General features: G+C 43.8%; 2 protein-coding genes and 1 long non-coding RNA gene across 7 annotated transcripts in view; 1 reads left to right on the plus strand and 2 right to left on the minus strand.

Moving 5' to 3' along the window:
* Nucleotides 1–1,378: 1,378 nt before the first annotated feature.
* On the minus strand, nt 1,379–32,683 carry ALX1 (ALX homeobox 1). 2 transcript variants are annotated; one of them, XM_081879331.1, is made up of 5 exons: nt 32,396–32,683; nt 26,076–26,380; nt 15,510–15,638; nt 2,812–2,868; nt 1,379–2,028 (listed from the first exon to the last, which is right to left on the minus strand). In XM_081879331.1, the coding sequence occupies exons 1-5, from the start codon at nt 32,616–32,618 to the stop codon at nt 1,708–1,710; spliced, it is 1,035 nt and encodes a 344-aa protein (XP_081735457.1). In that variant the 5' UTR covers nt 32,619–32,683; the 3' UTR covers nt 1,379–1,707. The 2 variants fall into 2 exon arrangements, with proteins under 2 accessions (XP_081735457.1, XP_081735456.1); XM_081879330.1 differs by lacking the exon at nt 2,812–2,868.
* A 3,517-nt stretch (nt 32,684–36,200) lies between these two features.
* LOC309351268 lies at nt 36,201–39,406 on the plus strand. The gene is made up of 4 exons (XR_014160772.1): nt 36,201–36,466; nt 36,497–36,763; nt 37,167–37,297; nt 38,732–39,406. It is a non-coding gene; the product is annotated as an uncharacterized lncRNA (long non-coding RNA).
* Nucleotides 39,407–55,566: 16,160 nt separating this feature from the next.
* The window catches only part of LRRIQ1 (leucine rich repeats and IQ motif containing 1), a 100,246-nt gene continuing 83,723 nt past the window's right edge, over nt 55,567–72,089 (minus strand). For all 4 annotated transcript variants that reach the window (XM_081878185.1, XM_081878183.1, XM_081878184.1 and 1 more), the window contains 3 exons: nt 69,677–69,737; nt 65,572–65,692; nt 55,567–55,882 (listed from right to left, as the gene is read on the minus strand). In XM_081878185.1, the coding sequence (XP_081734311.1) occupies nt 55,749–55,882; nt 65,572–65,692; nt 69,677–69,737 (316 nt within the window). In that variant the 3' untranslated portion in view covers nt 55,567–55,748. The remainder of the gene's footprint in view (nt 55,883–65,571; nt 65,693–69,676; nt 69,738–72,089) is intronic.

Here is a 72,089-nt window from a genome sequence, read left to right on the forward strand (position 1 = left end):
TGCCCTTCCAAATGGCAACAATGTGATGGCACTGGGGAAGCCTCACAAAACAACTAATAAAGGGCAAGGGTGGATGGATGGCCCAGTATAAATCCACTACCAATTATGCCCCTGACATGTTGCAAAATATAACATATGAAACAAGAGAAAACATATCAGTCTAGAGGGGTCCTAAACAGTAAGAGAAACACCCATTGGATCCAGGTGGCAGTTTTATTGCACATGAACTTCTCTCACTTCCTGTCTCAAGTTTGGGGTTGTGAGGAAAATGCCAGCAGGAGCAGGCCTGACTGAATCTTGTCCGACTCAGTCTCAAGCCTTCCTTTATTTCAATTAAGTTTGAGTTTGCCTTTATGAACTTGGGAGCGTGAGTGCTTCTTTCAAAGAGGCTAACATTTCGTTCATCCAACGGAGCTTGGAATGTGGCAGGGGAAAGGGAGGAGAAATAAATCAAAGCAGATAGCAATTTGCCAGATGTAAAGTATTTTTCTTCATTCCTCCTCCCCACCTCCCTTCATCACCAACACACACATACTCTCTTTTTCTTTTTTTTCTTTTTTTACTATCAGAAATTTCAGAATGTTTGCTGACATTTTAATTCTTCCTTCATCTTTCAGAGGCACTGACATGTCATTCAGAAACAGAAGTTTCTCTCTCTCTCTCTCTCTCTCTCTCTCTCTTGCTCTCCATCTCTCTCTACTGCTGAAAAAAATCAGTGGGAGTTTTCCTTTGAGTCCTTGCAGCCATCACTGAAACTCAAAACACACACACCAATGTGTACTGCTGTCAGTTTAAAATTGTAACTCAGTTTTAACTGCAGCAGATAGGCTTCAGACTTCCCCGAACATTTTCCAGCTCAGCTCAGGTTGAAATTGGCTGAATCCTCCACCTTTGCCTTGGGGCACAGATTAAGGTTGCGCAATTCTTTTACCTACTTTTCTGAGACATAAACAGGACTTAATTTAGCAGGACATCATTCTGGAAACATATGGGTTTCACTCAAAGAAAGATGCCCAATAATTAAGGACAACTTCATAGAGGTATACTGGTGAAGGTACAAAACAAGTAAGAAAGGTATCATTCCTAAATAAATTATGGGTTGAATTCTGAGATCCCATGGGATTCACAGAACACTCCTGCTCATGGATGAAAGGAAAGGTGATTTTTCTGGAGTCTATCTATCCCTGGCACCCCCTATATACCCCAAAAGTGGTCGGACTCCCTACACAGCTTGCTAAAATGTTTCCCTTGCAGCACTGTCATAACAAATGCATTTTCCACCAAAGACTTCCTGCTATACTGTGAATAAGGAACTTTGCATTGACACAGCATTGACACCAAGCAACGTATAGCAGATGTGCTTCTTTAATAGGTTTTATTCTTTTTTGCAGGTTTTACAATCATATTTCATCAACCAGTACAGTACAACATATTTGGCTATTTTTTAAGAGGGCTTCTGGAGACTGGCACATGGTGGTTCTATTTTGAGTCCTCCTACATGTTTATGCTTTAAAATGTGATTGTTAAATAGCATATCAGGCATCTGGCTTAAGCGGGCTCCTTTCTATCTCCTGATCGGTAGCAATCCTTCACACAGCAGCTTATGATTGGGTCCTTTAAATATGGGAAATAAGAAATGATGGTGGGTGGGGTTTTTCTTCTACTTCCTTTTGCCTGAACTCTGAAAAAGAAGGGCATTCTCTTACATTACATGGCCCAGGAGATGTTAGCGGTATGTTCTTTGGCTTTCATTCGTAGAACTGCAATACTGGAAGACCTCCGTTCAAATTCCGGCTTGGTTTCAAATGCATGTCCATTGGTGGTTCCAGAAAGTAAAGAGTCAGTGAAGAAATTGTTGAGGGGGACATGGCTGAATTGGCTCTGGTGGTTTGAAAAACCCGAGTACCCAGAATCTGTCCGAGGCGAATGAGAGTAAGGGGTCATACAAGAGGAGGTCTCCCGTGGAAGCATGCAGGAAGTCACCACTGAACTGCTCGCTGCATTTCCTGCCCACAAATTATTCTGAATCTGGAACATATGAAACAAAGAAGATTAAATGTGCACAATCGCCGCCACCCCCTCCTTAACATAGCTTTCTGCTTCGTTTGGTCCATTTCCGGGCAATCGGGTGACACATCTGCCATTCACGGAACTGTAGAACGTTTATTTATGTGAAAATGACAAACCTGGTGCCAACAGGGGTCCAAAGGTTTGCTTGTTTAGGAGCACCTTGCATGCCCTCTACAAAAATGTTCAACATCAAAATGGGATAGGTTTTCAGGGAAAGGGTTTTTGCGGTTGTAATCACAAGACTGTGTGACAACCAACTTTTCACCTGGCTCCAGTGAGAGCAATGTGTCCATGGAAGCTGATTTATGGGCATCAGATTGTCTTCTAAGAATAAGCCCTGTGTGCTCAAAAGTCAGCTGAATTAGAAGACCCCTGCATCCAACATCCCAAACTGTTCTTGCAGTTCTCTTTCAGTTCCAAATGTACAGGGAGTTGAAGTTCACTGTGCATCTTTCAGTGTGAAAGAGATGCATAATTCTGCCCTTTGCACCTAAAAGAGCCATCTAGCTGAGCATCTTGTTTTTTCAAATAGTCTCCAACAGATCCTCTGGACTTTTACATCAGGGCATCAGTCCCAGCACCTGATATTCAGAGGTTCGTGGAGGTACTATAGACAGCAACCAGTAAGAAGTATGCTCCATGAATTTCCTTGATTTTTTTAAGCTGCCTAACCTAGTGGCCATCAACACATCTTGTGGTGGTGAGTTCCACAAGCTACTTATGCACAGTGTGAAGAAGTACCTCCTTCTGTCTGTCCTGAACCTGCTGCCAGTCAACTTCTTTGGGTGACTCCGAGTTCTAGAATTATGAGAGAGAAAAAGTTCCGTCTGTGCTCTCCTCCCCATTTGTCATTTTATAAACCTCTATCATGTCAAATTGGGGGACACAGATGTCAGTCCTGCACCTTCTGCCAGTCATCTTTATTGACTAAATTGTGCATGACACTGTAAGCATGCAGAGATGTCACAAGAATTACTCGTGTATCCTCTCTGCTGTTGCTGCTTTTTGACATGCAGAACAAAAATAAAACAATTTTGCAATGTGGCTCTCGAACATGATATTGATGCTCCTGAGTTAGAGGGCTTTCCTCATCCAATTGAACTAGTGCTGTGATTCTGTTTAGACTTAATGCTCTGCTTCCTGGAATGCCAGTCACTCCTACGGGCACAGCTCCTGGGGAACAAATCCATCCCCTTCCCCTCCATACCAAAATTCAGGTTTCACATTTCCATCCTGCCTTGCACCGGCCACGTGCCACTCCTGTTAAAGGTAAAGGTAAAGGGACCCCTGACCATTAGGTCCAGTCATGGCCGACTCTGGGGTTGCAATGCTCATCTCGCTTTATTGGCCGAGGGAGCCGGTGTACAGCTTCCGGGTCATGTGGCCAGCATGACTAAGCCACTTCTGGCAAACCAGAGCAGCACACGGAAATGCCATTTACCTTCCCACCGAAGCAGTACCTATTTATCTACTTGCACTTTGACGTGCTTTCAAACTGCTAGGTCGGCAGGAGCAGAGACCGAGCAATGGGAGCTCACCCCGTCGTGGGGATTCGAACCACCGACCTTCTGATCGGCAAGCCCTAGGCTCTGTGGTTTAACCTACAGCACCACCCGCATCCCTTGCCACTCCTGTTACTATTGCTTAACGATGTTTCTATCTGACCTTTCCCCAAATGAACAAAAGATGCATGAATTCCCACTACCCACCCTGCTTTATCTCACAACAACCTTATAAAGTCGGCTAGACTGAGATATAGTAACTGACCCAAGATGACCCCCATGGACTTCAGGGCTGGGTGAGGGTTTGAACTTGTTGTTTTCTAAATAAAATTAGGCTGATGAGAATGTTCGTGCATGCATGTGCACCAACATTCACATATACCCCCAAACTGAAAACACCATGAGCTGTAATTTTGTGGGAATTATTTGCCAGGCAGGCTGCGAAACCAACACGGAGGATTTCTGCTTCATTGCATAAAGAAAGCAAGTGTAAAGTGAAATATATTCTGAGAGTCCATGGGAATTATACTTCATCAATCTGATTTGCTTTTAATAGAAAGTAAAAGGAAAAATTTAAGAGCCCTTCCTCATTATTATTTTTTAAAAGGATATATGAAAGAGAAATAGTGTGTGCTTTACTGCTGTGTCAAATCTTCTCCAAGTTAAAGTTTTGCTTTACGAGGAGCTAAATGCCTTCTACCATTTTTTTCCTGATGGATGTTTGCAACTGTTCTTACCCCTTATTTTCCTAGTGAGTGTGCCTATGAAAGGGGCCTCATTCTTTAGCTCAAAAAGTTAGGTATGTGTGCAGCTGCAACCTTATATTCTGATCTCTGCGTGGAGGTGCAAGCTGTAAAAGTCCAAGCAGAGCTGTGAAAGGACGGCTTCTCTCTCTGATCTGGCCTCAGACCCAGGCCTGGACCAAAGAGTGAATGGAGACGGAGGGGTGGGAGAAATGCCAAATCATTTTGTCTAAAAGCAAAACAACGCAGATTCATTACAGTTGTGGCAGGACACATATGCCCTCAAGCCTTTGTTTTTGCAGATTGTCTGGGGTGGGGGTGGGGGACAAAATTCCAAGCCAGGGTCACCTTACCACGGTTCTCAACCTGTGGGTCCCCAGATGTTGTTGGACTACAACTCCCATCATCCCTGAGCTCTGGCCTTGCTAGCTAGGGGTGATGGGAGTTGTAGTTCAACAACACCTGGGGACCCACATGTTGAGAAAGGCTACCCTCCTAGTCTCCCACACAAAGGAGGAGTGCCCCCCCCCACACAACATATTTAGCTAAAGGTGAGATGGCCTCTGCAAACATACCACTGCCCATTCATAGGGGCTTTGGGGGCATTAGGACAGTGTGACCAGCTCCACACTGGGCGCTGAACTGAGGGGCCTCTGTAGGGCATTGCAACTATGACATAGTGAATTAAGCAGAACGGAAGGCAAGAGCCACAGAGCACCACTGGAATTTGAAAAACCAAAATCTGAATCTTCTGGCATGATTGGGATTCCAAAGCACAGGTGCAGAGCCTACAAATCCTTTTTCAGAAAGCTTTTGACGTTGGATATTTGCAGTCTCATATGAACAGCTGACAGGCCCATCTAGCATTATTTAACCTGGTATTTTTTTTCCCATCCTGACCAGCAGTGGCTCTAAGGATTTCAGACTGGGGTGGGGGTGGAGACAACAACAACATTCCCAGCCCTGCCTGGAGATGTGTCAGTGTAGACAACACTGAACTAATTGGATCATTGGACCAATGTGGTGTGAAAGCAGCTTTCCTAGGTCCATATGACGCGATTCCTCCAGCAATGTTGCATCCCAAGTTTTTGTCAAGTGGGATACTTGGAGTGCAAAGGAACAATGGGAAGATGTTGGAAGCATGTGAGGGGAGAATTAAAAGGGGGGGAAATGGATCAGTGGACCAAATTATTTTCATGCCAAAGTAAAAGGGGACTAAATCCTTAGCCAAAAGTTCCTGTAGCAACGTGTGCTTTAAGTGCAGCCAGGCGAATGTTTTCCCGTGTTTCATCATCTGCCTATCCATTTAATTTGTCTTGAAATGCTAGAATTTAACCACAAAAGTCATGTCAAGCAAATAATACTGAAAATTTATAAAGTTAGCAAGTAGGTTGTTTAGCTTTTCTTTACTTGAGGGAAACGCAATCATAAATTTGATAACAAAAGGGTATCCAGCACAACTCTCATTGCTTGGTTTGCAAACGTGATGTAACTTTAAAAGTTGTGATCTTGTCTGTTTCACAGCACTACTTAAAAGCCTAATTCTCTGTTCGTCAAATTAGCAATTCTTTATTTTAAGTGGATAGGTAAAGATTTGCAGCAGGTTGACTATTTAACAAGATATATGCTGTTAAGTTTCACTAAATAAATTCCTAAGTGTAAAATATATATTGGAATTTTAAAAATAAATACAGCCCTGTTTTACAATACGTAGAAAACATAAGTGCCTCTCCTGGAATGTAGGGCAGAAAGGAGACAGTACTTGAATTTAAAGAAAATATTTTTCCTGTGATCTGTGTAATATATAAAAGGCAATTCAAGGCGATTCTGAATAAGCCTATACATAGATCTCATCTCTGGTTTCTGTTAACATCACAAACATCTTGAGTTTTGCTCTTGTGGTTAATGTGAAATCACTAAAGAGCCCTTCAATATTTTTCCTTACTATAGTACATGTGTGTGAGTGGCAGTGGGGGTGGGGGTGGGGTGGAAGCGCTGTAAAATTCAATCAGATTAGCAAACACATTAATCAACTACAATTTTAGTTGATTAATAGACAGCGGTAACTTTAATCTGTGAGGGCACATATTAATTTGTGAAGCTGTTTCGGCTCCTATGTGTTACGATAACAGGAACGAAACAGAAAATATTAAAGATGTTGTTTTTTCTTTTGACAAGGCGGTCATTTTTCTTATTAGCTAGTAAATTATCACCTCCTTCAGTATCTCAGATGGCCACCTATGTTGTGGTAACTTGCACATTTATTTAGATACATTTGATCAGAGCAATCTTATACATGCCAACCCAGAAGCAAGTCCCATTGAATTCAACCGGGCTTACTCCAGGTAAGTGGATATAAGGATTGCAGCCTTATTTGATTAAATCAACTACAATCTAAAGGTAAAGGTAAAGGTACCCCTGCCCATACGGGCCAGTCGTGTCCGACTCTGGGGTTGCGTGCTCATCTCGCTTAAGAGGCCGGGAGCCAGCGCTATCCGTAGAGACTTCCGGGTCATGTGGCCAGCGTGATGAAGCTGCTCTGGCGAGCCGGCACCAGCGCAGCACACGGAAACGCCGTTACCTTCCCGCTATAAAGTGGTACCTATTTATCTACTTGCACTTAAGAGTGCTTTCGAACTGCTAGGTGGGCTGGAGCTGGGACCGAACGACGGGAGCTCACCCCGCTGCAGGGATTTGAATCGTCGACCATGCGATCGGCAAGTCCTAGGCACTGAGGTTTTACCCACAGCGCCACCCGCGTCCCTCAACTACAACATATTTAGCGCTAATTGATATATTTGCTAGTGGACAATATAAATAGGCAAACACTAGCAAAACTATACTAGTTAGGCTTCTGAATTTGGCCTGTCGGGTGCAGAGATCTGTTATCTCCAGCCCTTGGAAAGAATTAGTTCAGTTGAACAAAGTTGACTTCCAACAGCTTGCAGCAAAAAGCACAAGTATAGGAACAAAGCAAATGAACAGGAACAAAGCTCTTAACAGCTGCCTGACAGACAGAAATTAAACAGGATAGGTCTTTTCTAGTATGAAAATACAATTATGGGGAAAGCTTCATCTGTTGCCATTCTGTTGGTCAGACTTCTTTTTACTTGTATTTGGTTTAGATTTACTTTTGAACCCTGAACTTCAGCACATTGCTTTGTAACATTCAGAATGCAGGGGGGGAGGGCAATACTAATTTTTTATGAACTGTAAAACGTTATAAATTTGGATGGACATGAACTATTTGTTTTGTAAAAGGATGGGCCTTTTAAAAAGAGTGGTTATCTCTGATCTAAGCACTAAGGATCTCTTAGCTCCAGTCTTAGCACTAAGCACCACAGTACTAAGATCAGAAATCTTATGTTCAGAGTTTATTTTCTCTCTTTGCACTTTGGTACCTAGCAGGAAGCATTTTCCTTTGCAGGTAACATTTTCCATCTCTTACCTTACCACTGTAGGAACACAGGAAAAAAACTTCTGCCTATTCCTCAAAAGCCAGCAGGCACAAAAAGCCTTTCTCTGCTCTTTAAAAAGCTTATCTCCAGTCCAATTTAGCTGCTACTCTTTTAACATCAAAGAGGCTTATCTCTATTCTTAGCGCTGCAGATTTAACAGTATTGTTGAGCTATGGCCCTTTAAAAATGTCGCTGATACAATAACCACTCTTTGTTGTTACCACTGCAGACTCTCAACCGCGGCTATGTACACACTACACATTTAAAGCACATTTCCTTCCCCAAAGAAACCTTGAAACTGTCGTTTCCAAAGGGTGTGAGAAACATAGCTGTGTGATGGGTAGACTACAGTTCCCAGGATTTGGGGAAGGGGGTTAATGTGCTTTAAACGTATGATGTGTACACAGTCCTGACTTGCCCTTGAACTGTGCAGTGCTTTCAGTTTCTCCTCTTTTAAATAGTTAGCATTCTCTGCCTTTTTCTTGAAGTGCCTTAAACATGGATGGACAGCTCTTTCAAGGAGAGTATAACTATGATATGTGCAAAATGCATTCCAAAGCAGACACTTAACCCCCAATGGTATTCTGACTGCCAACTTCTCCTGCTTATGTCACTTTTACTGCAGCCTCCTGAAAATGTTGACGGTGATACGACTATGGTGATTTTGAAGATGTTGAACATCCCTTCTCTCTGCAGAATTTAGCAATGCAGGATAACTGGAGTTGCAAGCAGGGCATCAATCAACCAAGGGGAAACTGAAACAGGGACCCATTACCAACTGAGAGATGATCAGAAAATCTACATAAATGAAGGAATATCCACTCCAGTTCTTAGCATGGTAGGTTGCTTCTTTGTTGTTGTTCTGGGTTTTTCTTCCCAAAGCCTAATTGTTAAATATAAATCAGATCCTAGTTCTCTCTGCTTCTCCCAGGCTGCTTCAAGTGGAGGAGGGAGAGACCCTGTCAAGAAAAGGGTTGGGGGGACAGAACGCAGGAGGAGCATAGGGTGAGGCTGCAGTTGCTCAGTGGTGAAGGGAAAACATTCTGCATATCTTATTTTAAAGAATTCTCTAATGTGGATTCACTATTGGAACTTAGAATGGTTGCATATTGCTGTACCTCAGTGTTTTCTCTCATCTGTGAATTAGGAGCAACAAGGTCAAAGTTGTTTAAATACGATGTATTTTTAGTTTGTTTTTTCAAAATTTTAACTACCCTCCAGTTATTCTGCACATGTGTGTGCTATATGTATTTGCTTTGCTAGACTGCTTTTGCCACCTAAACCATCGGCTGCCATCCCTTTCTAATTCCTCCTTTCTGCTTGCTGAACATCAGAATCTGGATTCTGTTGGCTCTGCCACTGTTTACAAAGCTGTGCCCCTGAGCACCTGGGCTCTGCCCCACTCATCCAAAGGAGTCTTTTAAGTTAGAGGTTAGATGTATGACCCCTTCCCATGTATCTATGTTATGCTGTATCTCCTGAAAGGTCCTTTCAGTATGACACAGGCTGAGGATTCTGCCATTCTTCTGACCAGGAATCAGGACCAGTCAGGCTTGATGTTAAACCCACACATTTAATGTACACATTTCTTTAAAATAAAATAAAAATGCAAATAGCATCCGCTGTTGGAGGCATAGGACAAATAATGAGCAGGATCACAGCAGGAATGGAGGGAAATTAAACCCTTTCCTCCCCTGAGGCTGTTCTGAAGAAAATCCCTGCTGGGTGCATTAGTGGAGAAATCTCTGATAGGCAGCAATAGGGGGCAGAGGGGTTGGTAGGGTCTTAAGAGCTACAACAGGGGTGGGGAAACTTTTCTGGCTGATGAGCCAGATGTTCATCTCCCTACCACCACCTGTCAAACCCCTGATGTCACTATGACATCAGATCGCACTGGGATTTGATGCCCAGGTTGTCAGGACTTCAAAACACAGCACAGGGCTGTATGAAAGCCCTGTTGCAAAGAGCCCGATATTGCTCTTTGAACCTCTGAACCCCATCATGTATAATGTCAGATGTATAGCAAGTGGCTGTGACTTGCCCAAAATGGCGTCATGGGCCACTTGGAGATGCCTGGAAGGTCATATTTCTCACACAAACAGGAGGTTCCCCACCCCTAAGCTACAAGATAGACCAATGGTCTGACTGTATACAGTGCTTCCTATGCTCAGTGTATAGACAAGTCTCCTAACAAAACTAGCAAAGGGGGTTAATGATGCAAAGGCACATTATACAGTACATACTTGGGAGTTAAAATGACAATAGTAGCCTGTGTGTGTTGCAGAGTCAAGTGTTATGCAATATGAGTAGTCTTGGGGGACGGGTGCTGTGCAAAATATTCACTGTATGACCCTACCCAGACTAAAGGGCTGTGGTCAGCACAAATCAGAATGGTTGGTTCCAAGAAGGATGGGGCGCCTCTGTGGTTATTTGTCAGCTTTGTGCAGAACAAAAACATATTTTAGTCAAATGCCATGTGGTGTGTAATATGCACCATATGGAGTATTTAATTTGAGCATGTAACTCTGATTATTGCTAATGGAAGTCCCCCATGTGTGCTCTGGTCATAAAGGGCCCCTATGTGGAATTAAGATGCAAGGTTTAACAAATAGCACATGCAGATTTATATAGTTCCTCACACCCTTGCTTTGTGAATCAGGAGCCCCCAAAGTTGCCCCACTGTTGGGAATTTGCCATTGGCTAAATACATCAAATACAAGAAAATGCCTTCTACCAAGTCAGACCATCTAGTTCAATATTGTTGACACTGATGGGCAGCTACTCTCCAGGGCTTCAGTCTGAAGCCTTTTCCTGCCATATCTGGAGACACCAAGAACTGATCCTCAGTCCTTTTACTTCAAAGCATGTGCTCTTTTGCTGAGCTGCAGCCATTTCTCCAATGCACATAAACTAGATGAGCATGTTCCCCAGTCCCTGATGACACAAAGCCAGCTATTCTGTTTTGTTTGCCCTTTTCAGGGGAGATGCCATCTTCTTGCTTTAGCCACTTTGAACAGGGGTGAGGAGTAAGAGCAGCAGCTCAACTTCTACCTTCCTCCAGTCACTTGCTAATGCCCATTTCATCACAACGCCTTTGCCTCTGGGGTCAGTAGATGGTATCTCTCAGTGAGGCCCAGGTTCCACCAGCTGCTGACACCTACCTTCCTCAGTGCATTTTTCTTTAAGATCTACTTATCATTATTTTTTCTGTCCAGCTTTTCCTCCAAATAGCTCAAGGTAGTACAAATGGTTCTCTCCCCACCCCATCACTACTTAGTTCAATACCCTTACCATGAAGTCACATCATGCAACTAAACACTGGAGAGGTTGCAGCAATTCAACACCATGTTCCTAATGGGGCTCTGCCACCCTTTGGACAAGTCAAAATGGCGTTCTTATCAGCATCCACTACTAAGAAACTCATGCCCTGTGACATCCGTGTGTGTGACACAAGAACTGTTCAGGCTTACTGGAAGGTAGAGCCGACAGCTGGGGCAACAGGGTTGCAGGACCATGGATCTAGCCTCACATCCCAGGTTGCACATTCCTCCCAGTCTCTTTGGCAGTGGGCAGCCTTTAGCATCCATGGAGACTGCATGTATACTTGAGAACCTGGGAAGATCAGGATACCAGGAAATGGGGAAGGGTCATAGCACAGTCGTAAGCATCTTCCTTGCAAGGAGAAGGTCCAGGTTCAATCCCAGGGGTCTCCAAGTAGGGTTGGAAGAGACATTTGCCTGAAATCCTGGAAAGCCACTACCAGGCAGTGTAGGCAATATTAGGTAAAAGGTAAAGGACCCCTAGATGGTTAAGTCCAGTCGAATTTGACTATGGGATGCAGCATTCATCTCCGCTTTCAAGGTGAGGGAGCCGCCGTTTGTCTGCAGAAAGCTTTCCAGGTCATGTGGCCAGCATAACCAAACTGCTTCTGGTGCATAGAACATCATGATGAGTGCCAGAGGACACGGAAACGCCATTTACCTTCCCATCGCAGCAGTTCCTATTTATCTACTCATGTTGGTATGCTTTCAAACTGCTAGGTTGGCAGGAGCTGGGACAAAGCAATGGGAGCTAAACCTATCGCATGGATTCAAACTGCTGACCTTCTGATCGGCAAGCTCAAGAGGTTCAGTGGTTTAGACCACAGTGCCACCTGCATCCCTTCAGACAATATTGAGGTAGACTAATGGCACCTTGAAGATCCCATTTAGGCCAGGGCACTGCAGGATCTAAATATTTTTTAGAAATAGCTAAATACAAGCTAAATACAAAGGCATGTCATGATGAGGATCAGCAAACCACTGATTTTGCAGGCTTTGGTGATCTAAGTGAAATATGCTGCTGTTGACTGTGCTATTGTGAGAACTCTGTTTAGATGGATCTAGAGCTCCCACTGCCACAACCCCTTGCTAAACTCAGGGATTTGGGACTCGGCTTCTCCTCCCCCACTTTTGATTCCCTGCAACTACCCATGTTTCCTAGACACAAGCAAAGATTCCCTGAGAACACAGGAAACTGCCTCTGACCATTGGTCCATCCAGCTCCATACTGTCTACATTGCCTGGCAGTGGCTCTCCAGGGTTTCAGACAGGAGTCTCTCCTAGCCCTACCTGGAGATGCTGGGAATTGAATCTGGCACCTTCTACATGCAAAGCAGTTGCTCTACCATAGAGCTATGGCTCCCTTCCAGTTCCTTCAGCCATTCCTGAGAGGAGCTCTGGATTCCACTCTCTCCTATGCCACAACATTTACCAGGTCGCCATTGGCATGCCCTTTTCTCCATCTGACTTATTGCTTGGCTACTTGGAGGAAAGATGGACACACAGGCATAAACAGATAAAATAACAAAAATTGTTCCTGAACGTCTTCACTTAAGAACACATTCTCACAGGGCCCTTAATTATATGTTTTTAGTGTACTTAGATCTGGGCACAAATTGCTTTGCATTTGCTATTATATTACCGTTATTCACTCATGCTGGTTTTGGTGTTCTTTAATGCTGTGTTATTTGTGCTGAGATTGTTTTTGCACATCTTTTTGGTTTTGTAAGCCACCCACAGAAAATGAGATAATAGAAAGTGAAATTCAACTAAGATTTATTCTGAGTAGACTCACTGAAATGAATTAATATGACTAAGTTAGGCCCGTTAATTTAAATAGATCCGCTGTGATCACAAGTGTTTAAATGCTTGACAGCAATCACAACAACAACTCTGAATTCTGTGGCCCCATTCAATGTCTATTATTTTGTGTGTATGTGTCTTGAGATGGATGCCAACAACACAGAGAGAAGGAAACACACAGAGACAGAGTGCAACTGAGAGACTTAGAGATCCAGAACTTTAAGCAGCTCATGTTTTGACATCTATAAGCTGTTTTTATTTTTTTTGTATAGATCCTAAGAATGTTAAACATGTTATATAGTAATTGTTTTTTAAATTAGATGATTATTATAATTATTATGAAAAACAGTATCATACATACTAGAGATCATGGGAAATGTAGTTGAGTGTCCAAGTGTTTGAGAGACCAAGTGTTCTGGAAATGATTTGTCCCACAACTCCTTACACCTGGGACACCTCTGAGCAGGCTGATGGCAATGTCCCAGGTGCCCAGAACCTTGGGACCTAGTTTACAGGGCCCCTGCTCTTCCTACTGAGTACTCAACAGATGGTGAATGAATGAATGAATGAATGAATAAATGAATGAACGAATGAACGAATGAACTGGATCCCAATGGCTGCCTGGACGCCTGGAGAAGAATGGGGAACCTGTGACCCTCCAGATGTTGTGACGTTCCCAAGCCCCAGCTCCTATCAGCCTCAGCCAGCAAGGGCACTGATCAGCGATGATGGGAGCTGTAGTCCAACAACATCTCTCAAGGACCACAGGCTCTTTGTCCCTGTTCTTGGACTTGGAGCCTGTTGAATAGCCCCAGGCCGGTCACTCAAATAACCGCTTTGCATTTAAATACATGAGGAGCTATTCCGTGCATTGCCCAGTTGCAGAAATGTAACCTAAAGTTCACTTGGGTTCCTTAAAGGTGGTGCATTTGGAGAGTTGCTCACCCTGACAATCTGCTATGTTGGCTGCTGCTAATTCAGTGATTTATATGACATATAAAATGGATGCATATGCATGCTCGCTCTGCCACATGTTCACTGATGGCAGAGGGTGTGATATTGCAGATGCAGGTCTTCTATCCCAATGTTAAGCATTAGTGTGCATACAGCAGGGATCCTGATTATGTACACACAGTTGTAGACATGTAGGTCTCTTTCACACTAACACTGAGCATCCAGATGTTAGGGACAGTGGAGCCCGTAGGAATTTCCCTACTCTCCCCCCCCCAGGCATATCTAGTATACACATGTGGCAGGGGGAATATACATACACCTAGAAATTTCAGGAAATCAAGCTAACTGTGCAATTCTATACATGCCTACTCAGAAGTAAGGTGGATATACATATGTAAGCGGCCATAGGATTGCAGGCTAAATTTCAAAGCTCACACTGAGATCACAAAGTCACCTGATGTTTGGCAAGTGCCACCCAGTTGCCACCAATTATGCTGCCATTTTCCCCACTGGTCTTCCCAGACTAAATACTTCTACTTGGAAGTAAATTTCATGTATTTCAGACTTTAAAAAACAATAATAAAGCTGCACCATTAGCTTTACAATTACAGCAAAGTTAAATTCTGTTTTAGTGTGAGGTAGAGGTAGCTAACCTTTGGTTAATTTTATGACACGTGAGAGGGCCTAAATCACCTTGAAGAATTGGCCCAATTGGCCAAAGAGAAAAATGGTACAAATGCCAGACAAATAGCAAGTGCCTGACATTTTACTAGCTATCCAACTTCGTGACTTTGGAAAGAGTTTAATGAATTTCCTCCAAACTGTCTTTTTTTAAATAGGAATACATTCCCACAATATTCCAACAGCTATTTGTTTATCTTTGTGAACACTTCAGCTGCTCTGATTACAATGCCTTGTGACATTTACGAAGGGGGGGGGATAAAAAATGTGTGTTAAGGAAAATAAAATTATACAATTAACAGTCGGGCACAGAAAGGAATAAAAAGAAAACAGATGGTTGGCTACAATTACTGTTTTTATAGAATTCTTAGTCAAGCAGAGTATAAGTTGCCCAAAAAAAAAAAACTAGAAATATTGTCTTATCATACTACAGGAGGTTAGATTTCTACTAATAGTTAACAAATGCACTGAAACTAAAGAGCAAAATTGTACAATGGTTTGATCATAAGTGTAACACATTTACCATCTGGTTGCCTTTCAAGAATTTGTACTCATCTAGAAATTCTATTAAAACACTTAATATATATTATAATTAAATCATACCTACAAATTAGGAAGCAATCATCCTAGTCACTGAAACTCCTTACAGCTGGAGAAACTCCAATGAACACATGGAGCTCAGCTCCCCTGACATGCAGGGTTCTCCCATTCATTTTAATGCATGTAGGGCTGTTTCTTGGCCTCAGATCAAGAAGGAAGATCAGAGTTCCTCTCAAACTAAAAAGTACATCTTGAGCTTACTCTCTCTCTCCCCAGTGGGTGTGACAGATTTCCATGCAAGAACCCCATGGTACACGCCAAAGTGCCCCGTGTGGCTCTGGCTTGGGTACCAACGATGGCCAAAATATGAGTTGATTTCAGAAGTGTCAACACAGAGAGCTTGCAGTTAAAGAACCAGAGCTTTGCTATATTAAATACCTGTGGGTAGCTATCAGTCCTCGGTAGAACAGATATGTCATAGGTGGCAGCAAAATGACTTTTGGCTTGTTGGATTTGCCCATACCGTTCCCTCTTTCTCCACTTTGCCCTTCGGTTTTGGAACCAGACCTACATCAGAGAAGACAACAATGGTTAGACTACTCAGGGGGATGACCTGAGGCAAAGGGCGAGATAACATACCCCTCCACAACTGGACTGGCAGCTGAATCTTACTTCAAGACTTACTTTTTAAGTTTAGAGAAAAGGTGAGTAAGAGGCAACATGATATAAGTTTCTTAAAATATGCACGGAAAGGAGAACGTGGCTAGAGAAAGTTTTTTCCCACTCATAGAATCCTAGAATTGTAGAGTTAGAAGGGACCCAGAGAGTCTTCTAGTAAGGTAAGAGGTAAAGGACCCCTGGACAGTTAAGTCCAGTCGAAGGCGATTATGGGATTGCGGCACTCATCTGGTTTCAAGGCGAGGGCACTGGTGTTTGTCCACAGACAGTTTTCCAGGTCATGTGGCCCGCATGACTAAACTGCTCCTGGTGCAACGAAACATTGTGACGGAAGCCAGAGCACATGGAAACACCGTTTACCTTCCCATCGCAGTAGTACCTACAGTGGACGCTCGGGTTGCAAACATGATCCGTGCGGGAGGTACGTTCGCAACCCGCAGCATTCACAACCTGCAACCCGCGCGTCTGCACACAAGCGGGTCGCGATTTAGCACTTCTGCACATGAGCAAGCACAGAAACCCAGAAGTAACCCATTCCGGTTCTTCCGGGTTCGGCGCGGTGCGCAACCCGAAGCATCTGGAACCTGAGGTATGACTGTATTTATCTACTTGCTCTGGTGTGCTTTCAAACTGCTAGGTTGGCAGGAGCTGGGACAGAGTAAACAATGGCGGAGCTTCATACTCCAGCACCGGGGGCGGAGAGCAGGTGGGGGCGGGGATGGCGCGCATCCCAGGGCCATGACGCACCACCCGCAGGGGCATGGCACGTGTCCTGGGGGCGGGGCATGCCGCCTGCAGGGGTGTGGTGCCCAGTGCGGGCGGGGGGGGCCAGCCGCGATGGTACCCTACCAGGATCGTGCTGCCGGGGGGTGGTGTGCTCCCCCCCTCACTCCTCTTCCTCTGCAAGTGAGAATAATGGGAGTTCACCCCATTGTGGGGATTTGAACCGCCGACCTTCTGATTGGCAAGCCCAAGAGGCTCAGTGGTTTAGACCACAGCACCACCCGTGTCCAACCCCTTGCAATGTAGGAATCTAAACTAAATCATACATGACAGGTGGCCAGCCAACCTCTGCTCATAACACTAGAATTTGTGGGCATCCAATGAAGCTGAACATTGGAAGATTTAGGACAGATAAACAAAAGGATTTCTGCACTTAGCACATAGTCAAACTATGGGACACACTCCCCCAGGAGGCAGTGATGGCCACCAATTTGGAGGTCTTTAAAACAGGATTAGACAAACTCATGGAGGAGAGGGCTATCAATGGCTACAGGCCATGATGACTATACCCTACCTCCACAGTTAGAGGTAGCAATGCTTCTGAATGCCTGTTGTTGAAAACCATGGGAGGGGACTGTGCTCTTGTACTCATGTTATGCTCACTGGTTTCCTGCAGGCATTTGGCTAGACACTGCGATAACAGGATCCTGGACTAGATGGGCCATTGGCCCAATCCAGCAGGCTATTCTTATATTCTTATCACCAGTGACCATGTCCCTCTGCCACAACTGAGGACAGCAAGCTGGCTAAGGAGGTGCTGTTTTGGCTGCATGGCACACACAGCTCTGTCCTCCTGCATCTAACCTCTACAGCCTGCCCCTTAGCTCCTGCTGCCTGAGGAGGCTGCCTCACACTGCCTAATGGTGGAGTTGGCCCAAGTCAATTATACAATATTGACGCTGAGAAACACTTAGAATCTGCTACCAGACACAAAAGAGATCAATTAATTGGTGCCAATTACTGCAAGGGTGTCAACCTGAATAAAATGTGGTGGGGCAAGGTAAGCCCCACCCCACATTCAGTCACAAGACACGGTGCACACAAACACCATCTGAATGGCAATGCCTATCAACTTAGGGGGGAGGCTCAAATATTTTATTGGCTTGGCCAAAGGGACCTCGGCCCCTAGGAGTTGGCTCCTATGATTAGCTGGATGAATCGTCTAACTCTGAATAAAACAGCTCATTCAATCCTAATGTAACAAGCTTCTTATTTTTATTGTCTTGTGGTGTTTGGCTAGAGGAGAACTCTGAGACTGTGACTGATTTAGTAAAAGCAGCAGCAGATTACTGTCTTGTGTAGGACTCAGTTATCTGAATGCTCTGGCAGATGCTGAGATGGCAGCCCACTGTCTCCTGGCTTCGTTCAGATTTCATATTCTGAGCCACTCTGTTCTGAGTTCCAGCCATCCCATATGTTCATGATGGATCAGGTTAACCTATCACCGCCACACTTTAAAAAGGGCATCCCTTGGTTACTTCCAAAATCCCTTCAGGAGAGTTGACTGAATGGCTCCTAAACAATGTTATTGGTGGAAGGGGATGAGCTAATTTTAAAAAATGTAGAGCAAGTAATCTAAGGGCCAAGCATACTTTATAGTGATCTCTCTAGTCTAGGTCTGTGACTTACATGTTTTTTTATATTTATTGTTTTTCAGGTATTGTTGTCCATTTTTAAAAAAGAAAAATGCTTGAAATGGTACGCAAAATGGATAAAGTTACAGATTAAAATATCATCATAGCAGTAACATTTACAAAATGTGAATATACCCCTCAGCATGATGTCATTTCACATATAACACATTGGGGGGGGGCAGCAGACTGGAATAAATATTATTTCATAGTCCACCAAAGACAATCAAAGATGGAGCCAGGTGGGTCACTTTTAAAAAATTAGACACAACCTTAATTTTGCTACCATAATGGTAAATATGGAAAAGCTCCTGCCCCTCATATCTCCAAAGGTAGGAGAACAGCCTTCAGTCTTCAGCATTCAGCATTCAGACCAGGTGAAAGAAGACGTGGTTCTTAAGCTATTTAGGGCTTTACACTTTTTAAAAACTGAGAATGGAAACATAGTTGCAACCAATGACAATTGCATAAAGTAGGAGAGGAATTAGGAACCTGTAGTTTGACCAAACTGCAGGAGGCAGTGGAAGACAGGAGTGCCTGGCGTGCTCTGGTCCATGGGGTCACGAAGAGTCGGACACGACTAAACAACAACAACAATGTTGTTGGATTAGGAACCCAGATGTTGTTAGATTCCAGCTCCAGCCAGCATGGACAACAGTCGAGGATCATGGGTGTTGGAGTTCAGCAATGGGCCACAGGTTCCCCACCTCTGATGCATACAAAGGATGCTTTCACTCCATCAAATAGTGAACTCAGCTAGTACCGTAAGTGCCACCAGGATCAGGAAAGTTCCTAGGTACTTAAAGAACCTGGGGCACAGGTCCATGGCATAATATCTGCATATGCTAATTTTGATGTAAATACGTGTATGGGGAATTAAGGTGGTGGAACTCTAGAGTCTCATCAGCAAGGCACTTTGCAGTGCCCTGAGTCTTTAAAAAAGATTGAGTGGGGGCAACCTAGAAGGGAGGACTAAGCATGCTGAGCACAGTGACCATTGAAAATGAAAAACAGAAGAGTGGAGTGCTTTCTTAAAAGGGATGACAAGTTTCCAAACTATTGCCAAAGGCAGCACCATGCCTAATATGTTACAATAGTCCACAGTAATGATGTGGAGCTCCTGTACTTGTGCTTTGCCCTTGTTCACTTCTGGAGAGAGGAAGCTCCACACATATCAAAGAATACTTACGTTCTGTTGAAGTGAAAGGGGAAGCATTTGTGATCAGAGGAGCTCCAGACAGACAGACAGACAGACAGACACACACACACACACACACACAGCTCCTGCACCCAGACAAATGTGTTTGAAACTTTAAATCGTATCACTAGTCACATATTTATATAAATCATTGCCAAAAGGTTGTTCATGTGAGTTATACGTTATTACCATAGCATTTGTTGCCAAAACTATTCCCTCCTCTCACTCACCCTATTTCAAAGCCCCTGAATAAATAAATGGATCCTGTTTCTTTCAACAACAACAAAACGCAACTTGAAACAAATATCAAAATAGCATTGTGGTGTCAAATGGCAGGGAGGTTGTTCTCCTCTGTGCCACAACATTTCTGGTCAAATTACACAGCGTTAAACTCAGCTCAAAAACAGTGCTGTTCCCCCTGGCTCATGTTTAAAGATCAGCAAAAGGAGGAAAGAACTAAAGCCTTTAATGCATTTCAAATCTAATATTGGAGCAGGAACTTTAAACAGAAATGTTTCTGAAACTGATTTGAGTGTTAATCATTTGTGGAGGTTATTTATTGCTTTTAGCCCTTCAGGGTACCCAAACACACATGTACCCGCCCCTTCCTAATATTGCCCAAAGCAGCAGGGACGGCCTTTTAATTTCCATAGACCCGTTGCGAATTTAATGCGTCAGTTTTGAAAAATGCCCCCCCCCCCAAAAAAAAACAATCAAAGCACAACCCCGGCTCAAACCTGTTAAGCATTTCTTTTCTTTTTATGAACCTAGGCTGCTGGTGCAATCCTGCCCTTAGCAATTCGTGCAGAAATTCCACTGAAGTCAATGGGGCTATTCCAGTCCTTAACCAATTGCAGGATTGCACCTCTTGTGGGCAAATTTGTATTATCTCTTGTGCCGAAGGCTACAAGAAACCATTCCCTCCCCCCTTGCTGTCTCCGCAGGAGGCAGAGAGAACATATTATGGGAATTTAGTAATGAGGCCCTTTCATTGAAAAAGTCCTTGACAATCTCCTTAAGCTGGGTGCCAATTAATCCACTGACATGTGGCAGGAAAGAGAACAACTCCGATAAATTAGGTTCAGGCTGACTCTCTCGGCATGGATGCAGGACGAAACTTAAATTGGATCTTGATGAAATGCCGCGGAAGGGAGACGTACGGAGCATATCCAGCCAGTCATTTGGCTAAACTAAATAAAACAATTTGCTTGAATTTAAAGGAACTGACGGGGAAGAAACCCACATTTTTTAATGCTGACACTCCCCCAAAATGTTTCTGTTTACATCGATTTACTCAAAGCCAGCTCTTGGCAAAGATAAAGTAACTATTTGCCTATACAAAACAAGGCAACAATCTGCTGCTTGTTATCCCTGCCTAGCCAGATGCGGGTCTCTAATGATGTCAGGCCTTTGAAAATTGCTTAATATTGTGATGGAAGACTCGGAGGAAGAAAGATCCCCAGTTTCTTGCATTGGCCTTTTTCAGTAGGCTGATCAGAAATGCAAAAATCCAGGGCATTTAGTTCAATAAGCACGGAAATCTCTGTGTACACAAAGCATAAAATAAACATTCTCAAGGGGGGAAACTGAAACCAGCAATTTTGTTCCAAGGAGAGCACATAATATATACAGACTGTAAATCCACGCTCTCTTTATCGTGCTCCACACAAAACTAGACAGATCTGATTCTGGCACCTTTACCCATCTTGGACAACAATGTGGCATGAGAGAGCCCAAACATATTACAACCCAGAAGATAAAACTGAGCCAAGCTCCATCCCACTTACGGCCAGATCTCTTGACTCTACTCAAAGAGTGTAAAATGATGTTGAGCATGGGCAGAAATTGCAGTTATGTCAACATCAAGGTACAAATGAAGGGGGGGGTAATCTGAAAGCATGATATCTGGATTCTGTGAACTTACTCTCAGAAACACACTTAAAAATAACCTCCAATTTGTTTATTTTTTGGCACCAAGACTTTCAAAGAGAATCCAGAGTCTAAAGAGTTGCTGAACATTCTGGATTTAAGGAGAAGGAATGCAATTGGGGGGGGGGTTGTCATTTCAGAATTCTAAGAATAGCCATATATTTTGTTTGTTTGTTTTGTTGTGTGCAGATCTGCTAGTGAAGGAGCATATCATGTCAAACTGACTTTTTATAAGTGCCAGTGCCCTGGAAAGTTCAGAAACAGACACCTTTGTTCAGTTCCTCATGCTTCAATATCTGTCTCCTTTATTTCTTAGCAAGGCCTTTTCAAATTACAAAATTGTATTCAGTCTGAAGAGTAAACCTCACATTGTCAGTTATTCTGTTCAGATTTTTTTAAAAAAAAAAAAAATCCAGCTTCTGTAGCTGCTCTCCCAATTTAGCACTGTACAAAACTTCCTAAAGGCAGGCATCCATTGAGGAGACTGTAAAAATCTATTACCTCCTAATGAAAAAATATTTCACTGAATTTGACGGTTCATTTGGTTTGCAAATTATCACGATCTGCAGCATTTTCTGCATGTGCAAACTGTTTTCCCATTTTTATCTTGTGTTCAATGAGACGTGATTCGGCTCAGTGGGCAGGATCCAAAGAACGGAGAGGCTGGTTGTGAAAGCTTTGCAGTGCAATCCTACCCATGTCAACTTGGAAGCTCCCTTTAGACATTGGTTGCCTCCACATTGCGAAACATGGGTGCAAAAAGTTTTAGGGGTGTGCCTCTGCAGCTGCTGCCCTGCCAAGAGGTGCTCGCCATCCCACCTGCTCATCAAACCTGAGCAGCATGCCAGGCAGGAGCTGAGAGAGGATGGCTGGCAAGACCAGTGGCGTAGCATGGGTTGTCAGCACCCGGGGCAAGGCAAATAATTTGCGCCCCCTAACCCGTGGATTTGCGCCCCCTAACCCGTGGATTTGCCCTAACCCCAGATGTTGCGCCCGGTGCGGCCGACCCCCCCTGCACCCCCCACACTACGCCACTGGGCAAGACTCATGGCAGGGATGCTGCCCCAGCCTGAGCAGGTGCAATACTTGCCTTAGAAGACACAATACTTGCTCTGGGTGCTGGCAACCCATGCTACACCACTGGGTGGCACTTACTTTACAAAGGTCTGCAGTGAAGAGAGTTTTGTGCATAGCTGTGCACCCAAAGCTTTCAATGGGATCTGGAAGCATTCCGGTTCCATGGCACCCTCTCTACAGATGTTGGTGCTGTTAGTGTAGACATCAGAGGAAGGGCAGGCTGAAGAGCACGGTGCTGCGGGTGAGACTGCTCAGCACAACCCCCACTCCTTGCCCCTGTTAACAGCAATGTGAGAGCTCACCATGCCTGAAAGGAACATGATACGGAACATTGGGAGTTGCCTTATGCCAAGTCAGAGACCATTTGTCCATCTAGCTCAGCACTGCTTGCTCTGACTGGCAGCTGCTCAACAAGATTTCAAGCAAGAGTTTTTCCTCGCCCTTCCTGGAGACAGCAGGGATTGAAACTGGGACCTTCTAGGTCAAAGGCAGATGCTCCATCTCTGAACTACAGCCCTTGCCCATGAATTCAGAGGGGCTTCTTCCCAGGTATGTTGGTCTAGGACTGCAGCTTCAAACTTGCTATATTCTCCCCTGGCACATGGCAAACTAAGAGAAGTTTAAAGAGTGGCTTGCGATATGGCCATGGGGGAGTCAGCTGTTTGACAGAAAAGCCAAAAATTCCACTGGGAAACAAGCAAATCCCTTTCCTGAGTCTAAGCAGTTCTTTGGACCCAGGCCAATAGGTACTAGGCAGTGATCCAGACAGCCAAAGCCTAGAGGAAGGGTGGTGCTTCCCCCATCAAAAAATGAAAAGAAAGACCCACATACATACATATGCAACAGTAAAAAGACATAATCCAGATTTCCGTCCTTCATGTTTTTGCATGCATCTTTTACACCCACACAGTCCTCGGGATTGAGGACTGGACTGAGACAAAGGATTTTAGCATGTTATGCATGTTAATTGGCTGACCAATGCCAGGATCTCTGTGTCATCAACAATTGTTTTGTGAATTACTATTGCTAATTAGGTATTTATCACTGTCTGTACTTCTCTGCATTCAATTTCCCTCTGACCTCATGGCTAACACCCCCACATACAAAACCCCATGGTATTTATACATACCTGCAACTCAGGATAACACTCCATACATTGGATGAAGTGACATGACCTATAGTCCATGAAAGCTTATGCCATAATAAATCTGTTAGTCTTTAATGTGCCACAAGACTCTTTGTGGTCTTAGCTATGGTATTTGGGATGTTTTTCTAGATGCAAATGCTTTTAAAATGACCTTCCCCAACCCAGTGTCTGCTAGATGCTATGGACTCCAACTTTTTAGAAATGATATTTGAGGGTTGGAATCCAAAACATATAGAAGATGCCAGTTCAAGGAAGAATGCTTTAAATGGACAGCAGTTATTTCTAAAAACTTCCATGGATTAATCTTTTTTGGGGGGGGTGGTAGGAGGGGGGGTAGGAAACCAATACTTTTATTTTTAAGTTACAAAAGTTAGCCAAAGCATGCATGTTTAGTAAGTTCCACTGGAATCAATGTAATGTACTGCAGAACAAATTTTGGTCTCTGAATTTTCAGTTTCTTTATTGACTTCATCTCATTCTTTGATTCAAAGAATGTTCTCCCATCTTGTCTCCACCAATACACCCACAGTAGGTGCAAGAGTTTATTGGACGGCATGTATTTTTTAAAAAAAACTTCTACTTTGAACTGTTTTATGTTTATGACCCCAGTGATGTAGCCATGCTAAACTGCACACCCATTTCTCCTTTAAGCATCCGTGTGTATTATGTTTTCAAGCTTCTGAACATGCCTCCGCTGACTTCTGTGGGATTTGCTTCCGAGAACGTACACTGAAGAGCATAGCTATAACTAATGTGAAGCCTTTTCATACATTACATAATGGTTTGGCCACTGAGTACCGTATATGCTTCACAGGTCACAGGCTGCCAGTCCTAGCTGTGTGGGTGGTTGCATGTACATGGCTCATAATTTGCATTTTTAAGTGTACCATTTAAATAGCTTAGATGTGTGGAGCTTAAAATGAGGGGGGTGGGGGTAATGTGTTAAACAGCCCTAATTAGTCACCAATGTTCACATTCAAAGATGTACAAGGATATTTAAGCCAACAATTAGCATGGCAGTGTTCCTTAAGCATGGGGGATTAACAACAAAGCATAGAAGCCTGTCAGGTTAATGCAATAGACCATAGGATACAAGATTCCATCCTTTTTAAAACACCTCATTGATACTGATATGATGAAAGGGAGAAACGTGCTAAGCTTGGCAAACCCTCACCATGCTCAGCTCCCACCCGGAAACCAAAGTCCCCACTTTGGAAGGACGTGTGGATCCAGAATTGGCCTCCACAGTCACTTATGGACTCATTGTTAAAACCGTGTTTATGGAAGACAATCTTACTCAGCTACGAGTGATCGCCAAAGAAGAAGTAAATTAGCAGTAAAATACTGCTAATGCCACACAGCAGTGTCAGCTCACTGTCCAGAATGGTTCGGAGACATAGAAACTGTAATTATAACACTTTAGAGACTGTGGATAGTTCTTGTGCAACACTGTATAACCATTCTGCAGATGCAAATCCTTGTCATGTGTGATTGCGTACACTGGCTTTTGCATTTCCAGAGCCCATAATGTTAATGTATTGCATGAACTATGTGTTCCTCTCTTCCGCTCTCTTTCCCTCATTAACATCACCCACATCCAGAATGCAAACAGTGCAGCAAAGGCACAAAGACACTTTTGGCATCATGCAAAAATAAAGACCTGAATATGTGAAATATGGCTAGTCTGGCTCAGTTCGAAACCCACAAATTTGGTAGATGTCCCTAACTAAGCAAGCCATTGTGCTTTAGTCTCAGCCGGTTGACCCTGGTCCACCTTACAGGACTGTTGTGAGAGTTGCTGAAACAACAGCTGCTAGTGCTGATGGCTATGACTTATCAAATTTATTTGTCACCTAATACCTCGGCCTCTAGGTGACACACAACAAAATATTAAAAACAAGCCGAGGTAACAGTTACAAATATTACTTAATAAACAATGGCTATTACTCAACAGATGGCAATGCACTGAACTGCTAACCCTCTTTCCCCAATACCAGAAGAGGAACTGACATATAATATTCTGTAAGATTGCCAATATTAGATTTTTAAAAAAACTACTTGTTGTTTTAAATAGGCCTAGGAGAATATGAAAACCTTCATCTCATACCACAATGACATTAATATTGCTGCAAGGTTAGCCTCTTTGTGGAGAACATTCCACAGAAATGGGGAGCCACCACTGAGAAGACCCCTCTCTGTCTATTTCATGCCTCAAAAGGAGACCATACTCAGAGGATAAAAGCCACTTTGGAAGATCTTAAGACCCAGCTAGACACCTATAGAAAGAGGCATCCAGTCAGGTACCTAAAGCTGTGTGGGACTTGAAATGATGTGAAGCCCTTGAAACAATCTGTTCAGTATTACGACTGCTGACATGCCTTACTGGTTGAGTAGCAAAGCTACCAAAATAGACGTGCAGTCAGCTGGCCCAGCCTCAGATCGAAACACAACATCCTCCTCTGTCTGAGGGATAATTCAGACAAGGCTCTTGCTCAGCCTAATGAGCTTTTTTAGCCTCCAGAATAAGCGGCTTTGTTTTTGGATGGAACCGCAGCTCCTACCTGAACTCTGGCCTCGGTGAGTTCTGTTCTCAGAGCCAGCTGCTCCCGTACATAAACATCGGGGTAGTGTGTCTTCTGGAACACTTTCTCCAGCTCTTCCAGCTGCAAACTGGTAAATGTGGTCCGGTGCCTCCTCTTCTTGCTGCTGGAAACGTTGCTGTCGCACTTATCTCCCAGTTCGTCCATCTCGCCTTTCTCCTGCATCCCTTTGGCGGGGGACATGCGGAGGCTGTTGCAGTTGTCCAGAGGTCTCCCCAGCTCAGTGTGAAGCGGCTGACCTTCCACTTTGGTAATTCCATAGTTCACTGTACAGCAAAGGGGAAACAAGCTTGGGTTGGGGTTCCTTTCGTTTTTAAATTTGGAAGCATTTTGCGGGGAAGTGGGGATGGAATTATTATTGAAATGGCTACAGCTGAACAGGAAGAGTCCATGCCAGAATCACAGAATGCTTATATTAACAACTGCCTTTAGCCATGCCTTTCTTGAACCTTAGCATGCCTACTGGAGTTCAATGTGACTTACTCCCAGGGAAAGTGCCCACCAAGTGTGGTGCCCTCCAGATCTTGTTGAACTACAACTCCCATCACCGCCAGCCAGATTGGGGAATGGGCAGGGATGGTGGCAACTGTAGTCCACCACATTGGCTAGCCCCGATCTACAGGGTTGCTGTCTAAGTCATGCTATTGGAATACATTCTTGCAAAGTGCCGGCTACCACATTTACCTGGAAGTCAGTCCCATGGAGATTCAAAGAGAATTTGCTTTGAGACGCCTATATTTCAAATCACAACTATGCATTTTGCAGTGCAAGCAAACCAAATAATAGACACTGTAAACCTGAAGGAGCGTCTCCGCCCCCATGGTTCAGCCTGGACACTGACATCCAGCTCCGAGGGCCTTCTGGCGGTTCCCTCACTGCGAGAAGCGAAGTTACAAGGAACCAGGCAGAGGGCCTTCTCAGTAGTTGTGCCTGCACTGTGGAATGCCCTCCCATCAGAAGTCAAGGAAATAAACCACTATCTAACGTTTAGAAAACATCTGAAGGCAGCCCTGTATAAGGAAGTTTCTAATGTTTGATTTTTTACTGTGCTTAATGTTTCAATTTGTTGGAAGCCACCCAGAGTGGCTGGGGCAGCATATACATTATTATTAGTAGTAGTAGTAGTAGTTGTAGTATTAAACATCAGATCAAAATAGACTTGCAAAGGCACATTGCAGTCCTATGCATCCGTTCTTAGAAGTGTGCTTAGGTTCATTTCTGTCCCTTCCAAACCTATTTCAGCTTTCACCCTCAAGTACTTCAGCAATAGCCCTTTGCATGCTTACCTGGGAGTAAGAGAATTCCATCTGATTAAATATGCAGAAACCCAAGAGAATATGAAAACTTTCTATAAAGTGCTTTGTTTGGATGAATTTCCAAACTATTTCATTTTTTAAGCCATTATAGTAGCTTTAAATTGTTAAGGGAGGGAAGTGTGTAAGAAAAGAAGGGGAAAAGAAGTGCACTTGCAAATCAAGAATAATGAAGGGAGTGAAAAGAAATAAAAACGCCCCACTTTTTTTTTTTTAATGCTCTTGGTTTTGTATAGCGGCTTTGCTTTTAATTAAGGAGTATTTTTACAAAGTGGTGGGGGTTCTCTTCAAAATCATAACTCAGTCAAAGAGATTATTTCCTATATTTTTGCACTCGTCCTACAAGAACCATTTATCTTTGAAAAAACACTTGCTGCCCAAGATAAGGATTAAAGTATTTTCCCCCTTTAGCTTCTGAACTAATTCCCAGCCTTTTTTGCTAAATATTTCTGAGATAACTGATGCAGCCTGTTACAAGATTTGAATGATCTCCAACTCCCCACCCCTTTCTTTTGACAGGTGGGGAGTAGAGAAATTCCAGTCCTTCGGGGCAGTAAAACATTACAAAGGATGGCACCCAAGCTGCCCTTTCAAGATTGTTTTAACGCTCTCTGCCACTCCCTGCAATTTCTTTACACCCTCCTGTTCATTTTCTGTAATTTTAACCAGACACAGACTGCAACCCATAACAGCCCACTTACTTAGAAGTAAGCACCTTTGAAATCAGTGAAGCTAGCGCCCAAGTAAGGCTGCAAACACATTTCCTATTGACTTTAATAGGGCTCTACTTCTGAGTAAATGTAGTTTGGGGCTATAAAACAGAACAGAAGTTCACAGTAGGTCAAGTCTTCTCAGCAATAAGTTCTTAAAAATATAGAGTTAAGGTACCCAATTTAAGGAAGCTAACCGGCCACGATTTACACCCTACCACTAGTATTACTTTCTGTTAAATGCTCCAGCATTGACCCAAATTGAAATAAGAACCAAACCTATACAAATTATGGCAAACCTATCACAAACATGCAATGTTAGATTCCCCAGGGATTATTTCACTTTTTCTATACCTAAGGATCTAGTGGGTCTTTTCTCCCACTTTTGTCCTACACACTTAAAATAATTGCCTTTGGAAGTTGTGTGAACTTGCTGTCAAACAATATTAAAATGGGAGTATTTTTATTTTATTTTTTTTTAAAAAAAAAAAACAGATTCCATTATTATAAGCACCAAGGAAAATATTGCATTTTGATTTCAAAAAACCTGATTCTTAAGGCTGTGATCTAAAAACTTACCTAGAAGAATATTCTGCCACATAGGTTTGTGCTGTGCTTGTGCTTCCTACTGTATTGATTCTCTTTTTTATTTTAGGTTTACTATTCCAAAATGTTCAAAGCAGCATTCCAATAATTCAGAATAAGAATTGTATTTACAGACCTCTTGCAGCAGGATAATAAATGTGTCGTTTGTTACTATTTAGACATTTTTAGACAGATTGACGCATGGAATTACAAAAATTTCCTTACGCTTCCCTCATTTTTATATTCTTCATTACTGTTCCAAATATTGAACTATAAACAGAGCTGATCGTTTTTAGATTTCACAGTCACGACAAAGGGCAGGCAAATGTTGAGTCTAACGTTAAAGCAAACAGAATCAAAATTATGCTGTGAAATCTTTGGCCCGGGGAACATTTGCTGGCAAGAAAACCCATCCCACTTTACAAGACATAAAAAAAAGTTTCAGACAGGCTTCTTTTATCGTTTGGCTTAATTTCCTTTTTTAATCGCCTTGCTTTAACATACGCTATATATAATGGGAAAGATCTCCAACCTCGTTAAACTCAACGAGGTTGCAATAAACATTTCACATCGCATTGGTTTGTCGGCTTGAAAGCACACACGGCAGCGAGCAGGTTAAGAAGGAAGAGAACGTCGCGCTGCATTCCGAGATGAAAAACTGGGTGTTTGAAAGCAGGTTTTTGTTGCTGTGCCTTTTGCGACAGTTTTTATAGATTTTGCTACATAATGTACCACGCGCAGCACAGTCTTCTTCCCACCCCCCATGGAACATTTAACGAGCCCCATTCCAACCAATGCTAATGGAAATCTGTGGGGGTTTATTTGCAAGTCACGATTGCCTCGAGGGTCAGGAAGGTGTAAGAAAGCATACAGAAGATGCCCATAGGCAAGTGAATTCATCAAGAGCCGGAAGTATAAATGGCATCTATAAATAAGGGGCGGAAGTATAATTGCCACTGACATGACCCGCGGCAGCAACTAAACGGGCACACTTACCGACGAGTAAGCCCCATTGAAGTCCACGAGATTTACTTCCGAGTAGACACGAGATTTTTCATTTTACTCGACGTGTCCCTTGGTTTTAACACCAAGTGGTATAGATCAACCGGTGGAGCATGAGACTCTTAATATCAGGGTCGTGGGTTCGACCCCCAAGTTGGACAAAATATTTCTGCACTGAAGGGGGTTGGACTAGGTGATTCTGGCCGGTTCCTTCCAATTCTAAGATTCTATGGTATTACCAAATGTAATGGCTTGCATATTTTGGAGTACTGTTATCATCATTTCAGACGGTGAGGAAGAGGAGGAAACTGACCAAGAACGATCTGAAAATTTGTGTGCTTTTGAAGACGGTTTGGATTGGCATTTTGGTTTGTGAACTCACGTTTTTCTGGAGCTCTGGCAGACTGGAGGGTTTCTACAGACACGACCAGATGTTCCAGCAAACTTAGCCAGCACTTCCGGTGAGTAGAAAAGTAAGCGAAAGGGTAAAATGAGCCGACGGAATTTTGGGAGAAAGCAGTCCCCTACTTGCTCCTTCCGTAGTAGTTTTTGTTTGTTTATTCGTTTCTTTTGTTTTCAGTCAAGAAAAGTCTAAAGTAAAGAAGGTAGCAGCGGACAAAGATGGGGAGGGCGGGCGACTGATCTCCAAAAAGCAGATATAATATTTGAATTTAAAATCATTGGAGTCAGATTATTGTCGCTATAATGTAGTGTGAAAGAAGATCAGAAAAATGGTGCTGCATTCAAATACACTCCGGATCCTGGACGAATGCAGCCGATCAGGGGAAAATATGTATATTAATATTTGGCTGAGGGGGGGGGGGTGTAAGTCGGGCAGTTAAACATTTCGGCTTCCAATTTCCTCAGTAATAACATAAAGATATAAAATGCTCTGATATACCTAATAGCATTCATAATGACCATACACACTCATTAGAGCTCTCTCGTTGCTTTGGGACATTTTAGCCGCTCCCGAAGGATCATTTTGGCTTATTCGCGACTCCCTGCGATATTCTGTTGCTGACAGTTAAATGTCTTCCTTGTTTCCTTCTGTTGTGTAATTAAACTGCGCGCCGCCGTTTTGCCTGTCGTTATAATTTAGTCTATATGATGAGATTATTAATTTATCCGTTTATGTTTGTGTTGCCAACTTTTATTATTACATATGCTTAAAACCCATAGATGACAGACGGATTTAGAAGACGACCAAAATAATACGTGGGTAAACGCATTCGCACACTAGATAGATAAAGGCATTATTGTAGTGTAATGTTTTATTGTGTTTTAAATATCTTGGAAGCCGCCCAGAGTGTCTGGGGCAACCCAGATAGAAGGGCGGGGTACTATTAATAGTAGTAGGAGTAATAACAGTAGTAGCCAAAGCCTTTGCAACCTCTCTCTCTTTCTATATATATAAGCACATACATGCGCAAAGTTAAAGGCCCATCTATAGCAGGGCAAGACCGAAATGTGCGTCCTTCCGCGGTTCCTCTCTCTGTTTTGCGTTAGGGTCCCTCCTTCTGCTCCCAGACTCCGGCTGTAAATCCTTCCACAGATTTGGCTTTCGGGGAAGAGACGGAGAAGGAAAGGAGTCGGGGGAGTGTTTTCTTTTTGAAATGCTGACTTTGGGGGCTACCTTCTTTCTCATATCCCTAAAGACAGGGGTGAGCGGGGAAGCGGATCTGAGGTCCTGCGGGACGCAGCTTCAGAGCTCACGAGTAAAAAGCCCTTGGCAAAAAAGAATAAAAAATAAAAATAGAAAAGCAAGGGCAGCTGAACGCCTCCAAGCTGCGTGACACTTTAAAAGGGGAAGAAGAGGAAGAAGAAAAGCCCGAGGCCGTCGGAAGGTAAAATCCTCTTTGCAAATCAGCCGGCTGCTGGTGGGATGAATTGACGTTGGATCTTGGCGTCTGCCGCAACTTCCGATGGAGGCACGGGCGTCAGTTAAAGTCAAATCGGAATGCAACAGAAGAGGAGCATCACCTTCACATTGTCAACTTTTATCTTGTTTTCATCATTTAATGAGCGGCCCGTCTAAAAACACTCTCCTCCCCGAAGGAAACCGGTTATAGCTATCCGGTTTTTGCGGGCTTCCAAGTCCTCGGATCGGGATGTTTCTAGCTGGCCAGGGCTGTTGGGATTGCGGAGAAACTAATCTAAATTCTATAAGGTGGCGACCGTCTTCGGCGAAGCCTCTCCACAAAGGGAGAAGCGTCCCCGCTCGAGGTGCCTCCAAGGCGCCATCACCTTTTAGGAAACCGCGTTTGCGCCCCAGATTCTTCTGAGATCAAAAAGAGGGGGGTGTTCTCCCGAGAAGAACACTCCAAATCTGCGGTGGATTGGGCCACAATCTTGCCCGGCCTGCTGTGCGTGCGTGTGGGGGGGGGGAGCTTTGCTGGAGAGGAGAGAACTGCCCACCCCCCAAAAAAGATATTCCAAAAACATTCTGCATGCAGACGCCCAAAAGAACCCGCTTCGCTTCGCCGACCCGGATCCCGTTTACACAGAAGGCCAAGCCACCCCTTTCCGGAGGAGAGCCGCTCCAAGCAGCGGTTCTCGGACGGCTTTTCGGACACCCTCTCCCCACCCCGCACCTCACACCCTCGCCCCAGATCCTGGGCCGCAGTGCGGGCGGACTGCCTGTCGAGGTGTCGGCCAGCCCTTCACTCACCGGAGCCGTCCCTTCCCGGGGACGCCCTGTCCAGCCTGGCGTGCGGGTTATAGGCGGCCTGGGCAACGCATTTGCCTCCGCCTTTGCCGTAGAAGGCCTCTCCGCCGTCCAGCGCTTCCATTACGTGCTCGAGGGGGCCCCCGGAGGCCAGGTAGAAGTCGCCTCCTTTGCCCGCCGCCGCCGGGGGGCTCTTGAGGCCGAATTTGTCGCTCAGGAACTCCATAATCCTCGACGGAGCCGCGGTCGCGCCTGGCCAGTCGTCGTCGCTGCTGCTGTTGCTGCTGTTGCAGTTGCTGGTGCTGCGGCGGAGGCGCCTCGACGGCGCTTTTATATCTTGAAGCGCAGCGGGGGCTTCTTGCGCAACCTTTCCAAACTGCGGCCTCCGCTGGCTCCACCCCGTCTCTGGCCCCCTCGCTCTCCACTCCCCGCCGCAACCTCGGCGGCCCACAGCGGATGGGTAGACAAGCGAATGATGGAGGGAGGGGGTCGGAGAAGAGTCCCTGGCCAACCGCAGCCAACTCACATTTCGCCCTGACTTCTGCAAGTCGAGAGGCGTCTTCCCCCACCCCCTGCCTTCTTCCTGCCTTCTCCCCCTCCCTCGCCCGCGACGCCGCCGCGATCCGGAGGGACTCTGGTCTGCTTTCGGCCCGTAAGAACGGGCAGCAGGAAACGGGCCGGCGATCTGGAGCGCAGGGAAGGCAGAGGAGCGTTGCGGAGGAGGCGGGATGGGAGGGTGTCCCGCCGCGGTCTCTGGACTTCGCGGTAAACGAAAAGAGGAAGAAAAAGGGGGGGGGGTCCCGCGACGCGGTGCCAAACTGCAGCGCCAGCTCCGGGAAGTTACACTTCGGGGCGGGGGACCTGTGTGGGAATCGCCAAGAGAACCGAAAGGGGTCCTGGCTGGGTGCGAGAAAGGTGAAGAAGGGTAATAATTGCCAACAGCGTCTGGAAAGCCCGGGTTTCAAGGATGCGGAGAAATAAAGTCGTAAAGTCGGAGCGAAGCGCCTTTAACTCGGAAGTAAGTCGCCCTTGGTCTCATTACATCCGCAATTGCAACTCCGGGTCCGATAGGCGTTTGCTTGTGGGGCATCGATCCCCTTAACAGGTCTGATTTCCGTACAAGGCTGCAATATATTCTCTACTTCCGAGGAAACGTTTTTAGGACCCGGCCTACAGCTGGAAGCAGATGTGTAAGCCTGCAGCAGAAGAATCCTTGGCGTTTGCTTCCTCGCGAGGAAACACGTTGAGGACTGCAGTGGGCTACTACGCGTTCTCAAGTCACTGACTCCAGAGGAGCCCCGTTGGCTTCAAAGGGAATATTTCAAAGTAAGCAATAGAAAGCAACAGTTTGATCAGGATAGTTTGAGGAGGAGGAGAAGGAGCACTCCCAAAGTTTAAATACTGTTCTTTATTAATAATATAGCAGGGCTCCGTCAACCAAAAGGCGGAGGCGTTTTTCTTATATTAAATGTATATTTTTAAATCGGCTCACATGTGTGTTTCAAGTTGAGATATGATATATTTCAAGCATGCGTGTGCATCAGGGTTTTCAGCAGGAACTGCAGATAAGGGAGCTACAAATTGTTAACCACTTTATATACCGATTTTTAAATTACTATTAATTCTTATTAGCTGTTTTATTGCGTTGCAGCCAAGACACTGAAGAGTCCTGTGGTACCTTAAAGGTTAACCAATTGATTTAAGATATGGGCAAGTAGGAAAGCTCATCCCCCCCCCCCCATCACACACACAAAACGCCTCCAAAGTGTTTTATTATTTATTGCCAGGAAATGCACATAATTCTGACAATCGTTCATCTATAAAACAACCTTGTCCAATATTAACCCTTGTTCTTTCTTTTCAGAAGTGTCTGCTAGGAGGGGGCTGACATTCCAATGCTGCCCCCTTCCCTTTTCTCCATTCCTTCCCTACCCAACCCGCCCCCGTCAATAATTAATCCGCCAGCAGCGATCTTTTGCGTGTCAAATGATCGTCGGAATCGTGTGACGCTTCGTCTCCCTGCGGGCTTTATTAGCAGCCTGGACTCCTATCTGGAACGTTTCTTGCAGCGCAGAATCGATGGGTTTGACCTGCCAAGATCTCTCCCTATGTCGCTGCCTTTCTCCCTCGCCCTCTTTCATAGGGACTGGGGTTAAATAAATAACCGAGGCTGCTTTCCTCATTGGAAGTCGCTGGAGTACTGTATTTTGTTTGCTTCGTTTTAAGCGGGTATCAGAAGCGCCTGCGGGTCGGTACTACTGATTACGTCCATCACAAGCTTCCTCGCACTTTGCGACGCATTCGAGATGTATAGGAGAGGCTTTTGGGAACAGCTGTTGTGTGGACGTCAGAAGGGATACGCGGGCGATCAGGATTTTGCTTGGGGGGGGGGAGCCCCTGGCCTGCCTGAGGCACAAATCGCCAATCATTTTGCTCGTCGTTTCAAAACCTAGCCTTCATCTAACACCTTTCTTCTTCTTTATATAACCATCACCATCATTTGTATTCAACTAAGTTTTACTCACAAAAGACCCTTTGAAATTTCATTAATTCTAAGGGCGATTCTCAGCCAGATGGGCGGGGTATAAATTATTATTATTATTATTATTATTATTATTATTATTATTATTATTATTATCAGCTAAGATTTTTACTCGGAGTAGACTTATTTAAATTAATGGACCTAACTTGTGTTCATTAAATAAGCCCTATTAATTTCAATGGGCCTAGCAACGTGACAGACAATTCAAAGAAGGGGGCGGGATTTCCTAGGTCGGGGTGTCCCCTGGGCTAAACGAGACTGAGAATAGAAATCCAAGGCAATGCACTTAAAATTGGGGGGGAATCAATATTGTAAAGTCCTCAGGGCTGGTTTGCTTGTGTTTTGCTTTGCTTTTGTTACACCATTCTAATGAAATGACCAATATAAACCAATATAATGAGACCCACGTTAGGGGATCATTATGATCCACCAGCAGAAATGGCCACAATCAGCCTATAAATCTTCCTTCATAGCCCCCTTTCGCATCCATCACTGCAGTGGATTTCGCGCAAGAGGTGGATTGTAGAACAGGTTTGCGTGAATTGTGTTGAGTAATAATAATAATAATAATAATAATAATAATAATAATAATAATTTCTTCAGTCTTTTATGAAACTATAAACAATTGCCATTTTCCGGAGATTCTTACAGGATTTCGAGGTCTATTCCAGCACATGGTAACGTTGCCATTGGCTCAAGATGCGAGGCGCCGTGAGCATTAGCCGGTTGGCTCCTGCTAGTGTCCGTACTGGATATTCTCCAACGGAGGTTTTCATTGGGTGGTGGTGTGTGTGTGTGTGTGTGTGTGTGTGAGCGCGCACGCAAACACACACACCATTTTACTCCACCACTTTGAACGGTGTGCAGATCGATATCTGTATCCCAGCCGCTGGCAACGCTTGACTTCCCAAAGCCCAACCCTTTCTACACACCTAGTCCGGCTTACGACCAGAAGCTAGCTGCTTCCGTGTGCAGGAGAGAAATAATTGCAACCGGGGAAGGGGGGGCCGGGCTTCATTCCAAGTCGGCGTGTTTAGGAGAGGTGAAGTTGAAGAAGGCCTTCTTCCACTGTGAAAAGTCCTGATCGAGAAAGGAAGGGGGGGAAAGAATCAGATATGAAAGAGATCTAGCAGTTGGGACTGCAGCAAGAAAGCCACACACGGCGCACAAAATAATGGTGTGGGTGGTTTTTTTTGTTTTGTTTTGGAGGCGTTTATCTTACGCCGAGTCAGGAGCTCCACTTGGCCTTTTCTGAACCCCTCCTCCTCTTTCTCCCGGCTTGAAGATCCCCGGCCCTTCGGCCATCCTTGGGGCCCCTCGGTCTCGCCTTGCCAGGGAGCTAGGAGAAAAGTATCCGAGAGAAAGCGCGCTCGGCGCGGCGAGTTGCTGGCTTGCTCGGTGTCTCCTAAATGAAAGCCACGTGCGGGTCTGCTGCAGTCGCGGCGCGCCCCTTCTCCCAATACAAGCCAAGGCAGTCAGCTAGCAAAAACTGCAGGGGAGGAAGGAAAGGGGATTGCGCAGGGCGGGGGGCGGTGGAGAGAGAGAGAGAGAGAGAGAGAGAGAGAGAGAGAGAGAGAGAGAGAGAGAATCGGCCTTCAGCCGCAGCTTTCAGCGCCACCACACAAGATAGGCTCCCCGGGACCGCCGGGACGAGCTAGAGGACGTGGTTCAAACCGGGCCTCCTAAGGATACCCCTGCCCGCGCCCAGGGGCGCCTCGGGGCTCTTCTTCGGCTCTCCACGGCCTGCGCTCTGCGCGCTCTGCTTCCCGGATGGGATTTCCCTTTCGCGTCCCCCAGTCAAAAACAGAACGGATACAAGGTTCCCTCTGGTCAGTTTCACTTGGCTGGTCGCCCCTTTCCGCCCTCCTGCGCGCGTGTGCGAGCCCCCACCCCGCCCTATCGTTCCCAGTTTGTGCTTCGCCCTGGATCTGATGCTGGAAAGCGCCCCCACCATCGCCAGACGAGCTCCCCTGATTTATAGGCCTCGGCTCTTGATAAGATCGGGCCGCGCGGGTGTACAGCCGGGGAGAGAGACTTTGCAGCGCAGAAACAAGATCCTCTACACCAGGGAGAGGGGGAGCTACGAAGGAAAGGGGGGAAATATCATCTGGCTGTATTGGGGTGGACGGATCAGCCCGGGACCTAAGCTGCTTGCCCCCCACCCTCCAAAAAAACCCCACCCCACATTTATTTTCTTTTTTCTCTGGCTTTGCTCCATCTATGTCCCCAAAGGGTCCCAGCAGGCAAGCGGAGGCCGCTGATGTCCATTTCTCGCAGCCTGGAGATGCGCAAAGCGGGATCAGAAGATCTCTTGCAAAGAGAGGCGAGCCGGGGCCGCTTCCTTTTCCAAGAGGAGGCTGGAGGTGAGATCGCTCTGAAAAGCTTCTTTTTTCAGGACGGATTCCCGCGGCTACGACAGGCAACCAGCCAGACCCCCACCCAACCCAACCCAACCCAACCCCGCGCTTTTTTTTTTTTTTTTTTGCTTTTTTTATACGGTCCGGGCTGCAGATGTCTCGCTGTGTTTCGCGAGATGGTGCCGTCCCTGAACCGGCTGCGAGAGGGTGTCGGCTCGATCGCAAGACGGCTCTTGGCCAGGGGGAGCGTGTGCGCGAGGGGAGAGAGACAGTCCCCTGAGATAACCCCGAGAGAGAGAGAGGGAGAGGGAGAGTTAGTTAGTTCCCGGGCAAACGGCCTCCCCTGCTCCCGAGGCCAGCGGAGGGCTCGGGGCGCCGATCTGAGTTCGCTGAAAAGCGCAGCTGCTGCGCTGCATCGTCAGCCCTTCAGCTTGCAGGTCCGCCACGATTAGGCGCCCTTGGAGATGGCCATCGACGGAGCTAATGCTCTGAGGGAAAAGAAAGGAGCCTCGCGCCGGGGGAGCGGGGGGCAAGTGGAGAAGGGAAGGCGGAGGACTCCCGCAGGCGACAAAGGGGCTCGAGAAAAGGTTGTTTGAAAGAAAGGGCGAAAGATCCGCACTGCGCGTGAGAAGGAAACGGAACAGAAAGCAAGGAGGAGAGAGGGAGGGCAAGGCAGCCTGGCAGCCTAGGGGGCACCGTAGGGGGCTTGCGTCCCATAAGGACCTCTTTTCCAGGTGAGCAAAAGTTGTTGTTGTCAGAAGGAAGTCACTGCCTCTTTCTGTAGCGTATGCTCCCTGCGATCCCTCTTCTCAACAGCTGAGCTTCCCAGGAAGAATCGTCTGATTAGCAACGTAGCTCTCGATATTATTATTATTGCACCGAATTCCTCCCACCACCAGATATAGTTGAAAAGTTAACTGTACTTTCGAGGGCAAGTCGTCTTGATCAGAGCAGAACATATGGGGAGGATCATACCGGTTTTTTAGGGTCAACCGTTAAGCGCCCCTCCTCCATATTCGTGCAGCCTCGCTATCTGAGAACATTCTCCTGCCTTTAGGAGCAATTCCTTGCAAGCTTGCAGCTTTAAAGAAAAGTCTATAGTTTCTAGCTGTTAGGGTGTTCTGTGGCTATGCTTTGTATGAAACTGACAAGGTGCCTTTCCCAGGCACTCTTTGGTGTCAATTTCCTAAAATGCGTTCCCAGCCGGCGCCCTCCTCCCTTTTCTCTTTCAACGACTCTTTTCTTGAGCAGCAAGGTTAGCATCCTGGTTAGCATTCTGGCTATAGTTTTGGCCCTGCCTGCTTAACATCTCCTTCCCCTCGACCTATTCCTTACAGACAAGGAACTGATTTTATTGCCTTGCCTTTCCAGGGTGGCGCGAGTATTTATGGAACTGAAAATGCGCGCGTACAGCTCTCCTCTTTTCTTGTTTCATTGAAGGCGAACTCCGGGGAAAGAGCGCATTTCTCGTTACCGGTGGTTTGCTAGAACGTAAGCCTGCGATTATCCGCGGAGAAGGGACTGAGCCTGACCAAGGAAGACGGGTGGATATTTTTAAATGCTCCTTTTCCAAACGGGTCCCGAAATAAGCCAGCGAATTAGACGTGGAAGTCAGCAGCCAATCTGCCGTTGAACTTGATCGACTTGTCCAAACAATGACAAAAACGCTCCTACAATTAAACAGCACGTTGGTTGTGTCACCAGTTTCAGGTGGGTTAGCACCTTCTCCGCTTGTTTAGGTTCCACCACAGAGCTTGCTCCTTTTATTACAATATTAAAATGCATTTAAACAACAAAACAAACAAAAAACAAAAAACCCTGCTATTCAAACAATACAGGATTCTTCAAACCCAAAGGACATTTTGGGAACAAGGGCAAGGAGGCCTGAGGAACAAACGGGACTTTCATGGATTAAGCCGAAATATTTGGATGTTTAGAGTTCAAAACTGACTGAACTGGGTTGTGTACGAATCTGTGGTCGCGAAATGTATGGAGAGGATAATTTAGGCTGCAACCTTAAATACTTTTGCTTATTGAACCCAGTGGCGGGGGGGGGGGGGTGTCTCTGAGGAAACGTGATCAAGTTCGCTTGGTGAGAAAAAGTACTTCCTGAAATACTAAATTCCAATGAATTGTAAGTTATTAAATTTTGTTGGTGGTATAAAATATATTTGGACGCATTTATTGATTTGTTCATCGGGTGTATATATATATATATGGCTATATATGGCGCATCTACATCTACCTGGATTTGTCTGTCTGCTTTGCCAGAATAGCCCTTGTTTTGATCCTAAACTCAAACGAGTAAAAAGGCGCATGATCCCGTTGCCAAAAACGGCAAAGGCCGCTGCGATCCACTTTTCCCGATTTCTTCCATAGCACAGTTAAACTGTTAAATCTCCAGGGATTTAAAAAGAGTCTCTACCCTCGACTTCAGTGGGCATATATCTAACCATGCGCAGGTTTACTTTTAAGTAAGCTCAGCTGCTTTAAAAAGATCTTACTTCCAAGTAAGTGAGTTCAGCATCACTTCAGTTAGTCCGCGTACTTCGGCCTTGAAAACTTTTTAGTAAGATATAAATCCCACTGGCAATAATTGTTTGTGTTTGGGGGCATATTAGTGGCGCATCCGACTGCCTTATTTTCTAGAATTTCTAGGCACAAATCTAATTCCTGGAAGACGTTGATTGCAAACACAGAGGTTTATTTCGGGTGTTAATTTGTTGTGCGTAAATAGCACTGTGGGGCTCCGTAGCCAAAGCCCTTAAGGCGGATTGGAATCCGCATCCCGCCCCTTTGCCACGCATTGGCGACGTCTAGAAAAACCCAGTAGTTGCGAGCATGGACGGCTGCTTAAAACGTGTTACGGGATAGCTAATGGGCATGAAGTGTTCCTGTCTTGGATATGCAACAGGAACACCCCGATCGGAAATAACAACACGGACTTGGAAATAAATTCCATTGAAATCAGCTTGGAGCTTGTTCCCAAGCCAGCGGTTTAGGATCTCCGCCAGCAGAGCCAGGGCGGCGCTCCTCATTGGTCCGAGTCGCGTTGGAGGAATGTGGGAGCTCCTCGCAGCCTCTTGGGAGGCGAGCACAACATTCTCCCTCTGGGCCAAGATCCTGAAATGTCACGGTTCCCTAACAAAGCTCCTTTTCAGGATGGCCAATTTCACGATGCCTCCTTTTTGTTAATTTACTACAACAACAAACGACAAAAAAATACATTTAAAAAATCACCTGGAGCCCAGATGCGACTTCACCGAGTCGTCTTTGGAAGTGCAGCAGTCAGAGGATCTCAAGAGATCGAGGCTCCCCAGGTGGCTTGCCCAACCTGGCAAAAGTCTAAGTCTTGATGGACCCAGGTTTTCTAGGTGGCTCGCCGAGTAACCTTCCCGGGACTAATCCTGCTACGCTGTTGTCCAGGTGCAGAGTACGGGACTAGCTCTGGGAAAGGGTGACCAAAGCCTCCGCCTTTGCCCGGGTGGGGGAAATCGGCCTCTGCAGTCTAGTCTCCAAGCCAAGGTCGCTTTCCCAGGTCGGGAGGAGGGAAACGGGCTGAGGAAGGCCAGCTCAGCAAAGCTTGGACGCTCTCCAGCCGTGCAAAAGACGCCGAGAGTAAGCGCGTTACTTGGGGCCGACTGCTTCACCAGTCCAAAAGGCTCCTGCCGTTTTCTCGACAGCCTCTGCCCAGCACTAACAGTTTCTCTTTCCCTCCCACCCCCGTGCGTCGGATCTGTAATAAAGTCAAAAGGGACCTATCATCATGGTTCCAGTCTTCAGCCACTGCCTGAGTCCGAATTGTGAGTCTGAAAAGATGAGAGTGTCAAATGAAGAAAAGGTGGAACTGTCCACTGCAGAACCAGACCGAAGGTCCACCTGCAGGCCAACCCTGTGGCCAATTCGCCCAGGAACAAGACTCCCAGTGGGGTTCAATGGGACTTACTCCGAGGGAAGCGTGCGTAGGATTGGAGACCTCCTCCAGCACTCGGGTTCAAACAGCAGTCCTCCAGATGCGCCGCGAAGGTCACAGGAAGGGCACGAACCCCTCCCGATTGCCCACCTCCAATGGGGTATACTGCGGCTGTACATGGATGTTCCATTGTGTAGGTGTTGGTGGACTTTGCAATCACTTGTCTAATAGCTTTTTCAGCTGATTGCAACTATCGCCAGAGCTCTTTGATCATCGAAGACGTGGAAGGAACCGAGAGGGCATCCCAGAAAAGCCGCCGAAGTCCCAGCGAATTCAGTGGGACTTACTCCCTGACAAGAGGGCAAAACTTGGCAGCCGAAAAGTCGTTTGCTCTGCCTCCACTGTGCTGCCGCCACCCCTGGATTTGGAAGCGTTGCATACACGACGTTAGCAACAATTCCTACCCAGCCTATACCTATTCTGTGGTTTCTTAGGAAATAGTGAGATTTCATGCGTTTCCCCCCAAACCAGCTTCGATCCTAATTGACCTAGCTGCGTATTCCTTTCACCCTGCACCCTTTAAGCTGCTAATATACTATTTTCATTTTCGTGGAAAACCTCTGAGCACTTGAGGTGAGGATAATCCACGTTACCAGTGGAAAGCTAGATTTTAAATATCTGAGGCACGACCCAGCCCAAGCTGGACCACGTGCATCCCGATCCTGTTTACACAGCAGCAAAAAGCAGGTCTCCTTGACTTATTCCCAGCTATAGGTCGCCAGCATTGCAACATTGCGCTCTTACGCATCTGAGCCAGAGAAAACGAAGGCCGCCTCTCAGCACCTTTGCGCGTGATACGGGGGTGCCAGATTTGGAGAGAGGAATGCGAGACCATGGCTGAGGCTCCCAGCCTGCCTTGGCTCTCAAGCCTGGTGTCAAAAATCGCTTTATTTCCTCGACTGACTCGCCCAGCCGTAATCATAGGGGCTGCTTGGCTCAGCTGCCATTCATGACACATGCCTAGAAAACAGAGAATGTTTCTTTTTAAAACCATGGCAAAGGCTTCTCTAGACGAGCCGTTGATTACCAGGGCGATTACGCGCCGCTCTGTGCGCTTTTCGGCGCACAAAGCGGTTCGAGGCCGACTTTAACGCGGAGCGCCATAAACCTGTCAATGTCGCGTCCAGGAGAGAGATTACGAGGGGAAATCGGGAGTGTGCCTGGCAGCGGTCGCTTTCCTGCTTTCGCCTCCTGCAAAAAGCCGAGTTGATTTCAAAGCACGTTCGGCTTTTTGATGACTTCCTACCCGGAATGCGGATTTGCGCGAGGATCTAAGGTCTCTCTCCAAACAGAGAGAGATGAGCTAATATTCCTCGTGTGGATTCAATCTTTGCTCCCCAGGAGATCTGCGCTTATTTTGATGAAACGGACATAAGAAGGAACGACTTTCGCGCATATTTTCAAAAGGAAGAGCAAACTAAGGCAGCGACCCCCAAAACCCTTTCCTGGAAGTTGGGGGGGGGGCTTGGGGTTTCACCTTTCAATCCCGCTTCACACCTGAGGCTTCAACCTGGCCTGTGTCTACATTGCAGAGATGGGGAGTCTAGATACTGATGAACTACAAATCCCGTCAACCCTCAGAAGTTGAAGGTCAACATCAGGCATAGGTAAACTCGGTCCTCCAGATGTTTTGGGACTACAACTCCCATCATCCCTGACCACTGGTCCTGTTAGCTAGGGATGGCGGGAATTGTAGTCCCAAAACATCTGGAGGGCGAGTTTGCCTATGCCTGGTCAACATCATCAGGCCCCCCGCTTTGCAACCAACGCGATTACAATGGCAGCCCCGGAAAGAAAGCCCACTCGATTTGATTTATCACCCATCGAGAGCCTTCACACGTGGTACCAAAAAAAATAAGCGCTAAGGGCGCAATCTCCCTTTACGCAGCAGGAGCTTACCCAAAATAAAGTTCCCCGGAGTGCAATGGGAATTACTCTTCAGTAAGTATGCATATGGACGCCATGCAGCCTATGCAGGTTTACTCTAAGAAAGCCTTGCCTTCAGTTTGTCTTACTCCCAAATAATCGTACATGCGGTCAAACTCGTTACGCACAAGCTTATTTGGAAGTAAGTTCGGATTTCTTTAACCTTCCAATAAAATGCAAGTGGGGGTCAGGACACTGCAAAACTGTGCAGGTGAATTCGGAAATCTCACTGAATTCAATGGGCTTGTTCCCACGATTGCTGTTTTAGTATGGAAACAGTGGGACAGGGCTGGGAAGAAGCAGCTTCCTGAATAGAAACTTACCTCGGAGTAGAATTGGATTCTAGCTCCACTGGACTCTGGACCCATCCTAAGCTGCCCCATGATGGATGAAGGAATATTTCCTAGAGGAATCATAGCCCTGGGGCTTCCCATCTGGTCCTGTCTAATGTTCGCCCTACTCAGAGTAGACCCACTGAAATTAACGGGCGGGCGAATTTAGACCCTTTGATTTCAATAGGTCTACTCTGAGTTTAGCATAGTTGGATACAACCCATTCTCTCAAAGGCCGATCTATTCAAACGTGGCGCAGGATTGGTTGAGCTAACCGCGCTTAGTTTGTAGGTCATCCTCCCCCGGCCCATTTGCCCTTTCCATGTCCGGTTCCTCTTCTCTTTGATGATATGCATCCCATCTTGAGCACACTGAAGCTCATTTGCTAGGTCTGAGGTGCTGCGCAGCCTGATCCTATTCAGGTGTTACGTCTCTCCAAAGTAAAACCCACAGAACAACTGATTAGAGTGTGGTGCTGATAACGTCAAGGTTCGATCCCTGGACTGCATATTCCTGTATTGCAGGGGGTTGAACTAGATGATGCTCAGGGTCCCTTCCCTATGATTCTATGACTGCAACGCTAAAACAGTGGAAGTTACTTCCGATTGAAACTGCATGGGACTGGATTTGAGCCCAGAATTTTGATACTACAATACCTTAGATCGATTCTCAGTGCTAAACCCCAAGGACTGATAATATCCAGTTCATCATTTGTAAGTTCTCTTCATTTCACTGGAAGAAAAGCACACGATTCACTTTCCCACTGAAATACCCAGTATCATTAAAATTGCCTTGGAATAAATTCTAAGAGTGACAGCATGAATACTGAACACTGGTCAAGGCTAAATAGGAGTTGCAAACTGCTCATAGGATTGCCCCAAACAGCACTGATTTTTAAAAGCTCAGTTTTAACATCCTTCTCTCAAATATTGTTACAATGGGTAAGAGGGGGAGACACCCAAAGAAATTGCCTTTGAGTTTAAGTGCTTCGATATGCTGTGTGCAGCGAAGTTCACTGTCAACCAGACGGAAGGTCGTGCTGCAAAAGGGTTTTTTTTGCCTAGTTTTTCCATCATGTTTAGGATTAAGGTACAACGATCGTCCAACTTATGCTAAGGTTCTACAGCAACAGAAAGGCAAACGGGAGAGAGAGAAAGAGGGGAAGAGTGGGAAGGGGAGAGAGAAAGAAAGAGAGAACTTTATTGAGTTGAAATTCTGGCTGGCTCTTGCTAAAAATGAGAGAAATATTTGCTCTTTCACACACACACGTAAACCGCCTAACCTTTGGTTTTAAGAAAATGATGCAATGTAGTAGGGGCAGGTCTGTTGGCTGTGAGCCTAAGTGCCTTGACTCGCGAGTAAAGCAGTCTCAGGCTGAGGGGAAAGTGATACTATTCCTGTTGCTAAACCGGGCGTGCGCGCCATGGTGCGCTTGGGGTGGGCTTCTGTACCTGCGGCGTGGGGCGCGTGTGTTCCAGCGGAGGGATCCTGGTCAGTTTCAACCCGTCGGTTTCGTGCCTATTCTTGGCTCTCTCTCTCCCTCCGCCCCCTTGAAGGGGAGCCTGCCCTTTGAAAATACACCCTAAGCGTGGAGGTGAATGCTGGAAAGGGACTTTGCGGTCACCAGGTCTGCTCATAATATTTGAGCAAGCGTGCCTCCTTTCGCTTTCCGCCGAGTCGAACATATTTTTCAAACCCTTCGTTTAAATACTGACGTTTTCACGTGGACAGTCGGGTAGCTATTGCTCATTTTGTCTGGGAAGCGCCATGAATGCTTGACATTGCAGGCTGCCTTCGAGGTACCAGCAAAAGCCTCTGGGCTTCTGCGACAGAGCGCACACTGATCGTTGTTGTTGCTAGGAAAGCGACGCGAGCCTTTTTCAAGACACCCCCTCCCCCCATTTTATAAGCGAATTGAGAAGAGGCCCCAAGGGAATGGGACTCAGTCTGGCGACCTCTTCCATCCAGATCCTGCTGAAATCCAAGAAACTGTGCAACAAAGATGCTAAAAAGTGCAAGCGGTATATCTGATGTGTTCTTAACCAGGTTTACTTCGGTGCCAGTTGAATGGGATTGACTTCCGCATCAGCATGGATTGCGGCCTCTGGCAAGCTTCGTGTAAAGCAAAGTACCACTGAGGCAAACATGTTTCTGGACCGTCCCACTGCACAATGCTTGGGGGCGGCAGGGTATGTGTGGGGGGTGAAATCTCTCCACCTAACATCATGACCAAAAGCAGGGCTCTAACATAGACTTTCCCTAGAGATGTAGTCCACCCTTCCACCCCAAGTGTGGAGGAATTTATTTTATTTTATTTTAAAATGTATGCAATGAATGGTCTTTCAGACGTGTGAGCCCCTACCTGCGGTCTGTTGTGGAGCATGCCAGACACAGACCAGTAGTACAGTGACAACCAGGTCTCAGTGGAATGAGTCCTTGACTTGTCCATTAGACTGCCTGGCTGCGTTTCTAAGCACACTGCTTAGGATGGCGTTAAGACTGCTGCATGATCGGGTCCCGTAGTTCATCCATACAGTGAACCCTGTCTCTCTCACACATCCACACGAAGGAGTCGATGGATGAGAACTGGAGGATTAAGCAAGCGAAGTGAAACCCAGTATCAGCATAAGACTGCATTCATATGCCTACTTTTCTGGGAGTAAGATCCATCAAAGTAATTGGGCTTAACTCGTGAGTTTTGTTTTAGTTTTACATTTATAGCGCGTCTTTTCTCCAAGGAGCTCAAGGCGGCGTACATAGTTCCCCGCCTCCCCAGTTTATCCTCAGAACAATCCTGTGAGGTAGGTTGAGTGACTGGCCCAAAGTCACCCGCTGAGTTTCGTAGCTGAGTGGGGATTTGAAGTCCGGTCTCCCAGGTCCCAGTTCAACACTCTGCACTCACGTGGTACATTATTCCATTTTCAGGACATTTCCTCATTAAGTTCCGCATTATACTTGAGCTCTCGCACGAGGTGAAAGCCACTTCCAGAGCAGTAGTGGAATGTAGCGCTAGTTTAGCGCTCATTTCCATTTTATTTGAAAACGCGTTTTGACCCTGGAAGCAAATAACACGGAAATGAGCGCTAAAGTCGCACTGTGTTCCACTATAGTTCCAGAAGGGGCTTTTACATAGCGGGAAAGCTCAAATATAACGCAGAACTTAACAGTTAGGGGAAAGGGACGGAAACGGAATGAACTGTCGTGTGAATGCAGCCCCGCTCTGTAAAGTGTGTCTTTCACGAGGACTGCTCCAGAGCTCGCCCTCCTCGCTTCCTGCAGTGTTTCCTCGTTAAACAGCACAGAGGAACAAAACCTGCTCTGGGAGGAGGACCGGGGGACTCAGCTGGACTAGTAGACATGCATTGTATAGGAAACAATGGTGTTTTCTTTTATTTTTCTGTAAGAGACCCGCACCCATTACGGTCTGTGTCCAAACCCTGAGTGATGCAGTGCAAAACGTTGGTTAATTCAAAGGCCGGGGTGTGTATTTGGCGAGTTCCCTGTTTTTTTACGAGGAAACTTCTTAGATTTCAGCCGAGTAAGTTGGGTCACAGCACGACTGACCCAACCTTTGTTGGGTCCGGAAAGTTCCGTGTTAGTGTTTTGGGGAGGAACTCTGCATACCTAGAGATGGGGGGTGGGGGTGGGAGAGGTCAGAGGAGATGTTGACATGCCAATGAAGAGCATAGAAGCTGATCAGATCGCCATTGCCCAGCCTGGACTCGCCTTAGACATCCACGCGCCCTCGGTTGCGATTCTAATTCCGCAATCAATTTGGATTGACGCGAAGCTTTGGAGTGCCCTGCGCACGCAGTTTCAAAGCCCGCTTCGCTGCATTTGAAATGCTCGGGCCAAAGCCCAGCAACGCGGAATCGGGGGTTTTCTGCTTCAAAAGAACCTGAACGAATTCATCTCAGCCTGTCCCCAGCCCAACAAGAGCTGCCTTTGTGCTCTGCAGCCGCCGCAGTTTGGAAAGGGTTTCGGCCGCGAAGCTGCGCCACTGGCTGTAATGGAATCACACGTCTCCGAGGGGAGACCCCGAAATTAGCGCCCTGCGGAGGTGGCAACAAAGCGGCCTCTTTATCACTGAAGGCGAGCGTGCTGTTTTATCCTAAAATAAAAACTGCCCAGGGACAGAATCCAGTTCGGTGAGGTAGGACCCTAGAAGCAGGAGAGAGGATAGTTAACACTATCCCAAGATTTTGCAGGGAACGTAAGTTTTGAAAGGGCGTTAAAATCTGCAAGGCAGTCGTGTGTTTCCTTCAAGGTTGCGATCCTGTTTACACTTGCTAGAAAGTGACAACTTGTTGAACCCCCTTAAGTTTGTTGCTGTGGCGCGGAGAAGACTTAACAGATTTTATGGGGTTTGTGCGGTAGCGCCGGCTCTGTCATTAGCAACAGTAAAGCGACTGCTTCTGATTTTGAGCGTCATAAAAGCGCAGCAAATTGTTAGTTATTTAATGTGTTGCATTTGTACTGGTAGAGAGGGGACCCGGCGCTGCTGAGACTTCCTGTTTCAGGGGCCAACTGATTTCGACGGGACCTACTCCAAAGTAAGTGTGCATAGGACTGTAGCTTTAGCCCTTAATCACAATACAATAGAATGCAACTCAACATAACGCAGTGCAGTGCAGTGCAATACATCCTTTTCAACTTGGTGAAACTTGTTTCAGATGAAATATGCCCAGGATCGGACTGACCTGCTGCAAGTATGTCCCTCCCTATACTGCTAGAGTTGTTTATTATAGATTGTGAGCCTGTCGAACAGTGAATGCCAATAATGATGACATACAATACAATATAGTTTAATATAAAATGCATTTAGGCGCGGCGCAAAATTTTAAGGAACAGGTTCTTCTTGTCATGCCCACGATCTTCCTGGAACTTATTTCTGAATAAATCCACACAGTCTGCGCAGGTCTGGCCGTTCAGTTCTAACCGTAATTGACAGGAAAGTTGAATCACATGGGAAACGTGTTAGGAATAAGGTGGGGTACCAGATGCGATCATATTTTCGTTTGTCTGGCGAGGTCGTTTTTTCTTCGCTGTAGATCCCCTCCAGTGCGGAAAAGGGCGAGCTCAGTAGGAGAGAATTTTTTCCTCTCTGCTCGTTTATACTGTCATTGCTTCGAGCCCTTGATCAAAAGCAAAGCTTCCCCCCTCCCTCCAGGGAGTCAGGTGTCCGAAAGGTACACCCAGATCCTAAACAGGCTCCCTCGGACGCCAGTTCCATTGCGATCAAAGTCGGCTGGGCTGGCTAGCAGTGGCGCACTGGCTCCCGCTCTCAGCTTCACCCAATAAAGCCGAATACTTTGCTGTCACCCATCCCACATCCACGCCGCCCCTGGTTTCAATTGAACTGATTCCCCAGTTCCCAAACAGCGTTTCGACTGGGCCATTAGCATATTCTCAGCCAGGCACCAAATGTTCCGGCCGCTTTCTAAGCGCAAGAGAAACAAATGACGCCCCGTTTTGAAATCGGGTCAGTGTGTTGTTGTTTTTCCACAACTGCGGAAGAGCCAGTGAATTCTAACGACGGAAGTAGATGCTCTATCTCCCTAAAAATAAACCCGAGATAAACTCTTTGACCATTGGCGCTTCCCGGATTCCATTGTTGACTTGAGACTTCATATGTCGAGCTGGGTTTTATTGCAAAGGGTCTGACTTGTCACCATGCACACTATTAAAACTTAATTAAAAGGGGCACACACATACGCTGCAATCCTATACATGTTTACCTGGGATTCCTTTTCCTAAGTAAACATTGCACTGCGTAGGTCCAATCCTATGAAAGTTTTTTTTCCTGTGCAAGTCCGATGGACCTGAATGAGAGCTGCGCAAGGTTGATCAGCCTCAGGCTTCACACGACCAGGTACTTATACACGTATTAAAAAAAGATCGTCCTATTTGCTTCCAAATAAAGATGTGTACAGGAAAAATGAGGTGGAGTGGCCGGATGTTTAGGATCCGTGTTTTCTTTATCCTTTTAAAAATATGGCTTGCTTGGAATTTTTGTTATTCAGGTTGAAAAGCCATCCCATTCTGCTATATGTCTCTCTGTTTTGTTTCAGCTCGTTGGAGATTGTGTTCTATAAGCTTTCTATAAGCTCATGCATACTTACTTGGGAGCAAGTCCAAGCGCATTGGAATTTACCGAATAGTAGAATGATGCTCAGAAGATAGGGCTCTAAGTGGGGGGGGGGTGTATGAAAAAACAAAACAAAACAAAAACTTCCACTGACATGAACAGGCGGTTCCCTCTCCCGGTGATGGGAAATCATAACCCACAACCATTCAGTTCAATGGGACAAGAAGACATCCATCCCAGAGTGCACCGCGCGCTGTTCTCGCTCTTCCGCGCACGGCAGACTGCCAGAGGGATACAACCACGTTGATTTTTGGGCAGCAAATCCCAACAAGCAATCCTGTGGCTCCCCAAACTCTCAGATTTGTTGTGGTATCAAAAGGCCTGTTCGTCAGCAGGCAGGCACTGCTCCTCGACGGTCCGTTTCAAAGCAGCCGAGGTCTCACTCGTGTCGGTTTCAGCTCTCCAAAGCGGGGGAGGGAAAGTTACTGGGTCAGTTTCCACGCAAGGCGTGGAAAGCAGACCGGGGCGCTTTCGAAGCTCCCCGATCCTACGACTGAGGTTTGACCTGTTAGGGTAAAGGATTTCTCACTGACAAACTCCTCCACAGTAACCGGCTTGCGGTAGATCGGAGCCCCGATTTCAACGCAGGGAGAATATTGCGCTTAAGACCCAGTGCGCTTAAGATCTGGGGCGCGATCCTCTCTTCTGCCCTGATTTGATGGTAATTTTACTTGGCTTTCATTGTTATTGTTTTTGGACATCTGGGCTGTATTTTGGGGATAGTCGTATCTGTGCTATATGTTTGGCATAGTTCTCTGGGCTTCGGCAGGCGGGCCAGATAAGTAAACCATAAATAAATAAATAAAACAAATACTCCCAATATTAGACCCCCCCCCTCAGACGGTGAAGGAACTGTTTCTTTTTGATGTCTTCAGGTCAAGATATACTACATGTAATTGGAAGCGGCGTGATCCGAAGCATGTGCCCTTAGAAATCAGAGCTGGAGATCCTTCGCTTCCAGAGGCGCCTCTGTCGTGGAACTGAAAGGGGCACTTGCTGCGGGACAGAGGTTTGCAACGGATTTCAAGCAGCCCAGATCTAGTTCATTAGCCCCAGGGAGTGGGACGGGGTGGGGGCTTGAGGGCTCTTTCAGCTTCCGATCTCCAAGCCCATTTCCTTGGGAAGAAGGCCCAGTCATTTCAGCCGGACGCTTCGGGATCAGGCTCCTGGGAAGGCGCCCATAGTCATAGTTCACAGTGTAGCGTTACTGGTTTTGGATGTGAATCTTTGTCATTCGAGGTTTTATCATGATGATGATAATGTTGAAAAACAAATAGGGAAGGATGCATTCATTGTATGATCAGAGGAGTCACAAAACAAGCAGCTTTGTCTTACAAAGCTACAATTCCCAGAGGCCTTAAAAACTACAGTTCCCGGGATTCTTTGGGAGGAGGTCATGCTTTAAATGTGCTTTGAATGTATTGGGTGGGCCTATATCACTTTGCATAATCCCCAAACCTTATTATTTGTAAATTCTCCTGGTTTGAGATGCTAAAGGAAATTCCCACTATAATGGTGAGTCTTGAAAACTCACGTCTCCTAAGTTACAAACTGCACCTATCAATTGAAATTGACCGCCACATAGATTCATCAATGAATGAATCCCAATAATTTAAATGAACAAAGTTTATAGCGCTGCCTAGATTTGCTTTCACAGAACAACACAGAGGAGGACCTGTTTTGGTATCTCTATCGTCTTTAAAATGGACTCAGCCGGATCCTGTTCAAGAGACCATATTGTTCATTAATATTCACACGAGGTACAAATAATGTGTGTGTGTGAGAGGGAGGGAGGGAGGAAGCCTTAGAAACACAAATACGCAGCTACTGGACGAAGCTGACCCACCTGGGGCCAAATCGGAGCCCAGCCAGGCCCATAAAACAGCACCCTGAACGAAGAGAGACTGGATCTGGGATCAGCAATCCTGATTTGCAGAGAATATTAAGAACTTAACCGGAACGGCAGTTCAGCCACCTCCAGTGTTATAGCCTCTGGGAAGGTGTTAGGGTACTTGGAGTTTGAATCTTTGTACTAAGGCTAGTTTTGCAGGTCAAAGAAAACAACGCCTTTCGCCACGAGTGGAATGCATTTAAAAAGGATTATTGTGTGCGTGTCTACACTGTATCCTGCCACTACTGAGGTCAGTGGCAACTTCCTCACACGATTTCCAGCCCTTCTCCACCCAGAGATGTAGTGAACTAATAGATTTTATAACTGGAAAATAGCCAAGTGTCCAGAACTGTATTGGTTTGGGAAATAAATTGCAATGGAAGGTAACGGACAACCTCATTTGGATCACTTTCACGTGAATGAGCAGCTGCTTTTAGCACTACTTAAAATGTGTTCTGGGTGACAAGTCTGTGATTATTAATTATTAAATTTCTATACTGCCCTTCATATGAGGATCACAGGGTGGTTTAAATATAAAAACACAAAAAATGCATAACATACTAACAAACAAAACACTTTGTTTTATATGCAAGGATATTGATGGCTCATCTCACCTACCAGTAGCAGAGTCAGGGCAAAACTTGAAGCCAGCATCTGCCTCTCCCTACCCCACAGTGCATATGCTGAAGATCCCAGTCTAGGATGTTTCTGCAACAGATATTGGGCTTCTTGTGCAATTCTGGTAGCAAGATATTTCCATTCAGTTGTTTTCTCTGATGTAAGTCCTACCAAGTTCTTGTACTTTAACATCTCAGCATTATTTCATTAGGAGTTAAAGCGCATATATATATATATATATATATATATATATATATATATATATTCCTGTTCCAGTCTGCTAAATAGGGAATGATGAAGGCAAAAGGAGGCAAAGACTAGTAAGCATAGTGAAAAGGGAAATAATTTCTTGGCTGTGATTTGCTTTCTGTGGTTCACAATTCGTATAGGTTTCTTGAGAATTTTGCTTATGAGGACTAGAAACCTGCTGAACACGGTCTGAAGTCCAGGGATTTGAGGTTCCACAACACAGGGCGCTAGCATGACTACACAAATGCCTGTGCATCATGCAATCACTCCCATATGGGAAGTGGTTGCCTGCCACTGTTATCCCCCTTCCCACAGCTGTTGTTTTGTTTGGATTGCACTGGGAATCAAGGCCATTGCCATAAATAGGCTGCAGAGGAGCAAACATGTCAAACTGTAATCACTCATGAAACAGGCACACGATATGCAATTAACAACCTATTGGAAGTAACTTTACCTGGAGTCAAAGACACTGACTTTCAATGTCCCAGCCTACATGAAGCTCAGTTTTCATACTTAGAAACATAATTAGGCTTATAGCCAAAATGGGGTTCAGCTCAAGGTATGGCAATAATGCATTGCAATCCTAAACATGGTCTAAAGGTAAAGGGACACCTGACCGTTAGGTCCAGTCATGGATGACTCTGGGGTTGCGGTGCTCATCTCGCTTTACTGGCTGAGGGAGCCAGCGTATGGCTTCCGGGTCATGTGGCCAGCATGACTAAGCCACTTTCTGGTGAACCAGAGCAGAGCACGGAAACACCATTTACCTTCCCGCCGGAGCGGTACCTATTTATCTACTTGCACTTTGACATGCTTTTGAACTACTAGGTTGGCAGGAGAAGGGACCGAGCAATGGGAGCTCACTCCGTCGCAGGGATTCGAACCGCCGACCTTCCGATTGGCAAGCCCTAGGCTCTGTGGTTTAGACCACAGTGCCACCCACGTCCCTAACATGGTCTACTCAGCAGTAAATCCCACTGAATTCAGTGGGCCTTACTCTCAGTTAAGTATATCTACGATTGCAGCTTCATTGAAGCTCTCTTCAGGCGTTACTCGTGTGAGAAGCATGTTGAATGGGGTTAAACATGCACTGTCTTTCCCCATGCTTTCCCCTTTCAAGCAAGTAATGTCTGAAAGAGGGTTACCTCTTTCCATTTTAATTTAGTAGCTTCTTCATGGGCACTTCTGTTGATGGACGTCTATCAAAATTATATTCCACACTTTCCCCAAGGACTTCAAAACAGTATATATAGCTCCCTGTCTTCTTTTAACTTGTGGGGGAGGAAGGGAAAGGAGGTTGTTAGGTGCTTTGAGACTCCTTAGGGTAGTGATAAAGCGGGATATCAAATCCAAACTACTCCTCCTCCTCCTCTTCTTCTTCTTCCATCCCTGGAAGGTAGGTTAGGTTGAGCAAGTGGACTGTGGCCATCCTGTATGCTTTGTTGCCAAGGCTCCCCATTCTAAGGTCACATCCACATCTCATACAACTTAAATAGTTGTGGCTTCCCCCAAAGAATCTTGGGAACTATAGTTAGTTAAGTGTGCTGAGAGTCATTGGAGATCCTTAACAAACTATAGATTCCAGGCTTTTGGGGGAGAAGCCATAATTGTTAAAGTGGTATAAGACTGCTTTAAACATATGGTGTGGATGTGACAAGTCACACACCGTTAATGGGAAACTTTTCAGAGTAGAAATGGCATTCTTCCTGAACAGAATTCCACTGCTGAGATTTTAACCTGGACAGCTCAATTCTGAAATGTCTTAAAATGAGAATACTTGGATATCAGTGAATTTACAGCTAGCAACTTTGCACAACTGATTTTCACTGCACTTTATTTCCAAGTGAGTGTGCTTAGGGTTTTGGACTGCATCTTCTTAAATCCAAGTGTTGGGCAGGTAAGTCTGAAAGCTGAAACCATCTGTTTAGCAGCATTTTCATTTAAAAAAATGAATTATGACATGAGACATTAAAATACAGATTGTAATTCAATACCCAAATCTTTGTGTGCAGTAAATAGCTGGCAAGACGAATGTGCAATTTTCTATTTATCGCAAACCCAGCCATAAAATATATTAGAGGTCCATACTGCTTTGGTTTTCCCTACAGTGGTCTTAGACAAAGAGAAACATTTCCAAACCATATTAACTTGAAGACATTAATGAAAACAGACAACATGATAGGAACTTTACTGTGTCAGGGAATGTATAATATATTCTAAACACAGCCACAACATACTAATACATCTTTTTTATTATTATTATTGACTGAAGCCTTGAGTTCTGTCTTAGCTTTTCTACTTCAACAGTATTTCTGAGTGGGTCAAGGCTCCAGTGGGATATAATGACACCAAAGTAAATAGAAGAGTTTAAAACCAAAGAATTGTTTCTCCAGATTCTGTCAGCAATTTGTACCACGCTAACTGAAACATTGCTTCAGTAAGAAAAGCATACATGCAGTGAAGTAATGCAAACAACATTAGTATCAGTGGCATGGAAGGGACGGACCCATCATGAGGCTACAAAAGGGTAGATTCTGACGGATACTGAAGTAATAGGCTAGGACAAAATTGTTGTGTGATGTTAAAAGTTATACGGTACTTTAATTCTGGAAAATAGGGTAGCAGACCTGAAAAGTAAGAAGACTGCCAACGTACCACAAAATAATAAACATAATTTGGAATTATGAAACAGATCTTAATATCACATTACTGAATTTTAATGTGCTGTGAATGTGGATTCATTCACCCCACCGGGGTGTGCAACTCTTGGGAAGAAACTGATGCATTTTTACACAAAACTTATTTACATTATTAATATATTTGGAATAAGATGGACATTCCACATTTTACTTTTTAACAGATACATATTCCAATCTACAAAGCAGAGAGGCAAAATACCTAGATTTGGGCCAATTTGATTTGTTTTGCTTGATTGAGAGGTACAGGAAACGAGTTTAAACACATGTACTTAAATCCAACTGTGGATCAGGCTATCTCAGTCACATACCACTGCACAATCACAAACCATTATTGTACGTATACATCCATTTGTTCACCGAATCACACCAGCCACTTTATAATAATTCCATACATGCTTTTAAACCATACTGCAAAAATAAATTTCAGGTACAAATACTGTAATTTCTCTGATATTTATAAAAGAACTTAGCCGAAGATGAAGAAGAAGAAAAGGTGGGAAATGATGCAGCGTAAAATAAAACACAGCATACATGGAGCTGAGGAACTTTCCAGCTGCAGAATCCAAAAAGAACGGCAATGCACAGGCTCACCATATGTTTTAAATGCTGAAGGTCCAATGACTATTTCAAAGCTTTTGCCTTCTTTTTGCCACTTCCCCATCCACCGCTGAGCTGAACTGGATGGTCTCGAAATGATATCCGCTCTTTATGCGAGGGCCCCAAAGGTGATCTTTCAGGCACAGGTGCCTCCTTTTCTACACAAGAAGAAATTGCTATTAAAATGCTGTTGCTCAAGTCATCTTTAATAATAATAATAATAACAAAACAGCAGCCTCTCATCATGCCTAATTTTGTTACTTAGTTCCTAATTCAAAAAGTTTTAGCAGAAAATCTAAGCTACTTTAAAACCATTAACTGATTAAAAACTTTGATCTCAATGGCAATTTGTGGATATTTAATATGTGTGTGCTCTCACACACATGTGTTTCTTTTGAATAAATGCAGATAAAACATTCATTGGCCGGGAAATCACACTAGCCACATTGGTGGAAATAAGAGATGTGCAGAGTGACAACAATGTGATCAGCACTGAATACTATTTCACAAGGGAATGCCTCTGATTAAGCATATACATTTTAAACACATAGTTAACACATTCACAAATTGCATTGATAATTCATTCACATTTACATGCTATCTCGCAACTGAGATTTGTAAAAAACATGGGCAGGAACAGTATTTTAGGAATATTAGAATCAAATTGAAAAAGTCCAGACATATAATTTACATATTCATTGTTTCCTTTTTGTGTCCAATTATTTCTTCATCATTTGTACATACCATATTTCACGAACACATAAGTGGCACAGAGATATCATTTTTATGGATTCTGGCATTTTTTAACCACATGAAGAAAATTCCAGATGATTTATAGGGCCAATGGGTTACTATTTCAATTTCTCAGCCCAACATACGCTAGCCAGACTTCCACCAAGGGAAAGACAGAGGAAGTCACCATTTACTCCACTGAATAAGAAATGGGGAAAGCTGACCTAAATATTGAATTTTTATTCAAATCTTAAGTCTTCAATGGTAACTATGTAGCTGTCAATAACACCTTCAGAAATTTCTGAATACTATGTAGGGCTCCAATCAGCCTCAAACAGGAGCCATATAGCACTCTCTGGGGCTTGTCAGATGTAGTTTTATCACTTCCCTCCACTATACAATATAGTGATCATGGTAATGGTCAAAACAAAATAAAAAAATTCCTTCCAGTAGCACCTTAAAGACCAACTGAGTTAGTTCTAGGTATGAGCTTTCGTGTGCATGCACACTTCTTCAGATACACATGGACTTCCATTTCATGCGGCTCAATGTGGTGCCTTCCATAGTTCCAGTTACAGATAGGTAGCCGTGTTGGTCTGCCATGGTCAAAACAAAATAAAAAAATTCCTTCCAGTAGCACCTTAAAGACCAACTGAGTTAGTTCTAGGTATGAGCTTTCGTGTGCATGCACACTTCTTCAGATACACATGGTAATGGGTTCAGGATGAGGGCTGGCTGCCCATCCTGAATCTGAGTGCTTCATTGCTCTATAACTGCTACTGTCGGTGGTTGAATATAGCACTGCATGTGTGTGTGTCGCTTGCCACAAAATGTTCCTGGCCTCAAGGGTAACCTTAGCTTAATTTGACTAATTACTCCAGCCTCTTCTTCCATTTTCATCTGCTTCAACTGATACCTTTGTCATTCCACAGTCCATCTGCCCACAACCACACTGTGATAATGTGCATTCTGTGCGGGATGCAGGTACATTTTTGGGGTGCTGCACACACATATCGTTCCTGTCTTGCACCATTCATATATATAAGGCTCATCCTGCTGGAACGGTTATAATCCATTTTGTACCGAGAATGAACTTCTCAAGTGCTTTCTGTCTCCCTGTGTACACAGAGAGCGCTTTTTCATGTCATCTTCTATTGGGGTGGACTTTCTGACATTGCAAGGCCTGTGCCAATTCACATTTTCCAGTCTAGCTACATGCACTAGGAAAAGCAGGGAACAGACCATGGGTATAACCTCAGATTTGTATTGATTTAGATTGATGGGGCAGGGCAGCTGCCCCCTTGCCCTCCCTTGGCTACACCCATGGAACAGACTGTATATTGATAAATCAGTACATCAGTTTCTGTAGTCTCTTTTTAGGGACAGCTAGCATTTTGAATGACCAAAAATAATTTCAGAAAAGTACTATGGAACAACATGTGCTCAGCTGCAGTGTGGCATTACATCATTTCTGCCCACAGCCAGGAGGCATGGGAACACAAATTTAGGGGAGTGGATAACACCAATGTGTTGGTGTACATGTACTGGTTGGTATACATACCCACCTGTGTGTACAGACAACATGGACAGTGGTGGCTGCTTTGCCTAGTATTATAATGATGTGAAGAGGTGTACAATTAAAAAGCACTATCTACAAAAGTGCTTCACACTGTGAACATAGCCTAATTGTGCATTTCACACAGTGTCCCCAGTTTCTGCTTCGTGCAGACATTCAGCACTTCCCAAAATGGAAATTAGAGTGCACATTGAAAACAATGCAGAAATGAGTCATTATAGTTGTGATTAAGCTGTACTGCGCCCTGCCCCCAAAAGCAAAAGACAGGAATTTCTGTCTTTCATTTTTAATGTGAGCCCAAAATTCCCTCTCCAGGCAATTAGAAGTCTTGCTCATATTTTTCTCATCACTATTCTTTCGACATTCTACAGGTCATGGAAGCTCACAGGCTCCCCCCCCCCTTTTTTATACAAAAACCTTTCACATAAACTTTTGCATGCCTAATTAACAAGTATGTGAAAACCAGAATCATGGGTTGTATCCAAGTAAGTCCAACTCAGAGTAGAGCCATAAAAATTAATGTCTGGTCATGCCCATCATTCTTAGTGAGTCTATGTTGGATATAGCCACTTGCTTTTAGGTGGTCTCATTATGCTTTCAAACAGACACTTGCCTACTTAGGTTCACTATTAGAAGGAATGTGTAATTTTAATGTAATTCCACATATTAAATTAGGAAAATATGCATCTTTCCATTTGAGTACACACCAACTGGTGCCAACTTCAGTTCCTTGAGATGCATAAGTCTTTTGCAAGTATATTTCACAGTATGAGTTTTGTTTATACATTTGCAGTGTATACAACACGGCTACTAAATGTGGATATGGCCTCTAGATGGATGTGTTTATAGTCAAAATCATCCAGAACCTCTGATATGGCTTCGTCCGATAAATGAAGGTAATTCAATGACTTTAAAAATATTAAGAAGAGCTGTTTGGATCAGTCCAGAGGTTTTCAACCAGTGTGCCATGGCACCCTGGGGTGCTTTGAATGATGGTCAGGGGTGCTGTGGGCAACCCTGGTCTCTGTCCCTCTTTCCTTCCCTCCCTCCTCTGATGCCCTCTCACATCTCTGCCTCCCAAAGGCTTGCATGGATGGTTGTTATAGCAGCCCTGGCTACAAGCTTCCCAGGTGAATGGTGTCTCTGGGGCAGGCCAGGGGGTGCTTCCCAGGCCCCTGTGGGGCAGCGTGAGAAGGAATTGGTTCATCCCCCCCCCCCAATATAGTCTGGCTGCCCTCAAGGTCTGAGGGACAGTGGACCGGCCCCCTGCTGAGAAAGTTTGCTGACCCCTGGTGTAAACTCTATAACCCTGCTTCTTTAACAGCTTTCACAAGAACTTATACCAATTACAAGAAGTTGCACTTAAGATTAGAACAGAAGTATTAAGGAAAAAAATAAATGTGGTTCATCTTATGTGACTGAGTTGCATCTAGACATTTCCCTATGTGAATGGAAGGATTCCTTCTTGTACAAACGGTACTCTAATCCAGTGGATGCTTCCACTCACTGGATGCTCCTGCAGGAGCCAATTTTTGCTGATCTCTTCCTTGCTGCAGCCTCCTGTGCCACTGCCTACACTGTTCCGGAGTCCGTCCCCCCCCCCATCCCTATGGAGCAGAGGGCTGAAGAAGTAAGAAGGAATTGCTGAAAACTGTCTCCTCCCCTTTCACCCTCGGAAGCCCCCAATTAGTGAGACTCTTCTTCAGGCAAGCCTGGATTCAACCCATGCTGTTTGGTTAATCAGAAATAACGCTGGACTTATAGTGAACTTTCCCCATTAAAATTATAAGAACCAGATAAGGAACTCTATTCTAAGAGCAACACTGATGTTAATCCAGTTATGCCTTTGGTGAGGTTTCTAATTAAGCCAAGTGAGAAAGCAACATTATTGAGTTTGTCTGCTTCCTTAACTGGAGGCGTAACTTTAAGGTTGGAAAATTGTGATGAGGAAAAGGTAGGTGGGAGGAACAGTATTAGAGTTTTTGAAACTGTAATTTTCTTGTGAAAGAGTCAGTCCCTCATTTTGTGTTTAGACTGAAGAAAGTGCTCAGGGCTATTGTTTTGGTATGACATCCTTGATCCAATAATTGTCATTATAAGTTGTTGCCTCTTATAAATTTTATGAGGGTATGAACTATTTCTTTGTCTATCTTTATGAAATCTATTTTCTTATCTTCCTTACTTCCTACCCAGCCTTTGTATCTCTGAGTCTGTTTTCATTTATAAAAATATTGTTCTGAAGTGGTTTGGCACTTCGAGAGATTTGGTGAAAAGTGTTACAAGACTACTACTTAAATAGCAATAGGATGCAATCTATCCTGAGCATCTCTTTCAAAAAGATCATGGAAATGAATGCGAATTGTGCAAGAGTGCATCTGTGCTCTAAGCTTCCTTTCATTCTAATATGGCTTGGGTAAGAACAACAACAACAAAAGGAATCCTGCTGGGCAGTATCTAAAACTTTGTATTAGGGACTTGAGCTTCAAAATGTGATTTTCATTTGATAAATAAAATAAAATGTTTACTTTTATTTAATAATGTTATGAGCATTATCTTTCCTAAAAGATACCCACCAATCTGCTTATTTATTTCATAAACTGTATCCTCAGTAAAGGAACCTGTATTATTAAATTTGACGTTAACAGCCACAGTGTATCCTGTAGCTTCAAAATCCCACACAGAACTACATGGGGAAGTGCAAGTGTGACTTGTAACATAATGTTGCAGCCTGGGATGCTCCTGTTCAGGTTTCAGACAGACATTCCTCCATTCCCCTTATACCCTGGTTTTCTGTGCCCTTACTCCACCCATCAACTAGTGCTGTGTGCCCACTAAACACCAGTAGTCACTGGGCTTCATTTTGCCATCTTTTAAGGATTTTGCTTCCCTCCCTATGGTGTTATTTTGGTTACATAAGTTCCAGCATTTGAAAAACAGATTTCACTGTATGTATATATGATGTGGCATTGCCTCTCATAACTTCAGCAGCATTATTCAGGTGCTGGATAATTTCTTATTGCATTGCTTTTATAAATATATTTTTGATGGAGAAGAAAGAGGACATTCTTAAATGGACAGTTATGGCTTCTGGAATCATTGCCTTATTCCTTTCTGCCATTTAGAAAATGTATGTTGTGTACCAAGCATAATATGGGTGTAAGTAGGTATAGCAAGAGAATAATGATTTCTAGTGATCTTTATCTTCCTATCTGATACATCATTGTTAACAGAAAGTCGAGGAACTCTGGGAAAAACCAATCTGTAAATTCTCCTGTGTGAACTCCATAGAAACACACAATAATTTTGCTGCAGCAGAGCCATATCACTACTTCATCAAACAGCAATCTTAAGTGCCGATGTCTATGTAGCTTAACTGGGCCACTGGGAAACAAAGAGAGATACCAACATTCTTGGTGTAGCACTGAGGTTTGCAGGGATGAAAAATAGAAGAAAAAACCCTCTGTGGGGAAAAACTCCAAAATAGCCTAATAATATATAAGATTCACAATTGATGGGGTGGGAAAAAGGAGAGTGGAATATAGTACCCAGGAATAAGGAAAGACTGGCTGGCTTGGACTCTGAACACTTCACACTATAACATTCTGTTACAAATCTCAACTTGCTGCATGGCTCCTAGCTAAGTTTACAGTACCAAACATATTGGTACTGCCCTCAACCTTCCCATCTCTAGTTTTTCTTGAGAGTTCTTCATGTAGGATAACCCTTAATTTCAAAGTCAACAAATGTGTTAGGAGGAGACAAAAGGAAACAAAAAAGAACAGAGTTCTCTGCTTATGATTGTTACCAAAAGGCCAATATTTCATTGTAATGTTTCTGAGATCACAAGCCCTGTTTTTGTCAAACTAATGCCACAACAACCACACATTCATACACAAAAGCTACTCTTTATAAAACCACAATTACAATAACAGATAAATACAGAATTGGTTTTCCCCAGTTCAACCTAGTACTACATCATGTTTTGTGCATATAAACTATTACTGCCTTGATATAACAGATAAATACAGAATTGTTTTTTCCCTCAGTTCAACCTAGTACTACATCATGTTTTGTGCATATAAACCATTACTGCCTTGATATGTTTTCACAGGAGCAGCAAGCCATAACCCTGGAAGCTGAATTCCTGGAACAGAAGCACCATGTTCTTGAAGCACCATTCCAGAAATTGCATACATGGTGGACCTAGCAAAGGTTCTGAGGCTTCTGGTGCGACATGAGGTCAATGATATTATTATCCCTTTAGCAGATCAGAAGCTTCAGGCATGGAATGTGGGAGCCTTGCATGCTCCAAGGACTCTGTTGCAGTAAGAGCAGTCAGATGCCACAGCAGAGGCCTTACAGTATAGAAAAGGGTGCCCTCAAAATGTACCCAGGCTGCTCTACATCTGTGTCATATGCATTCCCTAGAGCTGGCATGAAACAACCTGAGTCTGCTCTTGGAATACTTCTGCCTGAATTGGGAAGTCCAAGGTATTTGGGTTGGGATGGAAGCATCCTTTATAATCTATAGCACTTGGCAAACTGCATGTGTGTTTAGTATTACAATGTAAAATTTTGTGACCGTTACAATGAAAAAAGCGTTTGCTAGACACTCAGGTGATTTAAATTATTTGTACCCAGCTATTCAAAATTTCAATAATATTTTGAGACAGATTTTTAAGGTGCTTGCATGTACAAAAAACCTGCAGAATTAAATGTGTGCTGAAAAGACTTCTTAAATTTGAATAAATGCTCATTTCCCCCAGGCATTAAGTTCTCTTCTCTTTAATCTATTTTCTTTGCTAATGATTTGTTCTGTGCGCTCTCTCTCTCTCTGTCCCCTCCCCCCCCGACTAAATCCTCTATTCTTTAACAGATGTCAAAGTTGACATACAACTCTGTTTTGATAAGTAATGCAGTATAGGAAATATTTGGAACTTTTATTGGAGGGGGCAGGAAGAAAGAAAAATAGAGACTTTGCAAATCAGTGTATCGGCATACCATAAAGTCTGCTAAGACGTCATAGAATTTTCACCAGTCTATCTAGAACTGTGTGACGTATTTTACAATTTATCCAAATCCTTTACCATATTGTATTACTTAGCAGCAAATACAGCACGGTTGTGTGTGAGAGGAAATCAGCTATTTAACAACAGTGACCAGAACAAATCTTTTGCTGCAAAATGTTTACATCAGTTTGAAGTTATATGAAATAAGTAGAATTTAGCAGGTTGGAGTTGAAGTAACTGTTTTGTTATTTTTTTCTTGGGTCTGTACTGAAATCATTTATTTAAATATTTAAATCATATGTGCATACAATGATAATTGGTGAAAGCTTTTTTAAAGATAATGTATGATCAACAACTGTAAGCCTGTTAACACGACATGTACACACACACACACACACACAGAAATAATCACAGGAGAGGATTAGGCTGAAGGGAAGCATAGGCCTCACAATCTTTCAGTGAATGAAAAACTGTCCCCCCTCACTGGCAAAGGGAACTTTTACCGAGAAGGATGCATCATTTATCTTTTAAAAAAGCAAATAATGGAACTCATCAAATTTCTAATTTATGCATTTCTTTCAATTCAGTTTGCAGAGTGTGCCTTTCTCCAGGTCCAAGTCAATGAAAGATATTTTCAAATAGATTTACTTATTATTGTAATTATTTATTTTACCATGGTAGGAAAAATGTAAAAGTGTTGTAGTCCTTTATATTATTATGAAAAAGTGTTTCAGAGCATGACTGTTGCATGTGTTGCAATCTTACTCATGTTCATTCAGAAGCAAGCCCCACTTTGGGCTTTCCCAGAGAGTATGCAGAGGATTGCAGTCTTAGACTTTTTTGAATGTGAAATAGCCCAGACCAAAAACAAAAACAAAGGAAGTCTAGAGTTGCCATGCAAGAATTCTCTTTTGAAACCAAGAGGAGTTTCATAAAAGCAGTTACAGATAGGTAGCCGTGTTGGTCTGCCATAGTCAAAACAAAACAAAATTCCTTCCAGTAGCACCTTAAAGACCAACTAAGTTAGTCAGAAGTGTGCATGCACACGAAAGCTCACACCAAGAACTAACTTAGTTGGTCTTTAAGGTGCTACTGGAAGGAATTTTTTTATTTTGTTTTTTCATAAAAGCATTCATCTTTGGAATCAAATTAAAAATATTAGCAAAAATCACTGGGGCATACAAACTCTTCAGTACCAAAAGCAGCTAATTGACTCTCTAAGCCAAAATTACACTAAGCTTGAAAATTGATTCTCCAGATTTCTTAGAAAAAATAGAATATAAATGAACATAGTAATGCAACAGACCTCAGCTTTATTCACTAATAAGTACCTTTGAAACATTATTATATCTCAATCTTATTTTTCTTATAGTTTTTAAATACTAAAATATTTCTGATTACTTTTTCTGGTAAACCACGTATTTCTACCTGTCCACCAATTCTATTTAAATATATGTTTCTGAATAAAGGCTGCCTGGTTCTTGTATTCAACATACACTTTCATCCTAAGCATTTGTGCCAACTCCACCTTTTCTATGAAGGAATCATAACATCAAGTAGTGTGATGCTATACTGATATAGTTTTGGTATGCCCAAACTTTGCAACTTGTATGGTCGCAAAGCAAATCTTAGTGTTAGACTTACTGCAGTATGTGCTTAACTGCTGTTTGTGGATTAATTGCATACTATACTCTTTTTTTTGCCTTCACCTTCTGTAAAAAGAAGTACACTAAACTGTTCATGTCAAATTACTGATTTAATACTTATGGATTAAACAATTTAAAAGACAGAAGACTCTCATTTTAAATCAAAGCTGCACTACTAAAGTGAATGAAACCATGCCATTTGTCTCACTGAAAGCTACCAATGAGCAAGTGGTTTCAGGATTAGGCCTTAAGTGGCAGACAAATACCCATCTTCAGGAAACATCAAAGGGTTTGGTAGGGCCTAGAGGAATAAGTAACTAAATTATAGGTTTTAGTTAAACAAAATCTCTGATGATTCTAATTTTCCACATGGTTTTATGCACACACATTATCATACACACTCTCTTTAAATCAATTTGTCAATCACTCTCCCATTCATACACATCTAGATATATATATATATATATATATATATATATATATATATATGCAATGATATCCCCCCCAAATGTTTAGGGGTACTCTCATTTTCCTACTCATATTGAAATACTGCCCCTCAATGAGGCCAAACTTAGATTCACAAAATGTTTAGGGGTATGCATACCTGTGTACCCCCAGAAAAAGCACTGTATGTATGTATATGTCTATACATATACACATGTATATACATATACATACATACATACATACATACATACATATTTCTCGCTCTGGATATGCCAGATACACACACACATTTAGGTAGTTCTAAATAAGTTCAAAATAAGGGCAGAAGTAGAGACTAAACCACCCCTGTCCTGCTAAGATTGTGTCATTTGATGCTAAGCCCTGTCAGGTGATTCAAGCTTTATCTAGCTGATTATTAAAAGGAAAGTACAACTTACTTGAAGGTCCTGCAGAGTGTCTGTGTGGCTGATTATTTTTTTCTTTGTTCTGAGTCAAAGTACTTCCACTGGTCATGGAAACAAGCTCTAAATCCGTGTCTTCTCTCCTTACAGGGCTTGTCTGGAAGCAGTGAAAGAGAATGTACACAATCAAGAAACAAAATATGACATTTTCTGAATGCAGCTCACATTACTCTCAAATAAACAAGCCGGCTCTGTCAAACAATCTTCTTCAGAATGATCCCACAATCCTTTATTGCTGCCCAGTCTGAACAAATGCACTATGTCAAAGCATTTTTGTAAATAGGAGGCGATCTTAAAATTGTGGTTTGTGATCAGAATCAGTGCAGCAACAAAAGACAACATTTTAGTACAGTAATTTTGAAGAAAATAAATCTTGCAGACAACTGATGAAACCTTAAACAGCTTAAGATCATTTACTGAGCAGTCTATAATTTAAAGTCAGAGTTGAAAGCCAGAAATGTTATATTTGATTATTTTTTTGCCATATTTGTGCTTAATCCAGAGCAAGTATCAGTTCTATCAATCAAACACTGAGTGAGTAATTTCATCTTTGCTACCTAACTAAACCTTCAGAAGAGTTTTTATGTACAGCTTGCATAAGATAATTATATTAAAATGTAACATATTGATGGATTTAAAAGAATAGAACAGAAAAACGTTCTTTCATGTCAGTATGTTTTTAGATTTAGAATGGAGATTGAATAGAGAAATTAATTCAATGGTTTCAGCAATGCACATATCTGTACATTATAAATACTGGTCCATAAACCATAAATCCTTGTAAGAAAGACTATTTATGTTTAGATTTATTTCCATGTAAGGATCACAGCCTATGAAACTGAAATGTACATACAAATTTAATTTTGCTGAGTTTAAAAATGTGTTATTTGTGAATGCAATGCTGTATTTAAGGTTTAAAACATAAATAAAATTACAATTCATAAATGTACTAACATTTTTAGTGAAATTAGTTGGTGCATATGCAAGAAAGTTAAAATACACTTACATCTCATTGAGGGAGGACCTAAGAATACAGTACAGTCTTTATTTCTCAATTATTTCAATGGACTAAGTGCTCTCAGCTTCTGAAGTGTATCTGTAATGACTGTGGTGATTCCAAGATCTTGGCAGAACAAATTAATGCAGTCATTCAGTGTTTGTCTACTCTTATAAACTGGAGTATACTTCAGGTTTCTTGGATCTAGTTTGGTTTTGGTTTTTAATAGAACCCCAAGACCTACAAACTGGAACCATGTGCAGAAGACAGTTGGAATTAAAGAACAAGGAGCCTCTGAGCACACTCTGAGCCTATGAACTTGTGGACACATTTCAGCAGCCTAATTTAGCTAGAAAAAAGTAATTATGTTGCTGTTTTTCCTAACAAAAATAGGAGACCCTTGCTGATCAACTATTAATTGCCAGAAATCTAACTGCCAGTTGACCCTGATCTAAGTTCTCCCAATCTGTTAGACAAACATCTGTTTTATCTACTTCATCTGCGATAGTCTTGCCCCCTTTTGGAGAAGAGAGGTTTTGCCATGCTGATCCATGCTTTTGTAATCTCTAAAATGTATTGCTGAAGTGTGCTTCATTGAAGGCTGTCCATGAACATAGACCAGAAGCTTCAACTAGTGCAGAATTCTGTTGCCCATCTCTTGGAAGAAGCTTACATTTGGGAATATATTCATCCTACTTTGCAAAGAGTAGACACCTTCTGGACTTAATTTAAGGTGGCTCTTTTAAAATCCCTTTATAGTCTGGGACCTACAGGTTTCTTAAAGGGATTAGCTAGATTAGCTGAGTTACTGCCCTAGCTATGCAAGGCTGTTCCTACTCCATGTGCACACCTGTGAGGTGAAGACATACTTTTATATTAATGATTTTGAGGCTGTAGAACAGGAGTCACCAACCTTTTTGAACCAGTGGGAAAATCTGGAATTTTGAGAAAGTGCCGTGGGCACCACTCACAAAATGGCTGCTATGAGGGTGTATAGGAGAGGCCAAGACAGTGCAGACGGACTGAGCAGAAAGAGAAAATACTTTCTCAATTATTGAGGACTTTTGAGGAAATATTTCATTGTACCACATGAGGTCCTGGTGAGCATATTGTTGGCCATGGGTGCCATGCTGATGAACCCAAGAACAACCTATCAGATGAGATACTTTGGCCTTGTGTCCTATTTATTTATTTTATTTGCAACATTTACATCCTGCCTTTCTTCCATGGACCTCAAAGTAGGATACTTTAGTCCTCATCACAACTATGTGAACTAGGTTAGACAGAGTTTGCATGACCTGCCCAAGGTCATTAAGCGAGGTTTATGGCATAATAGGGTTTGAAATCTGAGTTCTCCCAGTCCTAGCACTAAAACATACCTCTGGCAGAATGCTTATGGCCACAAAGTGGACACTGTGGTGCTGCGTTCCTGCTGCTGCAGAGTCTACTGTACTGATTGTTATTTAAAACACTTATTGCTGGTTTTTATTCTTTTATTCTGCTGGGACTCATCTCAAGTTTTCAATAAATGTTTTGAAATTAATATATTCATGAGGCAGAAGCTACCAATTAACATGCCTGGCTGTATCAAACAGGTCTTGATCTCTTTGTGCGCTTATACAAAAAAGTAATCTGGGTTACTAGTCATTCAGACTGGGGGTAAAATTCATTCCTCAAACATAATTCAGAGATAAATCTGTATTATACTGTGAACAAAGCCCACCCACATATTTTGTTAGTGTATTATGTTGTTCGTCAGAGGGGACGTAGCATACATCTGAGTAAAGTCAGTTTGCTATTCATACACAAGTAATTATTTTTGAGTGGTACTCTGCTGTTCACACAACTGGATTCAACACCCACCCTAATACAGTGGTACCTCAGGTTAAGTACTTAATTCGTCCCGGAGGTTCGTTCTTAACCTGAAAGTGTTCTTAACCTGAAGCACCACTTTAGCTAATGGGGCCTCCTGCTGCTGCTGTGCCGCCGGAGCCCGATTTCTGTTCACATCCTGAAGCAAAGTTCTTAACCTGAAGCACTATTTCTGGGTTAGCGGAGTGTGTAACCTGAAGCGTATCTAACCTGAAGCGTATGTAACCTGAGGTACCACTGTACATTGTCTATTCTCCCTGCACCTCAAAATCTGAGGTACTGCTGAAAGTCAATGTGCAATTGAACAAGTGGAACAAGGGCTCACAACTCACATTTATTTCTAAACAGCCCTTTACCTATATAGATCACAGGCTGGTTTACAAAGCAATCACGTAAAATATAATAAAAAACTAAAATCGCGGCTAAAACATTTTCCCCAATAGAATACTTCCAGTAATTTAGTAAGAACCTGAATGTTCATGCCAGTCAGACACTCTCCCTTATCTTCAAAAAGTCTTAATGAATAAATTAAGCTGGTGCCAAAAAATAGTTACTGAGGGGGTTCATTGTAATTTTCCACAGTTGGGCTGCCATCACAGAGAAGGCCTTGCTTTGTGTCACCACACAACAGTGGGACTAAAAGTAAGGCCTCCCTGTTGATCCCTGCTGAGCATTGCAGAGGTGCTCCTTTAAGTATTTGTGTTCCTGGTCATTCTGGGCTTTTGAAATCAACACCTTACGTTGCACTCGGCAGCTTATCAAAAGCCAGTGCAGCTCCTGGCGGACTGGTAATGACACATACAAGGGGATAACCCACAATTGAGGGACAGATGGCAAATGCAAAGGGCTTATGAATTATGTATATATGCAGATTTGATTTTACACAGCTGTAGCATTCAAAGAAAGGTCTCACCCTGATCTCAGAAGCATTTATAGGCCAATCATATGCATATTTACCCATAAGTAAGTCACATTGCGTTCAGTGGGGCTCACTGCCAGTTAAGAATGCACGGGATTGCAATTGTTATCGTTTTTTAATGTTGAACACTGAGTTAATGTTGTGCCCTGAGATCTTTTGATAAAGGGTGGCATATAAATTTAATAATAATAATAATAATAATAATAAAGAAATAAATAAATAGAAATAAAAATGTCCAGATTTTTAAAAAACCAGTTACCATGGTAAAAACAAAACAAAACAAAACATCTTACCACATGTTGAACTCTTCCTCCTTTGATAACTTCTGGATCTATCTCAGGTAAGAAATGTTTGCTATACAGTGAATGGAAAATGACAAATATGTCAGTAACAGAATAAAATGTATCAGAATACTAAAGCTAGTATCCAATGAACTATTTCAATTGCTCTAAGGGCTTTGGTATACCAAGTGAGCTGTTTGCCTTATCTTTGAGCAACAAATTTAAACCACACAACACACTACTTCCTCCCAGTCTTCTCCCTATTTCAAAAGTGATTTCCTAGGCGTGTCAAGTGGGGTCTTGTATGACAAACCTAAAGCTTGCTTGGGCACACATAAATATCACTATTAAACAATATATGGAGAGCATTTTACAATTGTCTCATGGCAATGTATGAATACCATAAACACAGCTAAACGTATTTTAATAGTATAACCCCCCCCCCATAGTATAACCCCCCCCCCAACTAAATCGGTTTGAGAACAATACAAAACAAACGCTTAAGGCAATTACTAGGTCCTGTCCTTAACTGTACATATTTACCTGTTGGCAAGTTTCACTGTAATCAATAGGACTTCTGGATAAACATGTCTTTCCAACTCTACAATTCCATGATTCTATGATAGTTAGCACTGGGCTGTATGACACCTACTGCTTAGAAACTGCAGGTCGTCAAATGTTTAGCTAAATATCATTAAGAATTTTGGCTCTTATTTTCAGTGGGTTTAAGGAATATTATTTTTAACAATCTGGCTCAAACAGATAAGGAAGTCATTCATTGCCAGAAAGTTTAAGATAAAATTCTCAAAATGCAAGTTCTTTAATAGCTAGAAATTTATCGAATTTACTAGTGTATTGAAGGAGTATAAATTACACCTATCATTATTCAATCTTATTCAAGCAGTCTATTATATAGCAGTAATCTTGGTTTTGGTTAGATAAGTCTATCAGTTATTTGACCACATGGCTTCTGATTCCTTTCCAGTTGATGTTTTGCCATCAAGTTGAGGGTAAGTAGGATCAGTCATAATACCTAAATTATCCTAACAAATGCTATTACCATTAATGTGCCACACACATTACAGAAGTGATTTAATATGATTTAGACTGCAACAGTATACCTACTTATCTGGAAACAAGCCCAATTGAACTCTATGGCTTACTTCTGAGTAGGCATATATAGGAGTGTGTTGTTATAAACAACTGAGATTGCATAAATGACATTTGACCTTAATTCTAAAAAACTATTGTATTTATCTTCTATAAATGCTTTTATGAAAATTAAAACCAGGGAATAAAATAAAAACAAAATTGTAATATCTGGGCCCCTCTGCTAACTTACAGAGCTCAAGATTAAAAATACTATAGTTTATGGTTTTATCTTTTCACCTGGTTTTAAAAAAACACATATTTTTCAAGGGTAAGTATGGTACTCCTGTATATAAAAAACCTCATCATTATATAAAATATTGTTTAAAAGGTTAAACTATGAATTGAACTTCTATCTACAAAATCATGCCATTAACATCCCTACTGAGAAATCAATTGTGGCACTTTGTCCCTGGGTCCACTGCACCATTGATCTCAATGCAAATAGCTTGCAAATAAGGGAAGAGAGGGATCTGTTTAGAGCTATTATTACAAGTAAGTAGGATATAAATGATGTTAAATAACAATAAACCAAAATTGGGAGGCACAGACAACCTTGGACTGCCAGGCTGCCTATGGACAGCATGTTGCGTGACAGTAAGGTAGAGGGACCCCTGACCATTAGGTCCAGTCGTGGCCGACTCTGGGGTTGCAGCACTCATCTTGCTTTACTGACCGAGGGAGCCGACGTACAGCTTCCGGGTCATGTGGCCAGCATGACTAAGCCGCTTCTGGCGAACCAGAGCAGCGCACGGAAACGCCGTTTACCTTCCCGCCGGAGCAGTACCTATTTATCTACTTGCACTTTGGCGTGCTTTTGAACTGCTAGGTTGGCAGGAGCAGGGATCGAGCAACAGGCGCTCACCCCGCCGCGGGGATTCAAACCGCTGACCTTCTGATCAGCAAGTCCTAGGTTCTGTGGTTTAACCCACAGCGCCACCTGCATCCCAGTAGTGTTGCATCATAGTGCACACCTGCTTCCTGGGGCAGAATTTGTGCTATGGCCTGATGCCAATTATGTGTACTAGTTCCTCTGATATTCCACCAATTGGATCCTGTCTCTTGCACTTTAGCATCTTTATTAATCATGACAACATTTTTAAAAAGTCCACCTGTATGCTTTTTGTCATTCAGCTGTCCCCCCCACTGACAAGAAAACTCTGAGGAGTGTTGTTTTTTTTCCTGATCTGAGGGCAGAATTGCCTCGCATCTGCAGGTATCATTTGCCTGACAGCCTTGATAACTATCCTCAGAGAAACTCTCTTTTGACTTCTGA

Source organism: Podarcis erhardii (assembly GCF_964252035.2).
Source record: "Podarcis erhardii genome assembly, chromosome: 10".
NCBI classification, from domain to species: domain Eukaryota; kingdom Metazoa; phylum Chordata; class Lepidosauria; order Squamata; family Lacertidae; genus Podarcis; species Podarcis erhardii.

Coding starts and splice junctions, on each gene's coding strand:
- ALX1 (XM_081879331.1), bottom strand. CDS start 32,618: ATGGAGTTCCTGAGCGACAAATTCGGCCTCAAGAGCCCCCCGGCGGCG. Junction 26,381..32,395: donor CCCGGGAAGGGACGGCTCCG/GTGAGTGAAGGG, acceptor TTTGCTGTACAG/TGAACTATGGAATTACCAAA. Junction 2,029..2,811: donor TTCAGGACAGACAGAAGGAG/GTACTTCTTCAC, acceptor CATATGTTCCAG/ATTCAGAATAATTTGTGGGC.